This window comes from Pagrus major, chromosome 11, assembly GCF_040436345.1.
Source record: "Pagrus major chromosome 11, Pma_NU_1.0".
Taxonomy (NCBI): domain Eukaryota; kingdom Metazoa; phylum Chordata; class Actinopteri; order Spariformes; family Sparidae; genus Pagrus; species Pagrus major.
The window spans coordinates 9,214,371-9,286,459 of record NC_133225.1 but is presented as its reverse complement, the minus strand read 5'-3'; the positions used below and the strand labels follow the sequence as shown (position 1 = coordinate 9,286,459).

The window sequence follows — 72,089 nt, the reverse complement described above, 5'->3', positions numbered from 1 at the left end:
ACACACACACACACACACACACACACACACACACACACACACACTCACAAAGAAAATTGCCTAACATGTTGTGCAACCTGTAGTCAGACACCTTTACTTCCTTTTTGCCTGGAATGCGGGGCTGAGCATGAAAACAGCATGTGTTCATTCTTTATGCGTTTGAGAGAAAGAGATACTCATCCACTCATTCTCCGACCAGGAAGTAAAGCTGCCGTCATGTACTTTTCATTTATCAATGGTGTCATATTCATGGTCAAAATGAGGTCACCCTCCTTTGTCCCTGCTGGTTCAGTTGGCAACATGGCAGCAGCTGCAGGAATTGATTGAGTTATTTTGTTTCCCCACAGGCCTGAAGAGAGTTCAGCCCCGGACATGGACATGCTCATTTTGCCTCCTCCTGATCTGTATGCTGACTTTGGCATGGAGTAATTATCATAAAACAAGGTGAGGATGGATCACCTGGACTCTCTCTTCACTGTGGCAACATGATCATACTGACATGATGTTTCTCTGTTTGTAACAGGAGAACAAAAAGCAGCCGGGCAGAGGAAACAGGATTTGTCTGTGGTGTTTCTCACCTACAACTGTGACAGTAACTTCATCTTCTTGACTACGACCTTACTTACCTGGTGACTGCATTCATGGATCAGTTTGTTGAGAAAGGATTTCTGCAAACAGAACTCTTTGTGCGCTTTTTCTGAAGCACTTGGTGTGAAACCAGCGAGGGACAGTTTGCCTGCTGGCTCTGAGTGACTTTTGACCTGCTGATCCCAGGACAGGAATTACAAACTGTTGCAGACATATACAGGCTTTTCTGGAGCCTGCAGGCTCTTGTATGGGAAATTACATGCTTCATGTGCCTTTTAAAGTTCTGGAAAACACCAACAAGTTATCAGTGTCTGAGTATTTATCTCAGTCTACATACAGCAGTCTCAAGGTTTGGATGAAATTAGTGTCCTACACACTTGTTACCAGTTTACAGTGTTGGTAGCAAAAGAGTAAGTTAATAGGAGTAGTTGATAAAACTCACAAACCAACAAAGACTTTGTCGGTTATTAGATTTGGTCATCAGCAATAACTGAAAACGCACTACACAAAGAAGTGATCCATTCTCATTAATTTAATGTTCTGTCCTCTTCTACATGTGCATGTACAGAACTCAGTTTACTTTGTTTTCAAGACCACCTTCAGCATTTACCTAATATTGGTCGATTCTTTCCAAATGTTTGTATTACTGTGCCTTTTCTGTACATGAGCATCTTTTTTATACTTTTATTTACCCTCATTATTTTGTTAAAAGGACAGTTAACCCCAAAATCAAAAATAGACTACATATTTTTCCTCTTACTTGTAGTGCTGTTTATTCCTCTGGATTGTTTGTGGTGGAGTTTTGGAGATGTCTGCCTCATCTCGAACGTAACTGAACTAAATGGCGCTCAGCTTGTTGTGCTCAAAGCACCAAAAAAATAAGCACACTTGAAAAACTGTATTCTTTTCGTATCACTATGCAGAAGTAAGCATGCATCCACTTATGGACTAGAGGCGAGCTAACTAAGCTAACTAACATTACATGTCAGCCATGAGTGATGCTGTTTACATCCTGCGCTGTAACAAGCATGACATCCTCGTCCATGACTGGATGCATGCCTCCTTCTGCGCAGTGATACAGTTGGTGGATGTGGTTCGGTAGAAAGAAAATAGTTCTCACGTTAAGCTGCTCACAACAAGGTCTGTGGATTATCTTGAGTAACCAGGTCATGGTTCCTAGACAGAGACATTGCTGCAAAGTTTTCCAAATCAATTTTTTTTAAGTGCCATCTAGTTCCATTATATTAAAGATCTATAAGGCTGATCTCTCCTAAACTCTGAAACTCACAGACGGACACATCTAGACGGATAAATAGCACTACACATAAGAGGAAGAATATGTCTTCATGATGTTGGGGTGAACTGTCCCTTTAATTAACATTATATATTATATTATTTTACATTAGGATAGATTAGTTTTTAACATGTTAGGTTTATATAATAATTATCTTTAATGGCGTACCAATAAACAACTAAAGATTTGTGCTGGCACCAGTTGCTGTGTGTTGGGCGTAGTTACACCTTCTGGAGGGAGGCAGCATCCATTAACGTTATTTTCTTTCTCTCATCGTTATGGAGCGGATGTCTGGCTGGTGTCACTTTTATGTGCCGCCTTTCTTCTGAGGTTTCCCCTCGAGCTGATCAATAATAAGTATTACAGAAAGAGAAGTAGTGTGATGATCACCTGAGGTCATTTTCATGTAAAATATTGTTGTTGACATCTAAGGGTGCATTTTTGTCTGGAGAAAAAGAAAACAAATAATCCTCTGTGATGGGTGTGTGTTTGCATGTAAAATGTTCCAATTGACAAAGCCTTTAGGACAAAAATGTTTTCCTTTTATATGTTTGTTTATTGTTTTTCAATAAATACTCAATAAAGTGCAAATCATAACAGCAACATCATGCAGTGCATAACAAGAGAAATCCAAACCCCAATCAGACAGAGAGACAGGGAGGGACAGTTATAACACACCGTCACATTCACACACGCACGCAGAAACACACCCTTACACACATTCTTTCACAATTACAGGTGTGCGCACACACATATATCACACACACACACACACACACAACATACACTGGGGTATTTAAGGTTACACTGATCATAAGAACCCCACCACAGATACACAAAGAGCACAGCTTTGCTGTTGAAAATACTCACTTTGGTACAACACGGAAAGTCTGTATTTGATTAGGCCCTCTGGCATGTGATCCCAGCTCTGAACACAGATTACATGACTAACATGCCACTGGTGGTTGCATACAGTTGTAAAAGTACAGTACTACATCTGACAGTAAATTTTAATTATATCAGGAGCTTTGAAAGATGACCCATGACCTCTGCAAGACAGTGAACTACATTGATCAGGTTTATATTGTTGTCACGAGCAGCAGAATCAGGAAAAAATGCATAACGCCCAGAAATGATCCTGATGTGATCGAAGTAGCTCACTACACAGAAGACAAGTCATTTAAGACACAGCAACAGAGTGAAATATTGACCGAAAAACATAGATTAGTGTATACATGGCTGTGTGTGCAGTTGCATGTGTGTTGCAGCAGGGAGCAGAGTTTCTCCCTGACATCAGAGTGTATTCAGTGGTGTACAGTATGTGCAATCAGACAGGAAAGGCAACCCTACACAGGACATAAAAACAGAGTACATGTCATAAAGGGTTTCAGCAGAGTAACAAAGAATGTGGCTTTCACTGTTTGAACCGTCACAATGCTCTCATAAGGCAAAAATGACTGAACCCATTTCAAATGCAACTGTTACATCTGTGCAAACGAGAACTGCAGTCCACATCAAACGATTGTAGGTCCAACAAAGTGTTCAGTTTACAACACTGTAACTGGTTGAACAGTCGTAATCTAGACTGATGTGTGTGAACCTCCAACATGGCCAAACTCTCCCCTTTGTTTTGAATTGTTATCTCATCACTCTTATTTCTTGAAAAAATACTGATTACAGCTACACAGTATACAAAAAAAAAAAAGTGATTATTTTGGCAGATATTATAATTGTGAAATGATTCACGAGTAGTGGAAATGTTCATTTTTGCATACATTTCGTAGAGTCTGTACCAAACAAACATGTTTTCTTACATCTGGAGAACAACATTTGTAGGCTCGGACATCTCCGCAGCACTACGGTACTTCACTATAATCTTGTTTTGCTACACATTTCACCTTTATTAATAAACTACAGCTTACTGCTTGAAGACCAAAATGCGTTTTCGATAATATTTGGATTAATTGTGCAGCCCCAAAATTGATATTTTTAGATTTCATTAAATGTTTTAATAACAGTTTTATCACTAATCGCTTGCCTCAAGCCTGTAAAAATAACAATGATGCATAAACTGTAATAATAATGAGAGTATTAATTATAATAATATAAAATAAAATAATAATTTATTATATAAAATAATAATTATATTAAATATTGGCCATTTTGGGTTTACCTATCTGTGACACCAGTCTAAATATGTACTACTCCTCCAGTCACTATGTTTTACGGAGAAAAGAAAGGCAACCATTGAGTGCTCTCCATTAAAACCCTGCTTTAAAACCAAAAACAAACCCAGAGAGAGAAAGACAGATGGGAGGATTCATCTGAGCAGCAGCAGCAGCTTCCACTTTACATTCAGTCAGAAACGATTCAGACAAAATATTGTTTGTCAGCAGCGCTACACAACCCTGTTCCAGTATCATCTGACGAGACAACTTAGAACATTTATAAAAGTAACAACGCGTTCATCAAAACGTTGGACAAGAAACAACAGGTAAAGTGTTGTGAATGCACACACAGACTGTGATGCAATAAAACAGTAAATCTTCAGACAGTTTTAAAGTGCAGACTGAAGAGACAACGACAGTTACGCAAACAGACGAAACCAATGCAACACCGCGGCATTGTGTTTTAACATCGTCTCTCCCAATCTCACAAAGCACTGCAAAGATCCTCCCGTCAGAAAGAACATGACATGACGGTCATGAGACGCACTCTACCCATCTGATCTCCATTACACACACTGGCTCATGCACACACGCTCTCCATGAACACATGCACAGAATTACTGTGTCGCATTCTTTAAGGCAACTGGAGAAAGGTTTCTGCAGCTAATACTGTCCTGCAGCAGACACACACCGTCACACATCTTTCTCTTTACTTCTCTATTCCATTCACATACAGGATGGACGCGGGGCTAATACTGCTAATACGACGAGTAGCAATTTGATTTAATTCACCAAGTAATATTTTGCCGAAGATTGTCTTGATTTTTTGCTCTTTAATTAAGTGTAAATATTAAAACTGTTTATGGCTGGTCAAAGAAAATCTAATTCAAGATGTCACATTAGGGTCTAGGCACCTATTTCTGATGGGTTTTTTTGCAATTTTTTCCACATTTGAGAGCTTAAGGCAATGATAAAAAAAAAGAAAAATGAAAATAGTTAATCGTAGCCCACACTCTCCTCTACAAACAGCACTTTTTTTTTCACTGGCCTGCTTTCTTTTTTTAAATTAGATTCTGTGCATGCATGGCTGAGCAGCATATTAACAGTAACTCAACTAGAGTGTAAAGCAGTCTGTGCGAGTTGCATATTTTTGTAGTTACTGAATGCATAAAATGATGGCTGTGTGGGGGAGAAAATAGCAGAGATATGTTTGGTATATTTGAAATATGTCCATCGCTGTTAGGAAATGTGTGAAAACTCGTGTGAGACGGTGTGTATCTGTGCTTCAACACTATCCATGCAGAGTATAATCGTCTTACTATCCTGCTGTCTCTCTAGGCTCATTAATATTCTACACTCTATTCAAAATCAGGATAAAACTCTATGTCGATGCAGTGCTTAAATAAAATAGAACTACAGTGTCTAAAAAACAATCTCTCAAAAATAAATATGGATCTGATATCTAAATAATAATCATCTTTGTGGTGTATAAATCTGTTATTTGGTATACCTTTGTCAACCTTTTCAGCTACGTAATGTGATTGTAATATAAATATAATATACATGAATAACAAAAGCTTTTTCTTTACAAACCATATCATATAAAACCTGAAATCAAATTTTACATGTGTCGACGTTCCCTCAGACACAGATTTAACGTCAATCTAAACAACGAACACCTTAAAGAAACAAAATGGACCTCCGATCAGTGTCTGGGGAAAACTCAGCAGGATATCCCGCCAGTGCATGTTGTGGTGGGCGATGACATTTCAGCAGTTGATAATAGATTGAAGGTATTTGGGGGACGAGTGGTGGTGAACTTGACCTTTTCAGGCTTCCAGTAGTTCACAGATTCCAGTCCCGGGATCAGTTTTCACACGCTGAAGCCCTGATGTTTAAACTCCACGACTCTGACCCGAGGACTGTGTCAAAATAAGAAAAAAGAAGCTATTAATCTGCCTTTCTAAAAAAAAAAAGGCTTCCTCTCTATGTCTCCGTAATCTGAGGTGACAGGCATTGCTTTTCACATTTCCATTCACCCTTCCAGTGCAATACAACTGGAACGGAGCTAAATAAAGAGGAGACATAAAGAGGAAGTCACTCCGAATATCTTCGCTCCTCACAGCAGTTGGCTTAAAAACCCAGCTGACATTCAGGTGACAGCGAGGGTTGGGAGTCCTCAGCGAGCCAGTGTGGTGATCAGACTGGCACACATTTCAAAGAAGTCCATGGTGTGTGATCCCTGACGTGGGGTGAGCTGAGGGGAGCTACCAGACAGGGACCCCGGGAGAGAGGAGCTTAGCTGGGGCAGGTCGATAGCTGGGCTCGCCGAGTCGATGCTCAGTCTGGGTCTGTGGAGGCCGGCTGTGGAGCCCGACCTCTGAGGAGTGGACGAACCCGACTTAAAACCCATCGCATCGATGATGTCATCTGAGGGTCACATGGACAGAGGAAAGTAGTGTCAGCATTCAAAAGAGGGGTTGCTCATAAAATAAATGTTTTATGTAGTTAAACTTATTTACTTATTTAGGTGTGGGCACATTTCTTATAAAATAATAATAAATGCAAGTACTGAATTCAGTGTCAGGTCCAACAAATTATTGTTGTATTAATATACAGTAAATTCTTCTAAGGCCATTTTTAAACAACCAACAAATAAATAGTCGTGCTCCATCAGGAGTGAGCAATACAAAAATACTAAATAATCGAGTGCCTAGCTAGCTTTACTCTGACGTATCTGGTGTTTCCTGCATTTCCCTGGAACTTAAAGCAACTACAGGGGGTGAAGGGAATAAGACGCCATTGACAGGCTGCCAAACATTAAACTCCACCATTACCTTGAACAAAATTAACAACATTTCTCTGAGTTTGAAGATCTTTGGAAACATTTGGGAAATCAGTACACAACTCAACAAAATATATTAAAAAATCTAGCAGAAATGTTACATATCATTTCTTTAAGTCTGAAAAACAGAGAATGAAAAACAAGCAGAGTTAGAGAAAGGTAATGGTTGCCACATGCACTCCTATCACTGAGAATTGTATGACCTCAAATCTGTGTGGAATAGCCAAACAGTTATTGTGTATAGAAAAGCACAAGGTTATGTACTTGTGCATCTTGATAAACAAAAAATTTAAAAATGACAGTGAAAGAGATACAACTAAACATACATAAAAGAGCTTTGTAGCAGTCCAAATGTTTGAGACTAATTGCAGGGGATTCAGATCACCTGTGTGCAAGTGGGGAGACTGACTCCTGATTGAGGAGTGGAAGCAGCTTGGGGCATTTCCCTCCCCGCCAATCATGGTGTGATGACACCATTTTTTTAAGACTTAAGAGAGGTGGGAAATGGCACACCGGGGGCTCTCCCCCTCAGTCTGAATCTGTCCCTGACCCATTGAGAACCTCATTCCTCGTAGATTGCCAGCCAGAAACTCAGGCCCTATTGGGTTTTCTTGGCTGCCCACATCTTTCTAGGGAGGAAACTTTGTTTATTTGGGAACCCCTTAAAACCCAAGCCCCTATACACCTTCAGTTTACCATTTTATTTCCCTGGGGCTTGTAGGAGGCATTTGTTTGTTAGTTTATTGTCCAAGTATCAGACATTGGGCATTCCCCTAGTTTTACATGTTATTGTTTATATTTTTATGTAGGTTGGGCTGGCCTGTAAGCAATTTACAGCCAGTACCGCCACAGCTTCATGTGACCAATGAAAAAGGTTCCCAGGTGTTTCCTGCGGCGGCTGAAATGCAAGTCAATTTTTTTTTGCTAAAACAAGCATCAAAAGTGCACTCTGCCACCTGATCTGCATAAACACCACCTCAGCTGTTCCAACACCACCAACTCAGCGAAAGCACATTTCAAGGTGGAAAAACTGAATTGCAGAGTACTGGCACTGACCAGCTGGCAACTGCACTAAGGTCGAGCCATACACATTGTACAATTAAACAAAGCGGAAGATTATATGATTATTTTTTTTTGCAGTGGTTAATTATAGAGACGCATGTTCTGTAAACAGTTTTGTCTTTTACTAACCATCGATGCTCTTGAAGTCGAGCAGGTAGGATCTGCTGTCTACCTGGTACAGCTGCAGGCTCATCTTCACCAGGTTTCCTGTCACCGGGTTCTTCCTCCGCACTCGCAGATGGTATGGGTTCACCACCTACAACACAAGATAGCAGACAATATAGTTTGTATGTAGACCTATGTATGCACTGTATACTGTATATATGCATATGTGTCAGATATGTCCTATTACCTTCCAATCAAAGCTGAGTTGTCTCATAGCCCTGTACACTTCAGCCATGATATCATAAGGTCTGCTCTGACTCCTGATACCGAGGTGCCATTTGGCCTTCTTCACTGCCAGGGGTTTGGGCCGGGTGGTGTTGAGAGCATCAAGAGGACAACGAGACTTGGGGCTGTCAGCCAGGAGCGGAGGCATCCTCTCTGGGTGGGGTTTGACGCCGGGGGGCAACGGCATGCCTTCTTCTATGAAGGAGCCCTGGGGAGGACTGGAGGCCAAGTAGAACTCACTGGCCTGGGTCATGATGCGCCGGTTGTCTATTATAAGGTGGTAGGCTACTGCTAGCTGATCCTGCAAGGACAGAGGGAGGACGGAAAATCAGATCCTTGAAACAGATAGCAACTCTGATATTGGTGTATTGGCTATTACTGGTCGCCTGATGGAAAAATAGCCACAAAAGCAGAACAGCTTAGGATAGCACATTAATATTACAACAGTCTATAAACCCAGATAACAAAGAATTGTGAATGTGTCTTGTGTACCTGTGGATCCCCACTGTAAAGGCTGCTAACAACCTCGGACTCAGTGCATTCAAACTTCTCACACACTTCCCTGATGGCCTCCTCATCCAGGACTGTAGCGTCGTATGAGGGGTCCTCAGGGAACAGGTAGCCTGGCAGGTCCTGCTTAAACCACTCGTGTTCCCTGATATATGAGAGAACAATTATTTAAATCAGACTACTGCTAAGTTACAGTATTATTCTTCACCATAAAACCAAACCAAATGGTGTTTAAGTTGAGGATTTGTCTCAAAATGACATTTGTGTGTGACATTTAAACTTGCACGTAGTCAAACTGTTGTTAAATACAGGTGTCTGATTATGTAATAACACTTCAGATGGGGGACCTTAAAGGGCCAGCAATGAAACAAGATGGGACACACTGCTGTATGTTTGTTAACTTGAGGCGTGAGTAATGGAGCATTGAGCACAGTGAATAAAGGTGTACAGCATAGTACTGCGACTGAAGCCAATGCAACACTTCACAATGATTTCGACCTTAGCCAATACAAAAGAATAAAAAAAAAATGTCAAGACAGAAGATAAAGGAGGCCTCTGTAAGGGCCACTTGACATGACAGAACGGGGTCAGCACCTGATGTCTTTGATGGTGGCTCTCTTCAGAGGGTCCACCTGCAGCATGAGCATGAGCAGCGAGGCCACAGAGCGAGTCAGGTACTCGGGGATGTAGAAGACGCCCCCTCTGATCTTCTTAAACAGCGTGGGGACGTGCTCGTCATCAAAAGGCAGAGTGCCGCACAGCAGGGCGTACAGGATCACCCCACAGCTCCAGATGTCCACCTCTGGGCCTGCATAGAGCCTGACAGAGTGATGAGAAGCAGTGACACGTTACACAAAGATCCAGTCAACATTTGCACAGTATTCCCCTGATCTGTAGGTGACATAAAAACAGCAATGCACCACCAAAGACCAATAAGAAGACTTAAAGCTAGAACTCAAGGGTACACACTGTGCATTTCAGTGCCTGAATGTATCGTGTTTGGTTAAAAGAAAACTCCGCAGGGCACCTCTGAAGGTTGTGTTCTGTAAGGTGAATATTTTGCTCACACACCTTCCTGAGATAACCTCGGGAGCAGCGTAGTTGGGTGAGCCACAGCTTGTCCGCAGAAACTCCCCATCTGACATCATGTTTGACAGACCTGTTGGCCAAACACAAGACATATTAACACCCCAGTAAACTGAGACTAGTGAAAACCCTCTATAATCATTACTGCTACTGATCCTTAGATACACATGAGTTAAATTGAGCACGGCCCGGCACAGGGAGGGTGAAAGGTATACACTGCGGACACCGCTGATATCTTTATCCTCCTTTACCCTCCGCGACTCTAGCTCAGAACACAAAGCTCATCTAATTGGATGAGCCTTTCCCTGCTTGCTAGGGCCTCAGCCAAACGCTGAGCACCAGACGCTGTGTGATGTGCTGACCTTCTCTTTATCTTTTATCCCTGTTCCCTTAACACTCCCTCTTGCCGCTCACCAGCGTCTGTTACTCTTAGCCAAAACACTTCTCATGCTGGGCACCCATGTCGCACCCCAATGATTCCTTGCCTATCAGATGACACCAGGGCCTCAAGGCTTCCTGCCAGACATGATATGAGACCTGGCCGTTGCTATGGGACCTCTCTCCACCCCACACGCCCTGCTGAACACAAGGGCCTTGGTGTGTTTTTGAAAATATTTCTCTCTTTCATGGACGTATTACATCAGGCACAGTCTCTTAAACACTATCAGCTAGAACAAATATGCCACAGCAGATAAGAAACTGCTGTGTTCAGTGTGAAATTAATTCTTAAATTAATAATGAGGTTAACAGGTGCATGATGGTGATTTCACACTTTTCTACAAGTGTATAATTAGGTGAATAATTATGCTTTGTCCTACAACTGCATACCAAACTCTCCAATTAGTTAGTAATTCAACTAAGCTCTGCCATAAACTCTGCTTCTTTGTCTTTCTGGTGATTACATTCAGTTATGTTCTGTTACACTTTCTGTTAACAATTCTTCTGCCAAGCCAGAGACTCCTCCGTCTATCCATCTAAATGTATCTCTGTCCTTTGGGGATCCTACCGAAGTCAGCTATCTTGGCGTTCTTGCTAGCATCCAGCAGGACATTCTCAGGCTTGAGGTCTCTGTGGACCACCATGTGCCTGTGGCAGTAGTCTACAGCTGAGATGATCTGCTGGAAAAGACGGCGAGCTTCTGTGTCCTCCACCTGAAAGACATAATATAAATGGACATGATTGGACTGTGGCTGTGCTGATCAAAGGGTGTGTGACTGTGTGAATGTGAGACAGAGTGTTACAAGCTCAGAAACAGGCCTATGATGCATGTGTATAAAGAGGGTCTTGTTTAAAACAAATTCATCATCATTATTCAGGGTTGGTCACAAGGTTGCTATGGCTCAGGGCCCAGATAAAGTTACTTTCTATTCAAAATACAGACAGTCTCCAGAAGAGGTTGTCTCCACATGTCTTGAATGTGTGTGGGTGTTTGGAACAACATGCTTCAATCAAAGCTTTCAATCTCAAAAACTAAAAGCGAACATTTCAAAGTGAGTCAAGCAGATGTCAAAATTATCATTGACAGCTCTCAGAGCGGTGGAACAGTGATGGTGTGTGGGAACACTGTCATCAAATATATTTTCATGACTCATAAACTACAAATGATATCTCCTGGAAGCTTGCAACAGAAGTTGAAACAGGAAAAAGTAAATATTTTGATGCAAAATGCATGTATATGGTGGGGATAGTTGCAGTTTAAACAATGTGCATGAAGACAATATTTTGATGTGTTACTCAGGAGTGTAAGAATAAATTCAGAAAGTTCAGAAAGAAAAAAAATGTGCTCATACTACTCATCTTCAAAAAGTCATTCTAAAGTAACCTATGAAACATACAAAAAGTAACATCATGTAGCAGAATGTTTATGACTCCTTAAATCAAGAAAACACACCATAGCCTTTGCCATTGTTGGCCATTGTTGTGGTGCCTCGGTCGCCACAACAATGGCCAAGTACAGGCCAGTTCACCAAGACATACACCATTCCTGTTTGTCCAATTTGAGCTGTGGTAACTACAGAAGCAGTAGTTTCTGATGAAGCAGTGACCACTGGAACCGAGTCGATAAAGACTCAAATCAAATTAATTAATTTGATTGATTAATTAGTCAATTAATAAATGAAATGTCTCACCCGTCCATGTTTGCAGATGTAGTCAAACAGCTCACCTCCAGACACGTACTCCATGACCATGAAGAAATCTGTTGGTGTGCTTATCACCTGGTACCTACAACACAAACATTCATTTGTAGTGACATGAACTTTCAGTACAAGAATTAACATTTCAGCCTCTTTTACATCATATCCATAATTCAAATATAACAATAATATAACTACATCTCTAAATCTAACTTATTTACATGCACCATATAAATACACAGAAAGATGAGGCTAAGCTGTGATGTATGGCTACTGCTGAGTATAGGCATTATTTTCATAAAGGTCAGGTATATTAAAATGTAGGCCCAATCTCATGAATGGTTGCACCCGGGAGCTTCTACACTTCATCACAATCTACTTCGCTCCTGTCGAGCCGGGGGTAGCACAACAAGGCCGGCACCGTGGGAGAAATAAACACAAACCAAATCACAATTTCTTACTTTTTCTGTTCTGCAAACACACACACATAGATTCTAGGAAATATAAACATTCAAAGTGCTTGAGGGATATTTTAAGGCATTTGTTCTAATTTATTTTATTTTGTGCTGGTTTTACAAACAGGGCCAATATATCACATAGAGTCTGCTTTGAGCCCGGTGCCTGAAGCTGCCTGTGTGTTTGTGCCTGTCTTTGTGAATGTATGTCTCTGCGAGAGTGTATTACACAGCGCTACAGCTCACAACCCGAGAGCTCACATAACTGCCATAGCTTATAGTGTGACAGTGGACTAACCCTAACCCTGGCCTAAAAATAACACAGATTGTTGAGAGACAGAGAGAGAGACATGGACTGACAAGGAGAAAGAGGCCAGGGAGAAAGAAGGAAAGAGAAAGGAGGGACACAAGGTCAAAGAAATAACCCAAGAAGAGCCAAGACACCTGGATGAGGACAAGGATTTAGTCATGTACAGCAACTTCTATCATCTTAACTGGAGATTTGAACCAACCAGAACAGATTTCTTCATCTAGTCTCAACCCTGTGTGTGTGTGTGTGTGTGTGTGTGTGTGTGTCTGTTGCTGTGTTTGTGTGTTCTGCCTCCTGGGAGCCATGTGGGCATGCTCAGTACAGCCCGGCTGTAGTAAACAAACAGTAACAAACAACACAGAGGCAACACAACAGCCACTCATTTAAAAGGAGCTCAGTTATCTCCCGTTTAAAGTCGACAGATGGACGTGTCGTCTTTCTCCACTCACAGCTTGATGATGTGTGGGTGTCTGAACAGTTTGAGATTCTGGATCTCGCGTTTGATCTTCCCGACGACATCGAGGCTGCGGATCTTCTGCCTGTTTAGGATCTTTACAGCCACTTTATGGCCTGTTAACTGATGCTCGCCAACTGAAAAGAAAAGAAGACAGATATGAAGCAGATACAGCACACAGATAGAAAAACAACATAGGGGGGTCACACACAAACAGTTAGGCACAAGATATACGGATGTCAGAAGGGAGGTAGAGAGGGGCACTAATGGGCTGAGATTTGATTTGGATATCTGTTACATGAAAGGCTTCAACATAACAGTATTTTTATTTGTTTTGGCCTGTTTGCTAGCATATTTGCTCAGGGTGCCTGAGGCAAGCGGTTATCATAGCTCCCAACCCCTTTCCAAAGCTTGGCTACAAACATGAGTTATAAAGCTCTATCAAAGGGAGGATGAAATGCTCCAACTCCCACCTAGAGAGTATCCAACACAATGAGCCATCATTATTACAACAAAACAAATAACAAAACAAAAAATCTATGCACACTTTAAGGATTTAGACTGAATTACTGCATGGATTCCTCTGCATGCAACGATGGAAAAAACTGATTTCCCCTCATACATAATTTAAGCAGGCTAAAACATAAAAGGCTAGCCATGACTTCAGTGGCTAAGCTAACACCAAGGACTTTGCTAACACATCCCTGATCTACGCACACAAGAAACAAGCGGTGATGAGGGCGTCGGGTTAAAAGCTCACAAGGTCACGCAGAGTGCCCGAAAAACTAGCTAAGAAAAACTGAAATAACATCCTCTGAACGGGCCTCTTCTTCAGCAAAAACTTTTCGCCAGTGAGCTGTTTTTTTTTTCCAGACTTATATACACTTAACGAGGCTGCCACTAGCCGTTAATAAGATAACGTCTCGGACTAGCTACACCGATTATAAACACTGGTCCGTGAACGTCACACGGCGGGTTTCGGTCAAGCTCAGACGTCCTTTACCGCAAAGAAACCTACCGCAGCATAAACTCCTTATTGTTTTTGTTTTTTTAATAACAATGTGAGTATGACTGTGCGTCTTTCTCGTAGCTGTCGTCCGCCGGGTAATTTACACCTGCCATAGCTGATAACAGTGAGCTACAAACGGGGGGTGGGGGGAGAGAAAGAATTTGACTTTGACGCGAGAAGCGGATTCTCGAAACGCCGCTACGCCTCGACTCTCCTCCGCCGCGGCCGTTACACCGCCCGGCTACGCTAACTGCGCACTGACCCGCCGGCAAGTTTTTGACGCTGTCACGGAAGACTACTTCGCATTACTCCCGACTGAAAAGGCGCACCAAAAAAAAATGTACACGGTAAACTCACGGTGCGACACAAAAAAAGCGTGACTTAACTCTTCACTTTCCCGAAGGTTCCCACTCCGAGCGTGTCGCCGAGGATGTAATGGCCGATCTTTACCCTGCCTTCGTGTTTCTGTTGTTGCCGCTCTGCCATCTTCTCCCGTTACCGACCGGCTCTGGGGCTGCTCGGCTCGGTGCGGTGGGTGTGCTGCCTGCCTTGCCTGCCTGCCTGCCTGCCTGTGGGGCGCACGGAGGGGCGGGGCACTCCTCTCACCGCGGGGAAAGCGAAGACCCACCGACGACTCAGCCCGTTGAGCGAGTACCGTGGCAGGGGGGGGGGCGTAAAAAGGCTTCACCGGAGGCCAGATATCTGTCGTAAAGCGCTGGCTAGCCTGTGTGGCATTACCGGGAGCTCATTATCCCTCAAAGAGACACACAGACTCTGCCATCTAAAAATGTTCATAGTCCCACCGGACCTGGTGTTGTGTCGAGATTTGCACCCCGGCTATTATCTTAGCAGGGTAAACATATGGCTGAGGCTGTGTGTGACAGTGGTACATTATAAAACAGCTGATGTTTAAAGGTGCACTATGTTGTTTTTGGGGGAAGAAATATTAATCAGAAAGGAAACATCTTCATTGATTTTCATGTTTTAATTCACTGGAAAAACAAACTGCCCTCAAACACAACACAATTTCCTGCTGTTTTACTTTTACCTTTCTAAAAAGTCACCTTTCTAGCTTTAAATACTGTTCTGGTTACCTCATATTTAAGTTATGGACATATATTTATCAAATAAATATTTCTGAGTCTGTATTATCACCTTATTTATCTTGTAAACACTACCTTTTCCGAGTTTGAGTTTCTCTCCAGAAACTACATAGTGCACCTTTAAACTGGGCCAAAAACAATGTAGCCTGCCTTTTGTAGTGTATATGCCTATAATACATGATTAAAAAAATAATATGAATGAGATAATGCCTGCCATGGTACGAGCAACACATTACGAGCATTTTTGGGGGGGTTTTAAATAATGTAAATAAAATGCAGTGGTGAAAGAAGTAACCCATTCAAATCGTTCACTTAAAGTAAAGGTTATACCACATTGTACAAATACTCTTGCAAGTTTTCATTAAAATCTTGAAAGTATCAGTAACCAAAATAAACTTAAGGTACCAAAGGTAAAAACACTTATTATGCAGAGTACCCAATTTCAGGATTGTATAAAAGCCTATTACTGGATTATAATTATCATTTTAATGTTACAGCTGGTAAATGTCGAGCTAATTTAAATGACTATATAGGCCTGGGCCTGGGTAGGTAAACATATAATGATATATCATAAAATGATTTGATATAGCCTATCTTTGTATTAATAATCTAAATCTGCAAAGTAACTAGAAACTAAATTTATCAAATAAATGTTGTGCAATAGCAATTACAATTTTTGCCTCCAAAAAGTAGTGAGAGTATAAAGTAGCAGCATAAAATGAAGTCCAAGTGCCTTCAGTACTGTCTTTGTTTTAGTTTTGCAAAGCACAGAACAGTGACTGTGTTCCCTACATCTTTACGTGTGATCAAGCTGGTCTGTCAGGTCAGTCATACTTTCATATGCTCACAGCTCATATTGTTTCCTTTTTCCTTTCTTTTATTTAAAAGCGTCATGTTGTTGATAATCTTCCATTAACTTTCTGGAACACAATAGGCTGGTAAAAAAAACAATTGAAAGGTCGGAAAAGTGAATTTAATGGATGGGAGAATGACTTGAGTTGCTCACATTTAACCACTAGGTGACAGTGTAAGTTTAATTTACCACTGCTCAGTATGACTCCTGGAGCTGCTCTGCTCCTGAGAGCACTCACTGAAATTGGAAAGCATTTGTGGAGCTGGCGAATGAACAACTTCTTATCAAAGTTAGAAAAAAGCATATTTCTTACACTGCCATTTGATACACTGTTCTCAGATAGTGTATTATTGGTTTCACTGACAGGAGCAGTGAATTGCACTGGTGGTTTTGTTTGTGTGAAATGCAACATTTAGATTAAATAGATAATAAGAATGGGTGTACGTTCACACATAAAAATGATTAATAACAATGAATTATAAACTTTTACGTATTCTTTATATGGGCACTTGGCCACTATATAAATATATATAAAGGGTCACTGGCAAAATACACTGAATATTTTCAGCTTGTTGGGATGTAAAAACAAATTAAATATTTCTTTAGCTACTTTTTTGCCATCAGATTCTAGCATAAGTCTTTCAACATGAACTGATGACACGTAGTACATGTCTTTAGAAGACAAAGGAAATCAATACATAAGTTATAATACATAAGATAATGGTTGGTAAATGAAATTATATTTTGCAAGACATATTTGGTTATCAATTTTATTTATTTATTTGTTTGTTTGTTTATTTATTTATTTATTTATTTATTTATTTATTTATTTATTTATTCATAAGCAATGATTAAATACGGAAGCCTATGAATTATTGACTAAAGATTAATGGAGAGGGGGTGGGATTAGATGAATTCATACTTCTTCCCACTCCTTTTTCGAACATGTCATTAGAATTGCCTGTTTTCATATGCACTACTCATTTGTTTGTTTGTTTGTTTATGGACTCTAAAAACAAATCAATAAATAAAAATGTACATGTTCGAAATAAAGATTTCAATCAATCAATAAATCAAAACATACTGGAAAATAAGAACGAATAGCTTTAATTATTCTCAGGACGAAAAGAGCAAACACCCTCATACCCAGTAACGTATCGTCTCTGAAACGCTCCGGGCATCTGTCGCTCTGGTGCGCCTGTCGTACCGCGCGTAACCGCCGGGGGCGCTGCGTCCCCGCGCTGCACTCTGCCCCCTCCTGGTCTCCAGTCTGAGAAAGTTTTCCATGCAGGGATGAGGTGATTACCCACCGCTAGCAGAGGGAAGAGGGCTGAGCTGGGGGAACTCGAAGAGAGCAGGGGGAGGAGGAGAAGAAGAAGGATTGATATAACAAGCGGCTGTCGATGCGCAGCGCAATTCTCACTCTCTCCAAGTGTTTGAACCACGAGCGATAACGGGGAGCGGGCTTTCCATTCATTTCGAGCGCAGCCAACTTTTTTCTTTCTTGAGTCCGTGGCGCGGGTCCGCTCACCAGATAACACTCTTTATGTTTTTAAACTTTTGTAACTTTTTTTTGTTACATCAGCTCATCTGAAACTTTAACGAGACCTCCGAGTTGGGAAGTTTCTTTCCCCGTTTAAGTGCATGACATTTCTTTGAAGGACTTGAGAGCCTGACAGAGTTTCTTCACCTAACGCGTGGTGTGGGATTTTTGAGCTGAAACGGGGAGTTCTCAAATGCAAAAGTACATGTATGAGAAAGCAATGGCCCAAGAGACAAGGAACGGAGGAACCTCTACGTTAAACAACAACAATGGTGTTGACAACAGCAAGAAGAAGCTGCTAATAGCGCTCGACATCTTCTGTCTTCTACTTGGTAAGTTTATGAATAAGTTTATTCACTGTATCGTTTGAGTTGTTTACTTTTTTTAAAGCTCACATCAGCTGATTTGAACTACACTGTAAGCAGAAACAATAAATAGATTAAACAGGACCCGCGCTTTCTAACGATTGGCAATAAAAGCCTTATCGTTTTAAAAGTATTGCCTGTTATCTGTGACCACAAGACAACTTAATCTGCAACATCCCCTTATCATCCAGCTCCAACACACCACCCCATGCCGGGGAGGCGCGGACCTAAACACTGACCGCACAACAACTGCTCAGTCTGTCACACTAATAGAAAAATACACTTTTTTAATAGAGGGCAGCACAGACATGACGTGTGTTATTCATAAATACATAATCAATGCAAGAGAAGTTTGGACTTGATATTTTGCTGATTGACTGACATGCTGACACATCATATATTGATCATATCAAAGTCCACAGGACTCTATCAGTAGATGCCCCTGCCTACATGCCTGAGGCATAAATGTTTTGAAGTGTTGTGACCTGCCCTTTAAATAGCCCGGGAGTCCCCTCCTGTGCCCTCATAACCTTGTTCATCTGACCCTAAACCTCCAGAGGTGCCATTCCAGCTAGAGCTGTCCATACGCAGAGATGCAAGTGAAAATCGAAGTGTAATTAAGGTGTCCATTCATAGCTGATGAAACTGTCACCGGAGCACAGACGTCTGCTCCAACAGGCTTGTTTGTGCTGTCCAGTTTGTGTGTTAGTAACTTGTTATTCCGCCAGCGTCCCATCCAGATTCAGAGTGCACTGTCAATGTGTGTGTGTGTGTGTGTTAATGCTTTGAGAGCTGGTTTGTTTTTGGCTGTTGTCACTGTAGCCCGGTCCTTTTCAAGCTCCAGCGGCCCCCCTTTCTCTTCCCTCTGTTTTCAGTCCCCCAGTCTCTCCTTTCTCTCTTTTGGAAAAGGATTATGGGAGTTGCGCTTTAACTTCTACACATTCTCTCCCAGAACCCTGCAAATCCCTGGCCAGCTGCCCCTGATCACTCCACTTCAAATTACTCTCCCTCTCTCTCTCTGGCTTTCTCTCGAGCCCTCTCTCTCCTTCTCTGTCCAGGGGACTGCGTGGAATAATTGCTTAAGCATGTGTTGTGGCAGGGGAATGCCTCTCCGATCGAAACGGAGAGAGGTGGAGAGGCGGGACGCGTGGCTGACCGGGCTTTAGAGGAGCAGGTGGGAGCCACAGCGGCGGCTTCATATGGGGAAACTGAAGCATCAACAGTAGTAACAAAATAGGCCACACTGCCACACAGGAACAGGACTTTTTATGACCCAGGATGTTACAAATGGTGCAGATTAACTCCACTGTGTAGTAGAAGCAGATCTGCCTGACAGGCGCAAAGTTTTCCAGTGGGCTTTATATTGGTTCTGCTTATTAAAGAACCTCAGACAGAGATATGCTGTTTCATCTGCACCCTTATAAATGTAGATGAGCTTTGAGCGCATGTGGAGTGAATTTCCTGCGTAAACCAACTTCCTTTGCTGGTTAAGCCTATACAGTCTTTGCCATGTTAGGGAAACACACACACACACACACACACACACACACACACGCATGCATGTAAAGACACACACAAACTCAAAAGGGCACAACGATTCTCCTTTGTCATGCTAAACACAATCTGGCTGCTCATTGATGATTGGTTGGCCCACTTTGGTGGTTCGGGGAGGGGGGTTACACATTGGGGGTGGTGGGATAGGGGGGTTAAAAGAGAGAAGCAGAAGAAAGGCCAGGAGAAAGGGGGGGTTATCAGGGGCTCCTGAATGAGGAACAAGGAATGTGGGTGTGTGGAGGGCTCAGAGTAATCTTGAATGGGCTCTGTGTGCGTATCAGATAAAGGTAGTGTACACTACACAGCTTGTTAATGCATAAAAATCTCATTACCTTTAATTAGTTTCTATCTGCCAGCTGGTGCCACACACACGCACAGTCTGTACAGTGACACCTTTCTGTATATTGTCAGTCTGCCCTCAGGCACGGCTAATTGTTCTGTTTGCATAAAGGACATCTGAGGCCATCTCTCGTCACACACACCAGCACATGTGTACAAGCTAAAGAAAGGGGTTCCCCCTTATGTCGCCTCTGCTAATCAAGGCTAATGATGCATAAACACAGCATGACCAGAATGCTAATGAAAAAATGTATATATATACACACACACACACACACTCAACTCCTGAGTTACAGCATTCGATTTTGGCAGCTGAGCTCAAGAATCATCTGCTGATTTTGCTTTGGCTCGGGTTCCACTCTCGCTGAGCAGCAGAGTTGATTTAGCGACTCCATAAGGAGCACACACACAAACACCGTACACTCGCTATAAATACGCCAACCGCACCACAGGCTGCAGAATTTCATTCTTCTCGTTTTCTCAATCCCCTCATGAGCGTGGCTGTCTACTTATCATCCACGTCAAAGTGGATGTTTATTGTGAAATCACTTTGTCACCCACTTTAGCTTTCAGGAAACCATACGTCTAAAAGTAGCCTCACCTAAACCCAGATTAGGTTTTACACAATGCAAGGGGGATTATGCATTGTGTTTGTTTGCTGGGGCGCATTCACTAGTGTGTGTCTGGGTTTGGAAGCCGTTCAGAGTCAGAGCTGCAGGGGCTGTTTTGCAGAATATAAACATGGGTTGTCCAGGGCTGTCTCCGCTGACGTCTCCTGTCGGTTGATTTTAAAGCACAGCAACATCTGTCTGGATGTTGCTATAGTGACGACAGCTCATATAAGATTGCTTCTTATCTCAAAAAGCGATCTAAATGAACTGAAAGCCCTTTTTCCATCAGCATCTCAGATGATACAGTCAGGTGTTTGGTGACGTGACTGCTCCACGAGCAACAGACGTTATTAGCAGGGGAGAGGAGCGTAACCTTTTGGCCCGAGGGAATCAGCTTCATAACCAGCCCTGGAGCATTAACCCTATATGGCCGTACCCGACTCCTGCCTCCCCATTAGCCACTATAGCATTACAGCAGTCAGTCACACAGCCCCTCATTAAAGCTGGAGAGGTTTAACCTCTACCTCTCCAGGCCTCAGCCACTTCAATCCTGAGCCGCTCTACAAATATTTTCCAGAATTTCTCAAATTCTTCATCTGGCTGCAGCGCAGTGGCCAAAAACTCTTGATGTGACATCTGGTGCAATTTCAGGAGTGAGTGAACCAGGGGGCATGGTGTGTGTGTGTGTGTGTGTGTGTGTGTGTGTGTGGTGTGTGTGTGTGTGTGTGTGTGTGTGTGTGTGTGTGTGTGTGCGCAAAGTGGTGCTCAGGAAAGGGTGGGAAACGGAAAGGTAGTGTCGGTCGGAGGTGGGTGTGGTTGTGAAATGAAATCCTGTCCATTTTTTTTGCCCCACAGCCCATTTCCATCCTCTCCCCCCTTCCTTCCCTCTCTGCTCCCTCTCCACTCGAGCTTGTCTCCGCTCTCCTTAACCGAAGAGGAATGGCATGCATTAGTAGTGAAATAGTCAAACACAACACGATCTGGTTCATTTTGTATGTGTGTGGTAGACAGATAAACAGAAAAGTCATTTTTGGCCAAGTGTCTAATAGTAAACTGTAATCAAACTGGCAGTGTGTGTGTGTGTGGGGGGGCTCACACACACCCAAACACAGGCTCCAGTCCAAAGCTGCTGACCTTAATCTAAGGGCAAATATTCTGCACGAGCCTGTGTGTTCAGAGCAGGAGCTGACTGAGAACTACTACTTGGCTAGATACAGCAAGGGGGGAATCGCCCCGTCGTGTGCCCCCGTGTTCAAAAAAGTGCCTTCATGGATGCCGCTATGGTAGATAAAACATGATACATGCCCTCTGTGGTGCTCTTTCAGTGCCCTTTTACGCGCTGCTACCACATCACATACAGCTGGTGCCCTTTTTATCTTAATTCACCCCCTTAGAGTCCACCGCTGCTTCCAATCACTAATCAATGAATCGACTACTTGTAGCAGCGATAATGCCAATGTGCTCATTTCTCCATGAAGTCTGCCATGTCAAGCATCACTAATGCGGGTGTTCAGTCGATAAAATCCATCACTCTCTACTAGTAGCCGAGTTATTTGTCCCTAGCTCCCAGAAGGACCATGTGTATCTATTGATGAGAAGTATCGTAGTTGTTTGCATTTTCTATGCGTTGGAGTCCCGATGTTGATGCTCCTTGTCAGTCTTTTCTTCTGTTTGTCAGGATGGGGTCAGAGGTCAGGTAGAAAATAGACTCATATAGGACAAGTGCCTGCAGTGCTCTCTGTATGACATTTCCTGCTCTCACATACAGCCCAGGGCGTCGTGCAGACATTCAATGGACACGCACACAGGGATATGTAACATCAGTCCCTAGATTCAGCTCTGACAATAGTCGGATATGGTATTTACAATGTGATTACATCACTGTATGCATGCCTGTGTGTTCTGTAGGGGGGCTTTATGGGGTGGCCTGTGGTGGGTTGGGTTGGGTTGTGCGTTGTGGCTGCAGGACGAGGCGAGGTCAGGGCCCTGTAGAAGGTGAGGAATGTCCTCTGGCAGGTGACCATCATTGTATGACATAATAAGATAAAGATCAGCCACAGTGGTGGCCACGGGGCTACTAGTCCTAACAAGAATGTGTGTAATTTCAAATGCGTAGACATATATTTCTGTATGTCGTGATGGAGGCTGGTGGTGGCATTGTGGTCAGACTGTAACATTTTAAGCCCGTCACTGTGACATGTGGCTGGTTTCTGCTGGTGCAGGAGTTAAAACACAAACCCCCGGGGTGTGTGTCTGCGCAGGGCTGCGATTAGAGGTGTGTGGGTGTGAGCGTGTGCGTGTGTGTCCCGTGGGGTTTATGAGGGAGAAAGAAGGCGCCCAGAGCTGTCATTAGATGGACTGTATGGCCTGAAGGGAGAAGTATGTGTATGCATATGTCTGCGACGTGTGTGTGGGTAGCATGTGTAAGGCATCTGTGGCTCCACTTGTGTGTATGTGTGTTTGTGTGTCCCATGTGGCTCTCGAGGGCAAGCCGAAGGCATCGGGCTGACTGATGTGACTGTGTCTCTTTACGCTGGTTTACAAACCAGACACATTCATCTCTTTTAACTCGTTTGCCAGTGCCTCCTCCGTCCTTGCAAACAATTCAATTGCACAATAAAAGACTAAACTTTGACGGTGAACAACAGCTTGTAGTTTACTCTTCGACAACAATAGTGTAGTAAAGCTTCTCTCTCTGCTGCTTCTCTCTTCACTCTCTTATCTATAATTACACCCTCAAACTGCTTATTTAGATAAATCAGGATTACTGGGCTGGACCCGACCATAAACTTTTGTTAGGAGTCAGTCTTAGTGTGTTTACGCTTGTGTTTGAGTTCTCAACGGGTTATAAAGCTGAATATTATGTATAATCCAGTTTGAGGGCAATGAGCTAATTCATAAACCCCTAATTGTCCATTACATGCATGAAGAAAAGAACTACCCAGAGGTTTTCACACTTTCTAGGATCATAGAATGATTATTAACATGAAATACACAGCTTCAGACACCAACAATGCTCCTAGCACTTGGGTGTAAATGAGAGCAGTTGATCTTGTACATCAGTGCTTCATCATAGCCAGTGGGCTGCGAGCAGGAGGCCTCATTACGTCTCTCTGTAACACCACACTGTCCTCGCCTGGGCCTCCTCCCTGCTGTTACACAGGCCCCTCTGTCTGTCACTTTCCCTTACTACATTGCCCACTACAATCCTCTGTATTTGTGTGTGTGTGCATCCAGAGATGGGGGGTTGGGGGTCAGGGAGATTTCACTGTTTCACTGAGAACAATACCCCTTTTGATGCATCTCAGCACTCTTTGTTTCGTTAACGAGGACCCAGCCGGCTAGTGGCAGACAGAAGGAGGATGAAATGGAGGGAGGGAACGAGTGAATGAGGTAGAGATGAGAGAGTGAGAGAGCCTCCTCTCCTCCACTTTGAGCTCTCAAGGCCACTTGATTATCTGTCAGTGGTTTACGGCTGTTGCTGCTCCTCCTAGCAGCAGTGTTGACTGGATCGTGGGCCGTAGTGCTTATCTGCTCGGCTGTGGCCAGCGCTGTTGCAGTAATCAGCTCAGCATCTTTATTGGCGCTGGCCTTATCTGTGCTACAGCCACTGAGCCCTATCCTGTTTACATACAGTGAAGAGGATCGCTGGGATACTACAGAACAACATGTAGACCACTCACACTGTGGCTGCAATTTAATTGTCTTCAGGTCCACGATGTGTGCAGAGGTGAGGAGGATATTGAAGGAGCAGCTGAGGGGAAGAGTAGAAAGGCAGGCATCGGGTTTCAAAGAGTCCACGGCCCTCTTCTCCTCAGCCAGGCTTTTGTCCCAGGGGGTAATAATGCCATTATGGAAACAACAGAGAAACGCCCAGCCAGCCAGCCAGCCACCAAACCAACCAGCCTAGTAGCCTGATCTGGCCCCTGGGCACTGCTCAGGTTTCCCCTCATTGGAGCAGCTGTGCGTTCGTTCTCCTCTTTCACCTGACAGTGTGGCCAACACATTATAAATGTCCCTCCAGCCTTCTCGACTTGCTAATGTGGACCAAAGTTGATTTCCTACCAAACAGTGTTGAGTCCAACATCTCCTCAAATGTGCCTACAAGCCAACAGCAACACAGGGGCAGAAGCAGCAGCAGCAGCATCATTCAGAGGCTGCCCTCGCAGGTGCCTGCTGGTAAAAGTCCCCTAGAGAGTGTCCCGACAGATGCCTGCGTGTAAAAGGCATTTATTCCTGTGAATAAAATCTCTCTGAGTAAGCACATGCTTCAGCCAGCGGCCCCCCGGTCGCTGCAGCATTCACACAGAGGGGGAAAAAGGGACAGGGATTCACTCTGCACACCACTCTGCTGACCTCAGCCACTCCTGTGTGTGTATGTGTGTGTGTCTGCGATTGTGTATTTGTGTGAGACACATCAGCAGCTTGTGGAAACAAAGAGCTGACATCTAGGGCCAAACATCTGTATCAGTGTACATGTGTGCATGTGCATGGACGTATGTTTCCTAAACAGTGATTATGCGTGTGGATAAAAAAGCCTGGGTGGTTTTTACGCCGCCGAGTTTGTTTGTTTGGATTGCGGGAGCATTTTTTAAAGGCCTTTGTGGTCGACAACTTAAAAAAATGTTTGAGAAAAGCTTTGCTGAAGTTACCAGTGGAACCACAGTAATCCACTGCAACACCCACATAGTCACACACACACACACACAGGCACACACTCTCACAGATGTCCTGGGCAGTGTTTCAGTGACCCTGCTCTTGTATGCTACAGTATAATCCCAGATTTAAGTCACATCCCTGACCTTTGACCCTTGGCCCTGTAGCTACTTCCAGGGTCTGTCATGAACCTCGGCTAACCTCTGCACTCTGTTGCCAGATATCTGGAACGCCACACATACTCGTGCTCATGGCTTTAGCGACCTAAAGATAAAGTTAAATGTGTGGGCTCGCAGCACTGTGAAGTGTGGGCTGTGCGACAAATTTCAGAACATCCGAGGCATCTGTTTGTATTTTGAAACCCCCCCCAAAGGTCATAGCAGTGTTTAGTTGAAGGCTGATGAGTGTGTGGCCTCTCTAAATGTTGAGATGTATATTAAGACTGAGGCAGAGGAGGAAATTCTAAGCTATTTTAGAAGAGTTACTGTTGATATAATTCATTAAGATATAGCTGATGAAAATGAACAAACGACCTTCACAAATGATTGTAACCACGCTGTTGCCACTGAGCCAGCTTCCTGCTCACCTGCTTCTTCGCTCTTGGCCGAACAATGTCCGCTAACAAGTCAACCTGGCCCTGAGCCACTCATTCTCTATGATCCATGGAGATTGCAAACACACACACACAGACACACACTGTGGATGCACTCTTGTTGCTGGAAGAGGCATTTATCCAAATTATCGGACTAAAGGGCTTAACTGATGCAAAAAATTGAACAAAGACACGCAAGCTGCCTCTCTCTACAAAGACACAGAGTCACACACATATCAAGTAACCACAGGATACTATCTATACATATTTCTATTATATATTTAGTAATGTAGACCATGTCAGAGTGTTCAGTAACAACACAGGTTATGTTGCAGCTTGAGCTGATAGAAGTGTGTCAAAAGTTTCCTCCAGAGACTGGGACTGGCCTGAAATTGACAAGTGAAGGTAATGGATCTGAAGCTAGGTTTCTCTGTCATAACACTACACACACACACACACGCAGACACGCACACACTGACACAGATACACAGATCAGATTGTTTCAACTGTTCCTTGAGATCGATTGTTATGGAAAAGGTTTAAAAGACAAGTATCCATTTTTTCTTTCCATAAAATGTCAGAAAATGGTTTTAAATATCCCCTTCACAATTTTCCAGAGTTCAAGATGGAACAAATTCTTTGTTTTATCCAACTAACAGTCCAAAACCCAAAGATATTGAGCATAAAACTGAGGAAAAAAGTTTCACATCTGAACATCTGGAAACAGATGATAAGATGATTCCTTTATCAAAGAAGTTTATGATATATTCTGTTGATCGGCTACTCTGTTAAATCACCACTCAAGTTCGTTTTTTTTTTTTCGTTTCTTTTTTATTCAAAGGTGCAGTATGTAAGAATGTGCAGCACAATACATAGTCGTCATAACGTCAAACTACTATTTCTTCAACTGTTTTCAACTAAACGTCTTACATATTGCACCTTTAACAACAGAAGCCAAGGTTTCTAAATGTTACATGTTTTCTAAATACAATCAGCTGGACAAGAACTTTATCTAAATACTTAAAAGTTGGTAAAAATTGAACTTGAATCAGGAACTATGTTATCAAAGAATAAATAAAAATGAACATGATCCAACCAGATATTCTGTGCTGGTTTAAAGCACGCTACAGATACATAAACTTAATTAAAAATAAAAGTTTCTGGAGGAACTGCAAAGCATTGAGGTTTGACTCCACAGCAGCTTTCTGATTTGTTGCAGAGCTGTGAGAAAAATCATAGAAGAAGAGAAAACAAAGTGTGATTGATTGACTGGCCGGTCTATGGAGTCAATCCCCCCTCAGCCTCTCTAACCTTCCTCTGAATTCTTGGACCCGCTCCTTCTCAGGACGGGTCACATGGTGTGTTTGAGAGACAGGAGGAGGAAATCCTCCATTAGAGCAGACCACAATACCTCTTCCTTTTCCCCGCTCCGCCTCCCATTCACCTCTCTGACACTCCAGCTCACTCACTATAATCACGATATCATTCTTAATTCTGCTCCCGAAAGCCATGAAAGCCCATTAAAATGTCAATAGAGACGCAGAGGGGTGAGAGAGAGAGTCATGAGAGCGGGAGAAGGGAAAGCTTGCCACTATAGTCTGAGCAGACACGCAGGTGTTGCTCTACAGGGAAATTAGTGCCATGCCAGGGGGAATTAACCTTTTGAGCGACGCAGAGCTTGAGCTGCCTTAAGAATAGTTATTGTGTCCTGTTCTGGTCGGTACAGTCAGTCTTAACATGAGGGAAAATAATAGAAGCTCACTGATCCTGAACCTGTAGCAGAGAGGAGATTAGGACTTTATATTAATCAGCGCTGTTGAAATACATAAAAATTCAAATCCAGCTATTTCTAGTTCTAGAAAGATGGTAAAATAAGCATTTCTTTAAACTTGACAGAAATGTGAAATCCAGACTTAGTCGTGTTAGTACTGCTAATCTAAGCGCTAACTCGCTATACCAAATTTAACCCCAAAGCCAATCAAACGGGCTCCGGCTGGATAATCTCTCTTTCACGCAAACAAATGCTCGCATGCACACACACATGCGCAGCAGGCTACATATACAAACCTAACCGACAAGCATATGCACACAAACCATATATAAACACATACTAGCATACCTTTGTGCCATGATTTCTGGCTCGCAGTGGAGCGTGAGCATGTGAGTGGATTTATGGAAAGAAAATAAGTACAGCATATGCACTTAAACACACACACACACACACATACACCAAGGCCATGACCTCTGCATATAAACACTGATTCAACCAGCCAATGAAATACCTCTCTCTCTCACTCTCTATCTGACCTGCGTAAGTAGTCTTTAGTGGCCTGCAGTGGTTCTCCTCGTAGACCGAAGGAGAGAAATGCATGACAGGATCTGATAAGACAAATAGAACTGTTCCCCAAACTCGCCAAACCACCCACTTAGGACGTGTGTTTTTTTTTCTCCTGCTGCATTCTCTGCAACTCCATTGAGGGTTTTTTTAGGCCCCAATTATTCTCAGGCGCCTGTTTGTGGCATTGAAAAGCAGCTCATAAGGAGAATGCACGCAACCTCTCCCGCAAAGACAAAAACACAAAAATAAAGGCTGAGATAAAATGCAAAATGGTGCATTTAGTGGGATTGTTCACAAGTGGTACAGGTGCTTTCCCCTTCTAGCACTGAGGCATCCCTGAATGTTACTGACCTCATGACAGAGCTTGTAAAATAGTTGTTTTTTAATTCACTCATGCACCACAGGCCTTTGCCAACAGCCCAGCCCACCTCTTTCTTTTCTGTTTTTATCTCTCCCTCCTCTGACACTCCCCCGTCCCTCTCCTCCTCTCTCCGGGTCAGCGGCCTCTGTGAAGGTCGCCCACTCTTTATCCCATCGCCATTAAAGAGGTCATATTTCTTCGTGCCGCTGTTTGCAGATGGGGCTCAGATGGGCTGCGGGGTTAGTGTTTTAACTTCATGGACTTTCTGTGGTATGAGGAGAATGCCCACATGCCAGGCTGTTTTCAGGGGGACAGGCAACACAAAACAGCTTGGCATCTCAAGGCTGGGAAGCGTGTTGACAGAGAGGCTTTCATTAATTCTCGATAGATAGTGTTGATGTGCTCGATTGCTCACTCTCGCTTTCCTTTTTCTGCCTCTCTCAGGAGACGGTCAACTTTCCCATGCTGGTCTCCGATCCCAGTTTAGCCTTTAAGTACCAGTTTGCATGTGTGTGTTTGTCCGTGTGTGTGTGTGCGTGTTTCCCATGTCTGTTAAGCTCATGACCTCCTCTCCTTTCACTTCTCCTCATTAGCATTTGAATCCCCCCTCCACAAGTGGGTCAGAGTGGAGGGACGGAGAAAGAGAGGGAAGGAGAAGTAGGAGAAAACAGAGGAGAGATTGGTGTGAAAGAAAGCATGATCTGCTTTCTGAAAAGTGTTTACCCAACAGAACTTATTTTGTTCAGCGTATGAGGGTATTAAAGGTTACTGGGGCGCTAAGCTAAAAGACTCACATGCGCAGAAATCCGCACCAGAATGTACTTGTTGCGTTGACTGTCCTGCCCTGCCTTGCCCCCGTAGTTCTGTGTGAACCGGCTCACCCGAAGCTCACCCTGCCTGTTGTGTGGATAGCGTGGTTCTCAGACACCACCAAAGTCTGGCCCAGCCCTGTGTGGGCCCACCAGCAGCCTGTCGAGCCCTGGCGCTGCACCCTGTTTGTGCAGGTGTCTGCCTCAGTGACCATCCCATCTGCTGCCCTCTACCTACCACCGGAGAGAGAGAAAGTCAGCTTTGACTCTCTTTACGCCATTTAAGTGGCTTTCAGCTGTTTCTGAAGTATTGTTTTGTTGCATTCAAACGAGACGAAGAGTTTGTTTTACTAAGTTCACTCTCGAACTTGAAATCGGCAGATGACAAAACACTCTCACCTCAAGGTTTATATCGCAGCCGTTCTTGAGCTTTGGATGATATCACATCATCTTCATCAGCAGTTGGAGCACGGTTGTCATGGAAATGTAGATGTTCACATCTCATTTTCTCCTGAGCACTTCATTTTAAGGACTTCTTGTTCAGTTTGGGCTGAAGGTTGAGTTTTAAATTCATTCTGACCTCAAAGTTTCCAAAAATGTTCCTTAAAAAGCTTCATTTATTGCAGTCAGCTTTCAAAATCATCATTTTCTGTGGCCAAAAGCCACCAGCGCCTCATATATTAATGCAAACAGAAGTACAAAATGAAGAAACATAACATTTCCTCTCATTTAGCCATATTAAAATGGACATGGGCTCATTTACACCTGAGACAACACTTTCCTCTTTCAAGTGGGAGCAGATGTCACAGTGTGGATGTTAAGGAGCCTGTGAGAGCCTTGACTGTCCACAAGAATGCATGAGAGTGTGTGTTCATTCAAGTGGTTACTGGTGAGTGCTGTGTTTTTCACGACAGACCAGTAACACGATCTCCCTCTCCCATCACTGGTGAGACAACGGTCGCGGTTTTCTGAGAATTCCTGAGTAGATTTCTGACCCAAATGTCAAAAATCCCTGTGATGTGAGTTAACCACATGAACCGCATGCAGGAATAGTTTCTGTGCAGTCTGATGCTGAATGTATATGTCGGATTGTCTGTGTGTGGGTCTTCAGGACGCCTTCTTGTCTTGCACTCCCTCTATTTATGAGCTACTACGGTCATACGTACACACGCCAAACATTCTCTCATGCGAAAAATGTTTCCAGAGTTGGGTGGGCTTCGTTTTGTTTTTCTTGGTATTCACACATTTTAAAATCCCCAAAGGAAAATTTTCAAAGCCCCTGCTGGAGTTTACACGCCTGTATTTGTAGTCTTTTGATTTGGAGATATGTATTTATTTTCCTTTCATCAGGAGGGAGTGCGGGTGTGCACGAGCGCGTGCATGTGTATGCTGTTGAAGACGTCAGCAACAGAATTAATTTGACCAGCTGAACTTCTGGCACTCTTTTAGCTGTTTGTCCATTTGTTGTTGAGGTAGTTGGATAAAGATCCTCTAGAGCCTCATGAATGCTGTTATCAAAGTTTCACATGTTAGGGAATAGTGTAATGTGCTTTCCTGCCTAGATTTAGATGAGAAGACTGATATCCTCTCATGTTTTGTGAAGTGAATATGTAGTAAAAAGGCTTAAATAAAGGTCTGAATATGTGGTGACTGTCCCCAGCTGGTTAGCTTAGCATAAAGACTGAGAACAAGGGAAAACAGCTGGCCTTGCTGTGTCCAAAGGTAACAAAATCTGCCTACAAACAACCCAAAAGCTCAGTAATTAATTTAATTTTGTTGCGAGGCTACCTGATTTTCAACGAGAGAGTATGTCCCAAAATGGCAAACTATTCCTTTAACAAAAGTTTTCTGAAAAAAATGACAAGACATTTCAACACTCTACCTGGAATGGCACTCTCTTCCCCTTCAGTCCACAACACTTAAGTTCTCACAATGTATTGACATTGTCCCCGTGTTGGTGGGTTTCTTTTGTCTCCAATAATGGATCCCTAGTGCCAAATATTTGCTCTGTCAGGAGGGGGGATCTCCTAATGCTGAAGAATAAATCTCAGCTCTCAATAGCCTGGTGTCACACTGTCAACAGGAGCAGCTTGACAGGGGAGGGTTTGCTGGGTCAACAGCCTGATCAGTGATGATGCTAATGTGCAAATATGTGTTTTAACGTGACATTTTCTCCTCAGCTTCAAGGTAAGTAGCTTTACGATGCAATGTGATTCCCTGTATTAGGCGTGACTGTGGATCAGCCTTATGTATGTGTGAGTGTGTGGGTTCATACATCCATTCATGTGTGTGTAGCAATGCTGCCCAGCCTGGTTCTGCACCGAACCTCTGTTCGTCCGTACCAGAGGGGTCTCTACTGCAGTGACTCCAGCCTGAGATACCCCTACAAGAGAAGCACCGTCCCCTCCTCAGTGCTCACTTCTGTTGGGTTGACACTGCCCGCGGTGTCCGTAAGTCGCTCCCCCACCACAAAGAGCACTTGATGTTGGGGAAAGGCAGAAACAGGGAGGGCTGGTGGTTCATGATGGTCTCTGTGAAGGAGTGACAGTGTTAAATGGGTCCAGAAAAGCTGATGTAACTCTTAAAAGGTGCAATATGTAAGATCTGGGCACCTGTTGAATGCAATTTCACCTTCGAGTGAATCATAGTTTAATTTACGGGGTTAGTTGCATTTGATTTTGTAAATCCATCACTCCTTTGCTCTCAGCTGACCTTTCATGACATCCTTAAGCCCCATCCCATTTCTGCCATATCCCATGATCCCCTGGGTCCAGCGTGCTCCTTGTGCTCCCCCCCCGTTCTCCTCTGTTTATGTCCGTGTCACTGACCTGGTGCTTTTATGCTTTCTTTCTTCTCTCCCTCTTCCTGTCCTCCTCTCTCTTTGCTCCCCTCTTGTGTCTCTTGTAGCTAGCCTGCCTTTCCTGATCATTGAGACTAGCACCATAAAGCCGTACCAGCGCGGGTTTTACTGTTCGGACGAGTCCATCCGCTACCCCCAAAAAGAGGGAGACACCATTAGCGATGCCGTGCTTTGTGGTGTTGGCATTCTTATTGCCATCTTCTCTGTAAGTCGACCTTCAAACCTCCCTTTGTTTTCTGCTTTTACTCCAATTTAAACTCTTAGTCGGATAGATCAGTCTCACTAACATAGCCCCTTCATCAAAACGTTTGAGTGATTACCTATCATGCAGTATTTTCTAAAATACTCCAGTCTTCTGCTGTAAATGTGCTCTATATGTCCTGCCCTTTTCATTCTACAATGTTTTCTTCGTCATACTTTCTTCCGCATCAGCTCTGACTCATCCAAGCCATTTGTAACGGCCTGTTTTTATTACTTCGCTAAGCCAGTCGGTGGTAGCGAGAGAGGCCCCCCAAGCGACATTAGGAAGTGTGTGTTTATGTGTGTGTTCTGACGCATGCATGCCAAAGACCAAAGAGATTTTACAAGTGCTTGGTCCATTCTCATACCTCCCACTCGTATCCCTGCATCCTGACTCCGTGCCCTCTCTGCCCCGCACATTACTCCGGGTGAACGTGTCAGTTCTCTCTCCCATGCCCGCAGTGCCTCACTGATAGCCTCGAGCATGAAGTCTTCATTCCCATGACTTGAGTGGCTGCACTGTAGTGCCAACAGATTAGAGGGGGGGTCGGGGGTTAGTGGAAACATGTTATAATGATATGCGGTGGGGTATGCGTATGTCAATTAGTGCCACGTGGTCAGGCTAGATGGTCTTTAAAGCCCCCAGACTCTTTGTGGCGCAGCCCCCTCGTAAGTTCCCAGACTGAGACGTCGCTTCGCCCCCGTCTCCTCGCCATTAGCTTGGTGGGCACGCACACAAACACACACACGCTGTACCAGCTCAGCTCTTCTACTTATTGGAACCAGGAGACTGTACTTGTATTTAGTTAGTTCCCCTCACATGTTCACGTGTGGGCAAAGCTGGCGTGTCTCACACAGCTGTGTTCCATTAACGGCGTCTACTGCCATGCCGACACCATTCCTCGAACGTGCACACGCTCGCTCGTGCAGGCGCACACACACATATTATATGTGCACGCATGTACGTGCATTTAGTGGCAGAGTCCAGTTGGGCCTCTTGTTTATCTTCGCTGCGAGGGAAATCCCAACAGTCCTGCTCGTCAGGCCTGTCTGTGTCTGACACTGTGAGAAAAAGGATTAGCAATAGTGAGATAGTGTTCTGTAAACACACATACTGATGATCCAAATAAACCAATCAGGCACCTGTTGAGCCCTCTGTTCTGATGAGAAAGGCCCTGACTGCACATAGACAAGCAGAAAAATGGTAATAAACCAAAACCGGGAGATAGACAAGAGGAGGAGAGGTTTGAATGCAAATGCTGACAAGCCAAATAAACTTCTCTGGCCTGTATTGGCCTCCTGCGGTTCTAATCTTAAGCTCAGATCAGAAGAATTCATTAACAATAGCAAACACATACACAAACCAATGCACCGGCATGTTTGTTTCTTCTGGCTGTGAGCCTGCCAGCTGATCACCCAACAGGCAGGATATGTGTGTTTATCAAGCCTGACAATACAAACACATGCAAATACACAAACGTTATGTATCTGCATTATCTTGAGAGGATGTCTGTGAAACACTGCACACATGTTAAGTCCTAATGGTATTCACATTCACAGTACCCTCTGCTGGCTCACAGATAGGCAGGTAAATATTTTCCTGAGAGATTGGGTGAGGAGGTTGGCCAAAGAGTGAAGCCTTGTATGGAAAGAGGAAGGAAAGGGAGATGTGGTTAGTGGTGGAGAGCAGCCGGTCTGTCAGTCAGATACCCCAGGTGGTTTAGATATGATTGACATGTCCGTGCCTCGAGGGTTGGCTTGGCCATAAGCCCCCTCAGTGTAGATGAGGTCTTTCCATGGGCCCCAACACGACTTAAAAGCGTCTGGCTGGAATGAAAGGGGTTCAGGGGTAGCCCTCTCGACTTAAGCCTTATAGCAGACCACTCTAATAATATAAACCCTTCTCAGTCAGGTCAGTCTGACTGACACATTGACCCCGTCTGGATCACTTGTTTAAGTTTTCATGTTTTCCTTTCCCCTTGCCATCACTGTGTCATTATCCTCCATATCTCACACAAAAAGGCGCCATCATATCACTGAGCAGTGTCACCACTCATTAATAATCTCACACCACATTCAGACTGCCTGAGGGAAAGGCAGGCCATGCTCACCCTTTGTGTTTGTCTGTGTGTGAATGTCACTCATCCTGTCTGCCCTTTACTCATCCTTCCTTATCAATCTGTGACTTCAGTCTGGAATGAAATTAGATATCCTGCATGATACACACTCAAACGTTAGCATATTTACTGTAAGGTTATCTGTGAGACTGTAGGACTCAGCAGCACACAGCTAGAATCTGTCTTGTATTTGTGCTCAGTGTTGTCTGTTTATCTCAAAAAACAATCCTCTCTTTTAGATTGTGATTGGAGAATGCTTCAGGATTCACCAACTACACGAGGGAACCAAGTCATTTGTCGGGAATCCTTATGTCGCAGCTCTCTACAAACAGGTCAGCTCCACAGAAGCACGTTTTTATATGTGATCAGATTGTTGCATAAATAATTGACCATTTGCTAAACCCTTCCCCTGAACAGTTATTGCTCAATCTGAGCTTTGAAACCGTGATTACCACCACCAGCACATCACACCCACTGTGTAGTACTTTCCTCACTGCGTGGATGCTAAATGCTATCAGAATTTAGGCTGACGTCAGCAACTTTTTCCTGCTCTATTGGATTTGGTAGACATGCATTACATTTGCAAAACACACTGGTTTGTCCTCATCCGACCAATTTTGGTTATGTTAGTATGACATAGCAGTCTATCTTACAGTTTTTCATATCATTAATGTAGCCATCAAGTGCATTTTTAAGACCCTTTTACTCTTGGCTCTTGGTTTAAAATGAGCCGTAGACAGTGTTTTCAACCAATTTATGAAGCTAACGTTCGCTTAATTAGCTAGCTTGTCATAGCTGAAAAATCAGTTTGCGACAGTCGTCCATTCAGCCACAAAAACGGTGGCATCTAAGGCAAGATTTGAAGAAATGAATGACTCAGAAATGTCTCATTTTGTGAGTTAAATCTACCCTCACCATTGTAATATGTGATGTGTCAGGACGTGAAGGTGTTTAAACAGTAAACAGTAAGTAAGAGGGACAGGGTTTAGCTAACGGCCAATTATTGACAGCCACATAAACAGCCATTATGTCTAATCATGAATATGTGTGGTCTTGCAGATGGGTGTGTTTCTCTTTGGATGTGCCGTCAGCCAGTCATTCACAGACATTGCCAAGGTGTCGGTGGGTCGTATGAGACCCCACTTCTTAGACGTGTGTAAACCAGATTTCTCCACCATCGACTGTTCACATGGATACATCACCAACTATACCTGCACTGGCGATGAAAGTGATGTACAGGAGGCCAGGTTTGTGTAAACACCAGTACATACACAAACTACAGTAAACTGTACTAATGTTATTATGACAATGCTCTAATGACTGACTGAAGATAATCTTTCCCTCCGCAGGAAATCCTTCTTCTCAGGACACGCCTCTTTTTCAATGTTTACCATGCTCTACCTGGCTGTAAGTAACTATTAAACTCTTATACTCACATCACAGCACACTCACAATCATGCAAGCACACACATGCTTAGAGTCACACAAACAATGGTTTTCAGAGAAAGAAGGTTGGACCGTGATTTTGGGATTCTGGAGAAAAAGCAAAACATTGTTCTCATCCACTTCTCCTCCCCCTGCTCTTCACTCAGTTTATGAAGAGTTTCATTCTTCTTCTTTACTCCTCCGAGACGTGAATGGATGCACTCCACCTGTTTTCTTCAGAGCAGCTGTGCGTGCACTTCCTGTCCTCTCCCATTTCCCTCAATTGCTCCCTCTCACTCCACCTGTTGTGGGTGTCGGGTGAGGCTTAGCACCCTAGAGGCATTTCATGCTTCAAACGGTCTAATTGCACACACTCACACACACATACGCACATTTGCCAGCTCACAGCTCCCCAATCATCTCCTCCCCTTGTGTCTCTGAAGAGGAGAGTCAGAGTCGGTGTTTTGGGTCTGTCTGGCCTGAGCTTGGTTATGAGATGGTCTCGGTTCTCACGGTGTTCTGACAGTACATAAATTCTGTTGTTTCGTAATGCATTTTCGTGCAGTGAGAGATGATGGGTATTTCCCAGCCTCTGGGTGAACCTACAACTGCACTCTGGTCAGACCGAGGAACAGCGATGAGAGTGAATAAAAAGCAGGGGGAAAAGCAAGAGAGGGAATGTAGATGCATCCAGACCGCAGAGTGACACACTAGTCCGAGACCAGTGTTCCAGCTGCGGTGAGCTCAGGACCATCGCCAGAGGAGGCTGGTGCAAACAGTGAAACAGAGGAGGAACAGTTTGTAGTCGAATGTTTTGGAACACAAAACCAGCCTGAAACAAATCCCACAGTGGACGCATTCCTGGTGGGATAAGGAATATGCAGCGTTTATTTGTTTTTGCCAGCTGAAAGCCAGTCATGTGACATCATGTTTTCACACACAGAACCTCCCACTCTACTGACGTCAGAGCAGATATTATTAACAGCAACAACCCAAATCTAGAAACGAATCAATAGAACATGAGGACAGATAATTACCCTGCAAGTGTAACTGCATAGCCAATAAAAATCTAAGCCTTCAGATAATCAATATTTCTATTAGGAATTAAAAGAGGAGTGGTTATGACTCTCTCACAGGACTCTCATCAGGCTGGCAAATACTGCACGTGTGTTTCCCAAAATATCAAACTGTTCTTTGGAATAAATGGAATAATCAGTGAACTTCTGCACTGGATGCATTACATCTGAACATCCACTCTCTGTGGTGCAGTTCTGGTTAAACAAAAAAAGGTTCTCAAGAGGATTGTTTTTGTCCTCAAGAAACCCTTTTTCCACAAACACAGACAAATATAGATCTTCTTCTTTGTCTTTGCTCTTTTGTTGCTCGCCAGGGTGAAAGTGTCACTTCCACAGTGTGGCTGTCACCTCGCTCTCCCTCCCACAGCCCTCAGTCGTCTGCTAATTGACACTCTGTGATTTTGAAGCACTTTGTTCCTGCCAGTGTGCCTGAGCGTTGCGCCTGTGACCGATGTGGTTTGAGCTGAGACTCTGAGATGGCACAGACCGCATGGCATGCTGTCTGCAGCGACACCGCAGCCACAGAAGAACAAGCGTGTGTTTTGCATTCGTGCGTTCTACTTTTGTTTAGTCTCACACGCACACGTCTCTCTGCACATACAAACCAGTAGCAGAGGCCTGCATCATTTCTGTGGGTTATTTGTTCCAACTGAACCTACTATAACTTCGACAAATTGCTTGTCGTTGGATAAATAGAAACTAATATGTTTGTTTGTGATGAAAGTGGCACTAACCACAGATATTCTTTTGTTTCAAAGCATGGTGTTAACCAAAAGGAGGAGGGGAAGGAGGCTGGTGAGAAAAAATGTGCCCTTTTTCTCATTCTTTCTCACTTTGTTGTGTTTTCTTTTATGGAAAACTGACTCGTGAGTCAGATCAAGAAAGAGAGAGGAAGAAGATCTTACTGGAATGAGCTGGATTCCTTTGGAAACCACCAGACTTCGTGTCGCTCTTGTCTCCCTCTCTCATGGGAATCTGCTGGGAATCCTTTTGTTGTTGCGTTTTATTGTTGTTTTCCTTCAATCTGAATATTTAAGACATAGCAAATTGCTGCGAGGACATCCAGGGTCAGAGAGGCGGTCTATTTAAGTCTGAGTTAGATCTAAAAGGGAGACGATGCATTTTTAAGATTTTAGAAGGTCAATGAGCCTCTCAGTTGCTTATCGTGACTTTGTGTGTGCATGCTCCAGCTGAACCAGGACTGGACGGGTTATTTGGGTTAACTCGCTGCCCTTGAGTGAGATAGGGCCAAGCACAGGTCACTGTAACCCTTTTTTTGGGTGCTCATTCTTTCTCCAAGCACGCTTAAAATCGAGTGGTTAAGGAAGTTGTGCCAAGAGTTTTTTTTCTGATGTTGCGTTCAACGTCAGACGGAAGTACTTATCAGTTGCCCACTACCTGAGAACCACTGCAGAGGAAACCTGAAGTCTAAACATCCCTGCCAGGGAGGAGAGAACAAAATTGTAAGGGATGGGAGGGAACACTTCCTCTGCTTCCTTGAGGAGAAGAACAATGATAGAGTGTCATAGAGGAAGTGCGAAGGAGCTTTACGTCCACACCTACAGGGGCTCGTAGTGGACGGGGGTTGCTGTCTGTGGTTATTGTTAGCTTAGCTGATTATAAGACACAAGTCTGGAGGTTTTGGGCTGGGTAGACCTTGGCTGAGGCCGGCCCTCCCAGGCCCTTCGTCTCTGGGTGTGAGAGACAGGAAGTGAAGGGTATGAGTGGTGCGGAAACACAGGATGTTTGAGGAACCTGGGCTGATCTCACCACTGGGCATGTAGGTGGATAAAAGAAGAGAGACTGCATGTATTTGCACGTGTACGAGTCACTGAAAGCGGCCTTGGACTTCCTGTTTTGGCTCTTCTCAGTCTTTATCATGACCCAGAAAACTGTTTTTTTTTTCGGTTGCAGACGGAGCACGGGGTGCATCCGCTTTGTCTCGTATTTACTCTAATAGAGGGAAGAGAGTTCATCCCAACAAGTGCTGCAACGTTCATGGCAGAGTATGTATATCTGCGTGTGTGTGTATTCCCGTGGATCTCTGTGGTCGTGCTGTTTTTACAGCTGGGATGTTGAACCACGAATCAGTAATGTACGGGTCTCAGGCAGTCGAGCATGTGTGTTGCGGAAGACGGTATGTGTTTCTCTGCGGCTCTGGCCAGCCTGCCCACTTTGATTCAGTCTAGACCTCTCAGACAGGAATAATACAGACGCACACACGCTGCACGTGAAGGTTTAAAAAGTCAACGCAACATGTTTTTAAATGACTTTGATGAAAATGTGTGTTTCATTACGCCCTCAGTAACATGATGTACTTTACATGCTTTACATCATAAACACAGACAACTCTTTGTTAAAGTGTATGTATATCAGAGCATTTACATGATAGTATGCATGTAAAGGTGCACTCTGTTGTTTTGGGGAAGAAATTTTATTCAGAAGAGAAAGATCTTCGTTGACTGATGTCTAAACAAACTAAATAAACAAACTCTCTTCGTTTTCATGACTGACTAAACAAACTGACCTTTGAGGACAACACAATTTCATACTGTTTTACTTTGTTTATATTTGGCGGACCCTGCCACCTTTCTAGCTTCAAACAGAGTTCTGGGGATCTTAGTTTCCTCCGAGAACAGCTTGTTTATTCAGCTATGGAAAAGATAAATATTTCGGAGTTTGTATTATTACCTCATTCATATTGTAAATATTAAAATTCTGGGTTTGAATTTCCGTTGTATGAAGAAAGTAAATAACATTACCTCTTTGTTCTCCTCTCCTTCCTGCTTTCTCTCTCTCTTCCCAGTTCTATCTCCAGTCCAGGTTTACATGGCGCGGTGCTCGTCTCCTCCGCCCGCTGCTCCAGTTCACCCTGTTGATGATGGCCTTTTACACCGGCCTATCACGTGTCTCCGACCACAAGCACCACCCGACTGATGTCCTGGCAGGCTTTGTGCAGGGAGCCCTGGTGGCCTACTGCATAGTGAGTGCACACAAATCTATACATCTTTATGCAACTTAATACTTTTCTATAATTGACCATCGGGGATCCTGCAGACGGTCCAACCTTCAAATAAAGTTTGCCTCCTCACAGCTCCCTCTTTACTCTTTTTCTCCTCTCTGCTTTTTTTTTTTGAAAAAGAGAAACAGAGCCGGCAGCAAAGTGAGGAGAATCTGATTCCCTTTAATGAATAACACATTGCCTGGAGCCAGGGCCTACTTGAAGAGTGTGTGTGTTTTTGTGCGTGTCCGCGCATTAGTGTGAATCCATACGCTGCAACCTTCTTCACTACTTTTGTGACATATCGTCGCAGCAGTTGCCAGAGGATTTTCGTAACCCTCATCATTACACTAAGCTAGATGGAGCCAAGGAAAATTGAATTCGGGGTCAGGGGGGGAAAATGGAAGGAGTGTAAAAAGAGAGCGAGCGAGAGAAAGAGAGAGAGAGAGGATTAGCCTTTGAAACAGGAATGGGGCTGTTAATTATTTTGGGTTTTTTATTTGGCGGCTCTGGTTCTATCAGCACAGCAGGCCGCCGCTAAACTCTGCTGCCTCTGGGAAAAGTATGGAAAGACACACTTATACACACACGCACACACATACTGCAGGCAGCCCTTACCTTTCTACATGATCCAAATCATGAACGTGGAGAGGTTTAGATTCATAAAATTCAGCTAGACCTTAGTAGTGGCGCCTAGGCCAGACCTTGGCACAGCTAGAAAATTCACATGCACACTCACACAATCACATACAAGCACAACAGGGTCCTCGAATGCCAAGATTACTGAAGGACCCATGAGCAGAAATCAGCGAGTAACAACAGACTGGAACGCTCTGGCACAATCAGCGCTTCTCCAGCTGGGTGTAGTTCCTGGACGACATCAGCTCTGACAAGGAAGCAAAAAAAAAGAGAGGATGTTTTCAGAAGTATTCTCAATTTATGAGCTTGACCTCTGAATGGGCAGGTCTGGCAGGAGGAATGAAGGGAGGGAGGTGACAGGAGAGAGGAGCCTTGTCTGCGTCTTGGCTCGGGATGAGCGTAGGTTTAATCCAACTCGGCTATTCCACAACCCTCGAAGAGACAGATTAACACACACACGGACACCCTGTTCACATCCATATGCATACACAACATGCACACACACTTATAGTGAAACCCCTGCCGATCAAGGCGCTGAGGTTACTTTTACAATCTGATTTGCCCAGCCTTGGTAGAAACACACATCTGTGAATACTTTAGCTCGGCTGGTTCAGCCTCTCAATGAGCAGCGGAGCAGAAAGGACCTGACAGGAGATGAGTGGAGGGCAGGACGGAGGAGGTATGAAGCCTGTGTGCCTCATAAAGGTTCAATCATAATTTTTTCAGATGTTAAGTTTGAAACATAAGAATAAAAGCACAAGTTCACACTTGTCAAATCATGTCAAAGTGAATACTTCAAACAGAGCTACTACATGTCCTTTTGATGTTCAATGATTGCTGTTTATATATCTGACTTCCATTTGGCTTTGAGGTCACTGAGAACATGCACAGTAACAACATAACAAAGGTTTTGAGGTTGGCCCATAAGCCCATCTTTCTCATAAGATGTTTCCATGAAGCAGAAAAGGTTGATATTTATGAGCCCCACAGCAGCCTGGGTAATGTGGTCCATTAATCCACCCTGAGCTTGTGCACATGCATGAAAAGAATGCCCTCCAAACACCGACAGTGCACTCGGCTGATTCGAAGAACAAAAGCACACATTGGATGAGTTAGTTGATTTGCACGTCAGTCTCAAGTGTGCCATTGCGAACAATTGCTCTGATGAGTTATATGGCCTTGTGGAAAAGCGTCTTCCTCTCCAAATACATTTCAGTAATTGTCTGTCGAGAAGTGTGTTGTTCCATGACTTTATTGTCAGTGCTATTCCAGGTTTCCCTAGGCTACAGTTACCTCTTTAATCCCAGTGCTCCCCCATTGAGTGCCAGTAAAGGAACAATGCAAAACCCCGGGCAAGAATGAACACATTCATAAGTCGTGACGTGTTAGACTGCAGCTTTGTTGGAAGTTAACTGCTGCTTAAAACCTCATTGTCTGTCCTCACATTTGAAGATGGATGAGTCTGAGTCAGATACATGAAGTTTATTGAAGAAAAAAACACTCTGTGATCCAGAGAATGGAGGAACCACAACAGGAAGTGGCTCGTCTGTCCTACCTGGCACTTCCTATCAGACGCGCTGACCTACTTTTCAACATGTGTTGTAATAAAGGTCAAGTGGAGCGACTCCAGCAGGAAGCAGCTGTCAGAGAGAAAGCCGGGGCAGCGGCCATTTGTTTATCGAGGTTCATTGTCACAGTGGAGAGGAGTCGGGTCAGGCGTTGAAGGAGGAGGGGGCAGGAGGATGCTATCCCTGCACAAGGGCATGCAGCAAATACACAAACACTGAAGCAGTGTCTGTGTGGTCAGTGAACTTGTGTGAAGCAGGAAGTCAACTTTAATCAGTTAACACACAAGTCAAGTATCTAATTCAGGGGTCTATGCACAAGTTATTTTTTTAAACTTGTGCACACATACAGTTAGACATTTGTTTGCACGTGGTTAGTTAGTGTTGAAAGGCCCACTGTTTTCTCAGCAGTACAATCATTATACGTTGGTGTAAATGCATTTGCAGATGTGTTGTGTGGCTGCACGTCTATTTATAATTGGTTTCATGTGCGTGCAAAGAAATTAACCATTCCTATATTCAAAGGGGGTCTAGTGAGTAATGTGCGTTTTTTTTTTAAGAGACATTCACAGTTCCTGCAAGTCGGTGCGCTCACTTCCTGTGTGACTAAGCTTCTGCGTCAGGCTTAATAGTGGTTAACACAGCAGGTGGGAAATTGCTGCTAACATATGAAAGTAGCTGGTATATACAGTGATGGAATGTAACTGAATACATTTACTCAAGTACAGTTTTGATGTACTTGTTCTTTGCTTGAGTATTTTTTACTTCCACTTCACTGCAGTTTGGTCCACTGTTTTTATTTGATCGCTTTAGTTACTTTGAGGAAGTGTTGGTTTTTACACTGCCAGCACACAAGCTTCTGCGCGGGCTAGCTGGTTAGCATGCTAAACATGCTTTGCAACACAATTCATTGACATCATATTGTCAAAACTGTTTTTCCTTCACATTCTGTTGATCATTTTTAGTTTAGTTTTTAATGTTTTTGATCAAAATTCTTACATGTTGCACCTTTAATTTACTTCTGCAATCGGATAATTAATAAAAATCACTAAAAACTGATCCAGTAATCAGCCAAGCAGATTTACTTTTACTTGTACTTTTGATACTTAAGTACATTTAATATCAGATACTTTAAGGCTTTTACTCAAGTACTATTCATATGGGTGACTTTCACTGTTCAAAGTAATATTAAACTTTTACTCAAGTATGATTTAGGAGACAAACTGCTGAGTCTGCATCAGTCAACACAAAAGGCCTGCAGGCTTTGTGTGTGTGTGTGTGTGTGTGTGTTTTTCTATATCACACACAGGAAGCGGTGCAGTCGCGATAAGCCTTCTGTCACGGCAGGTTTAGGGGCGATATGTCAGAGGTTGGGTGACGCAGCAACAAGGCTTTGCTGTAATTGGACACAATGCATCCTGATGGGAAACGAGGCTGGGATGTTTCCCATGGCGGCGCGGGTGATTCCCAGAGATATGGCTCCACACACACTCCCCTAATTATATATCAAATGTAATATACCATACAGAGGCTCTGCTCAAACTGCTGGCCGTAGGGACAAAGAGGTCTTTTAAAAACTATGAGAGCAGCTGTGTGTAGGTATCTATCTGCGTGTGATGTCATCCATCAGTCAAAGGTCAGCAGTGAAGGTCGTTTTATGGTCTGTAAATGTCAAGCTGTAATGTAATTAGAAGAGGAAGAGGAAGTGCTGAACCCACCACTCAGAATGGGACAGTCCTTGTTATATAAATAGATCAGCGACTGTATGTTGACCGTTTCTTCCTGGAAAAACAACGAAAGATGATCACTTAAGTGGCCAGTAGTATGTTTTTCCCCCGAGCATGAGAGCACGATGTATTTTCCCAGTGTATTTTCTATCCATATTGTCTCCCCGCCCCCCGAGGAGCTGCAGCACAGTGGGCTCTCTTTCTCAGAGTTTAGTGTTGAATGGCAGCTTCTCCCCCCAGCCCTCCCTCCTCCTCTCCCTGGCACAGGCCCTCCGCTCGCCCTCGACTGGCAGCATGGAAGGAAAAGCTGCTGCGCCTGCCAGTTATGTGTGTGTGTGTATGTGTTGTTTGTATGTTTAAGTCTGACGCTGTAGCCACTGTTGCTCATGATGACCCCAGACCCCTGTAAGCGGAGCTGGTAATCCACGGTTACACGGTGGACAGTAGTTTCCATGGTCCCCACTTCCTGTCCACCCATGCCCATTTTCCTGTTTGACATATGATGTCATCACAATCTTAGGGAGATATTTTTTTTCGCTCTCGCTCTTCCTTTGTTTGCCAGGCTGACCTCACAGTTGATGTAAAATGGGAATCCACCCCTGGCAGCATTACATAGATGATTAGCCAGGGTTCACTAAATTAGTCAGTTTAGGGCGAGCTATACTGAGATCCCTCTCTTTAGCCAGATGACTCAGTGGTGCAAGTGTGGGACTGAGGTGATAGGGAGTTTCTCATCATGACATTATAAAGTAACACAGTATTTAATTACACTTCAGTCCTGCTCACAGCTCCTCTACAGACACATTAACATTTTGGTGCATATTTACACACTCACACACCTACCATGTTTTATCCAGAGTGTTTCCAAATCCAGCTAGAGGTGCACCTGCTATTAAAGATTCCTCACTCAAATCAAAGGTTTAAGGACAGAGGGCCGCATGTTTGAGCCCAGAAAGCAATTTTGCTTTGCCGACAGACTTTGAAACTCTGGTGAAAGTTGTCTGGAGATAGACAAATCAACTGAGATCAATTTTACATGCTCTATGCAAAATACAAGGTTCCCTCCACTGTGGGGCATTTGCATTTCAACCGAATGACGAAACTGGACACACGAATGTCCAATTAGTCATCTCGAAATTTGGTTCGAGCAATCAGATTAGGGCTGCAACAAGCAACATAGTGATGGCTTTAATTTTTTTTGTCCCACCAATACCTAGAGTCTTTATTTACCATCATAATTGACAAAGAAATTGACCTTTGCAGCTTTAAATCTTTATTTGGATCACTTTGCCCTCCTCTATTTTCGTTGATGTCCTCATGTTTCCTCACCTTGCTCTCCCTCTCTGCGTCCACCAGGTGTTCTACGTGTCAGACCTGTTCAAGCCCAGGGTGAAGCCAGCCACGCCCCCGCCCTCGCCCATCAAGAAGGAGCTGCTCCCTTCCTCCGACATCATCGAGAGGAACAACCACCACAACATGGTGTGAGAGAGGCCGCGACGTCTTCCTGCGACCGAGGAGCCAATCACAGCGCTGCTCACCTCCCATCGGACAGTAGAATGTAGCGACGAGAGACTGTAGCTGCTTCTCAAATGGCATCCTCCTCCCTTTTGCCCAGCGAGGCACTTTGTGGACTAGGGTGTCAGATTTGAGATTTGCACAGCAGAGTCCACTCTCACTATCCAGACTTACTATATACTATTTTGTTAACTACTAATCAACATTTGAGCCCATCATTTTGAGCACAAACAGGAAAAGAATTGGAAGCTAAAAGACAAAACGAATTCAGAAATTGATGACCTGACAGGCAGAGCTGAGGGTGTGGAGGTTTGATGGAAGTGTAACCACATAAAGGGAAAACCCTTGTGAAGAAAAACAAATGAAGAAAAGAGACATAAAAAGACAAACCCCCTGCCTTGGCAGAGAGGGATGTCCAGCGATGCTTCCTCTCTGAACTCTCTGTGGCCTTGGAACGCCGTTGGACAACAACTTCCTTAGCTACAGGAAGGATATTACTGCAATAACTAGCAGCATAGAAATATTAACAGTATAGAACATTATAACTTATAGCACTGTTTTTTTTTTTAAGTTCATTGTCCATTATCACCACTCGCTGCCTGAGACGTCTAACTGAAAGAAAACTTGATGATGCTGACACCCACGAGACAGAAATGTGACCCTCTAGAAGCCGACTGAGCCTGGTGTGGTGGTCGCACAAGACTCCATACTCAGGCAGGATAAAGTTAGCATAGCATGGCATTCATTACAGTAAACCTGCACCGGTAGGCCACTGACCTTCTTAGGCCTTTATAACATGTGTCAGAGCAGTCCTTTGGCTGTCTCTCAAACCTTTTTGACTGATAGTTGAGACATCAGTATCCAAATAAACTGTGTCTGCCTTCCGACCTCATACACCTCTGTCTCCAAATCAGCACGTCAAGCTTTTTGTCTTGGACTCTCAGAGTGGCCCAAACCCGGGATGTTGCATTTCTTGAGGGTTAGATGTAGAAAAAGGGGGGATATTTTCTGTGGAAGGAGGGAGGCAGATCTCCCAGCCTCCCAGCACCTGTGCAAGAGGCGTGGCTGTGCCATGCCACTTCCTGGTGTTGGGGCCATCCGCTTGGCTTCCTGAACTGGAAGGGGATGGGTAGGCAGAGTGAAGGGGTGCAGTCTGTCACCGTGGAAAGAGGGTGATGATATACAGCTAAGCTGGCACATTATTTTGGGATGATTTGGGCTCTTTCCGCTGGCAGGGAGGGGCTCTCACCCACCCAATCACTCATTGGCAATGGATGTTTGTCTCTCAGTGTGTGTGTGTATGTTTGTGTATGTGCTTGTGTGGGTACGCTCGTGCTTGTACATGTACATCTTGTGTGTGTTTGAATGTGTGTGTACATATGTATGAGCGCTGTGCCCTGTGAAAAGGAACCCCTCTTGATAAACTATGTGTGTGTCATAAAACACACACACCGTCAGCTGTGCCAAGTGTGAATGTGTGTGTGTGTGTGTGTGTGTGTGTGTGTGTGTGTGTGTGTGTGTGTGTGTGTGTGTGTGCGCCACTGTGTGTCAGAGAGCGAGAGAGCAGGTGAACGTTATAAAAACTGTGGATCTTTTATTTTTATTCTCTGCTAAGAAGCATCTTTAACCTTGTATGTTTATAGCCGGTCCTGTATAATCACTAACAGTTGTACAGACACAGAAGCCCTTTTTATTTACAGCCTACTCAGATATCCTCCTCCAACAACACACTCCGCCATGTTGCACATCTTTCTCATCGTATAGTCCGTCCTATCATTTCACAAAGCCGTTTTCACACTCTTTTTATAAATATATAAATAATGTATAGATCACTAAAATTAACTCTGTAAGATATTGTTTCTTAACATGTTTAGATATATCCACTATGATTACAGACCTGTGTTCTTTACAAAATGCTGCTTAAAAAGCATCGATTGACAGATTTTTGTATCTAGATAACTAAACTATTGTAGATTGTTATAGTTACGTTTGTAATATGCATTCAAATACAAATACACCCACAATTGTATTAAAATTCATTATTAGTATTTTTGTATTGTCTCGTTTTTTTGTACAAACGACATAGTTGCAATGCTGTTTTTTCTGCTAAATGTACTTAGCTCTAATACATGTGCTTTTAAATAAAAAGCTCATTATGAACACAACTGTGGTTTGTCTGGACTCTTAATCCTAAACTTTGACTGCAACTTTTTGAAGATGGCTTTGATGGTCTTTGTTGAAATTGTATGCTCCTGGAAATGATGCCTATGTTTTCCATAAGAAAAGATTTTTAAAAAACTGCACACAATGAAAACAATCAGTGGTGGAATACTACTACTTTTATTATTAGTATTAGTAGTAGTATTTAGAATTGTATTGTATTTATACCTCTACTCCACTACATATCAAAGGGACCAGCCACAACAACTGATGAATGATAATGGTAATATATGATATTGATGTATAATAAGTATATTTACTGAAAGCTAGGGTTGGTAAGTTATTTTAGAAGCATCTCTTGTTACAGTTGTGGAAAATCTCGTAAAGCAACATTATGTAGACACTGACATTTTGTGTGCTCTGGCGCCCCCACAGTTACTGAGTGGAACACCACTGTGCTAAATACAGCGGCAGGCTTATAGCCATGTTTGTTGTGTGCGCTGCGCTCCCAGCACACAGCCACTCAGCCTGTCGTTCACGTTAACACAAAGCACACACCTAAGTTACGACAAGGGAGTAACCTTTTTGGGACTGATGTATGCCCATGTTTGCTTATGTTTATATGAATGTGACATTTAACATGTAACAGAATTGTATTACTATTTATTGGACTGAAAAAGCTCGGTGGAACATAACGAATTAGCCGCGAGCACATCCCCAGCTGGCCCTCTGCAGACATTTAGTTTGCTGTTGCTGGTTTCTACAGTTGTACCAACCCTGCAGCTTTAAGTAAGTGTCATTTGTATCTCAATTGAGATTGTTCTGCAGGAAATAACCTATTGTGATTTTGTTACTTCCAGGTGCTGCAGGTAGGCGATCTGAGTAACTTCTCCCATCTCTGTCTAATATCGTGCTAATCGATAAGGCTGCAGAGGAAACGGACTATTGTACTTGACTTTCTTTGCATTTTGCAGCGGCCTCACTGCGGCCCCAGCTCCTTCTGTCAAAAATCCCCCATGAAATACGTGTGTAATGACACACGATCTGCCGAGAATGGCTCAGAAGTGTGTGTGTGATTTCACACTCTGACAGACACCAAACTAGAGGAGCTGGCGTCATCGCGTGTGTGCATGTGTGTGTTTCAAAGCGACAGTTTGTGATTATTCTGACCTAAACGAGACGTGTCATTTTCTCCACCACAGTATGTTTCAGCTGAGGAGAGAAAAGCCTGAATGACACTTTCTGTCATCTCAAGTGTTTATGGACCTCTTTGCAAAAACATAGTGTTAAATCCAAGAGCTACACTGTAATCATGCACAGCACACCATGTCCACATATTCAGTGTTTAACACACATATATTTAAAACTTGTGTACTTAAGAATCTACAATCCTAAGCAGATGTGTGACACGACCAACAAGAAACAGATGTCTTTGTAGAGCAGATTTAATGCGAGCTTGATATGAAGATGAAGAAAAGACAAAGAGTAACTCTAACAAGAGCCTCCTGCAGCGAACGCCTGGCACTTGCTACGCTTAAAGAGGCAATCACTCAGGGCAATCATTTGACTGATGTTATCATTATAGTGGCATGCATGTTTCCCCTCAGTGTCCTGTAAAGTGCCATCTTTTATTGTCAGTGACAGTACAGCTGGTCTGAGGTCAGTTGTAAAAAAAAAACAGCACCAAAGTGAGATTTACGGTGTCTGTGAACAGCTGGTAGGCCTGGGGTCAGCCATGCGTGGCTGTAATAGTAGAGGGCCTGCTGCTGAGGCAGAGAGAGGCCCATGTTGTGGTCTTGTTTGGCAGCAGCGGAGCAGAGCAGAGCTGGCACGGGGCCGTCACAGGGAGGCCAAGGCATTACATAGTGCTGCTGTACCTCTCTCAGAGTGCTGGGTGTGTGTCCTTCATCATCGCACACTGTGCAGAACATCCACTCGGTCTGTTTACTCTCATTTATTACTTTACACGAAGCTGATGTTTCCCTTCGCCTTAGTATCCGAGCTCGTGTAAAAAAAATCAGACGTTAGTTCCTGTTGGCATGCGAAAAAACCTTGTTGGTGATGTTGACATTTTAACACAAGTTGGATGGATTACGTCCTCCTCTGAGGGCTGAGAAAATTCCTCCACCCATGGTCTTATAAAAGCCTTTCAAAACCCCTTTGGATAAACTCTGAAATGATCGGTGGTCACGTTAAAATCGAGGCTGAGATACGCAGTTTTCTCCACACACACCATGACACAAAGAATTACGCTACAATACGATACATAATAAATGAGTAATACAGCTATTTATACTAAGTTTTGATGCACTCGAATGTGGAAAATAAAGCACCATTTGACAGCTGGTAAGTGTCAGCTGCAAGTTAACCCTGTTCTGCTCAACTGGACTTTGTTAGAGATTCCAGCATAATTGCTGTGGAAAACCTTTCCTTTCTGAGAAGAACCCCAACAGATTGATAACATATGTATCCACATGCCATATACAGAACGACTGCACAAGGACATGGGTGAGTATCGCTCTGTAAACAGTAGGTCTGCAGAATGCAAGAATGCAAGAATGCAGCAGAACTGGCAAGTGTGAAAGAGCAATTTCAGTTTATATTTAACTCAGAATCGGTATGTGTAAAAGTGGTCAGAGTGGCTCTCAGCTGGCGATCCCAAACAAGGCTGACGAACAGACCTCTTTTCTTGCCATGCAGTGGTTGTAGTCAAAAAGCCCTGAGTGAAATGGCCCACTGGCACACATGATATAAAAAGCATCGCGGCATAACAAGAGTGCTACTGTAGGTGGTTCTGGTTTGGCTTGAATGTTGCGAGCGAGTGTGTGTGTGTGAGAGAGAGAGAGGGATGGAGGTTGGTTGTGGCGAGGGTGGCACCTCCAGGGGAGCCGTCAGGAGGCCTGGAGCTCTGAAGGGCCTTTTCTCTGCAGCTCAGTCCAGGGAGGAGAGAGGCAGCTGGGCCCGAGGAAGCACGCAGGCTGGCCAGAGGAGAGTCAGAGGAGAGCACTCTGGGCAGGGCTCGGCACTTCCTTAAGGGAAATAGGAGGAATAACTCCCAGCAGGCAACTGTTTACAGTATGTTAGTCTGTTTGCATGTTTTAACACACATGACTTGTGTAGACAAAATATGACCCGCCCACAGGACAATGGGAGGACAAGAAAGGTGGGTTATTATGGATTTCTGTTGCCGGTTTTAGTGCCCCACATATGGATCCTGAAACTGCCAAGATCAAAAATAAAATAAACATTAAATTAAATTAAAAATAAATGTAGTCAGCTAATAAGACTGCTACTAAATGTCAAAAGTTAGCAGCAGTAAGCCTAAGACAAGTACAGCTATTTGTCCATCAGGGAACTCCGTACATCACTCAGAGTTTATTTTTATTTATTTATATTTTCCATAAACTATGATCAAAATCACGATCCTGGTCGTAGCCACTGTACGCAAACCTTGGTGAGCCCAAGACTGTTTGACCAGGTCTGCTGTGATTTGCATTTGCAATATGAAGCAGAAATGCACACAGAATAAATAAGTTTGTGGAAATCAATAGAAGGAATATGGAACATAATACAGAAATAAATAAGTAATGCGTTTTTAAATGAGTAAATTAATAAATAAAATGGATTATCACATTTGGAACATGAATAAATAATTCAATTATTACTAACTAAATAAATACAGAGTCAAATTAAAGTGGAAATATCAGTTTATGTCAGATTTTGTATATAAATGATTAGTGCATTTAATGGAATATTAATTTATTTACTGAGCCATTCATTTATTTGTCTATTTTTGATTTTGGCAGTTTCAGGCCTCCATACCCCACATACCAAATACTGATCGAAATGTTTTCTTTTCTGACAAAGGTGGCAGATATATAGAGAAAGATCGTCTACCACTGCTGTGTCTGACAGAGCCTCACAGGAGTAATCACGCTGTAACTCAACAAAAACAGATACACTGGGAAAATGGAGCAGCCTTTAAAAGAATGAAAAGGAGATTTTGTCACATATTAACCCAGTTTTTGGTAAATCCACTGTATTATACGTGTATCAGTGATTAAAATAAGGACACGGTGGGGTGTGGGATGCCACTATCGGTCAATAGGCCCATGTGTCGGCAGCAGAAGGATTAATATTTTGGATTATTGCCGTGCTTTTATGATGATGATCCTGCATGAGAACACTACGTCTTTGTCTCAGCCGGGGGAGATATTTTTGAGCTTTCTGATATGAATGAAAGCTCAATCCAGTGAGCGTAAAATGGAGTTCGACATCAATCTCATGTTAATTGTGACAGACAGGAAGACTGGATTAACCTATTTCTTGTGTTCTGATTTGAAGTGTCCAGATTTTTTTTGGACGATACAGCAGAATCAACTGCAACAAGAAATATTAAATATAAGTGTTATATGTCAATGTTTCAAGTATTTTGCAGGACTTCACCCATGGTTCTATGGATGTCTGTCGGGTCCACGACTTTGGTCCAGATCCAATCATTTTTGTTGGTGACCACCTGACTTTTCATGTGGCACTACGAGCAGGACGACCCAAACACAATGACCAATGTTTGGTTGTTTCTTCAAAGTTGAGTCTGATTCAACTTTCTCGCTGCAGGCGGCTGAGTTTCTTTCAGCACCCTCTGCAGCCTGCACCGACACAGCCTAAACACACCCCCGTCGTTCAAATTAAAAGGACTGGGATTTTTGCCACGATGCCTGATGTTGTGCGAATACGGCCTTACAGATCTGCCAGCGTGGCTGAAACTGACTTAAATGTAGACGCCAAAATTCACCAAGATGCTATTTAATTGGTGGTCTTAAGGATGAATAACTCAAAGGCTGTCCCTGCTTTGTACTTACAATTTGAAATGTTGATGCTAAATAACAACCGTTTCAAAGTGACCGCTGTCTACGGATGAAATACGCTGACTTGCATTCATAGTTCGCCAATTATTCAGTTGAGAGATCTTAAACAGACCTCTGTGATTTGCAGTTTGAGAGTCTTGTTTCTGAAATGTAACGACTTCATGTATATAAAAACTAATTGGCCACTTCACACATAACAACATTATCCGTGTGTGACATAGTGTCTGTGCATGGGTGGTGAGCTGGATGGAAAAAGAGGGAGACGGGAGCGAAGGATAGAAAGTTAATAAATTTCACAGATGTTGGCTGTACGTGGGGGCAACAGGTGATTATGTCATCTTCACATAAATGGCGTTGGTGTCCGCCTACTCTGTTTCTCGCACATCCCTAGTTTTCTCAAACCAAAGCAACTTCTCTCGAAGTTTGTGCTTCTTGGCTTTATTCTCTAACCTAAATCTTCTTCTTTTCAGTTTGAACAACATAAAATCTTCCAACATTGCTTTCCACCTCCTTCTGTGACTGCATGGAAAAGACATCTCCCCCCCTCCCGTCAGTCATGGCCCATATGGAGGAGTGGACGGGTCAGAAAAGGAGCACAGGGATTCGGTTTCTCTGAAGTTTTTACTAGACATGATTTTTACAGACGCAAAAAAAGTTTTATTGGTGGTTATTTCCATTTTTTGTACTGAGACAGAGATCATCGTATCACACGTCATGACTAATGCAGAAACGTCAAGGGGGAAAAAAATCGAATGACATCTCGCCATTTTCAAATGCAGACATGCACACGGCCACCGTCACCGCTGATGCATTCAGACAGGTTAAGTGAATGCAGAGTGAAGATTTCTCAGCTTTCACCTGTCCGGTTCCTTTAGAGCAGACGGTGGTTGAGAGACATGGAGAAGAAAGCAGACAGAGGATGAAAAGAGAGCAGTGAGAGGTGAGGAGGAAACGGGGTTAGACGACTGCGACACCGGCCCCTGTGATCCTTTAGATGGACAGAATGGAGTTAGACATCCTTCTTCTTTCCCCTGCCTTCTTCCCTCTTCAAGGTTGCAGTCGGAAATTCTGTCACACAGGCAAAGTTGCTTTAACCCTCACGGTTCACCTGCTCACACAACACTCAAACACACATTTCTCCAGCAGCGCCGAGCCACTGAGACATTATTAGGAGTCGGAATTCAGCTCTGTTCGGCTGACTGCGATCCAGAGGCTGCTGCCTGATTTACAGGTCATCCATGCGAGTGTGTGTCTGCAGAGCGTATCTGTTGTTGTGTCATCCTGCAGCGAGCCAACTGTGAGCTCAGCACTCGGGGACCATGCATCTGCCTCTCGCTGACAACCAGCTGAATACCTGCTCCAGACATTTGGCCCATCCATCGCGCTCGTAAAAGCTGTGATGTTCACCCGGAGGAATTTACTGGAATATACGCGTATTCAGGTCAAAAGTTGTAACTTGACCATACACAGTAAAGCAGGACTTTTTGATTGTGAAGCGCATGGTTCAGTTCTGCTATCGGTTTGTCTTTTCTCTGTGGGAGACAGAGGGCGATCGAGGAGAGTTCAGCTTCCTGCAAGGTTTCATGTGTTCAGACTTAGGACTGGATCAGGACGAGTTAGGTAATGTGATTTAAAACTCCCAAAGCTCATCCATCATCGGCTTAAATCTGGTCCAGATTTATGTATATGGATCTACACAATATGTGCCTGCGTGACTGTGAACGTGTGTCTCCATTCATGCCTAAATAAACACTTATCCTCAAATCTCTGTGGAGAAAATGGAAATATTATTTAGAAATCAGCCCTTTCTGCAACACATTGCTCTCAAAGTGGTTTTACTGTATGTATATACACATGACACCTCAGAGTTAGGATAGATAACTAGATAGAGAAATGCTAAATGACAATGCTAACATGTTGATGTTGAGGTGTAATGTCACTAGTTTAGCTTGGAAACATGCTAACCTTTGCTAATTAACCACAAAGTACAGCCTAGGCTGATGAGAATGCTGTTGGTTGGATTCATCTTCTGTCTGTAAAAAATCTTGTGCCAATCCATCCAATAGTTGTCAACCACTAGACGGTAAATACCTGGAGCCATGATAGCAGGCTAGCCAAAAGCCAGCAAGTGTACGGGCCATAGACTGTATGAAACATGGACCCAGTCTCTGTGACGTGACCCAAAGCTTTCTGAAGAGCTGTTGTGAAGCTCAGCGGGTGGCTCCTGCTGTCGCCATCAGCAGAGAAGTGGAGCAAGATATGAGCCGAGGCGAACCATAAGAAGGAGCCTGGCTGCTGACAGCTAGGATCATTTTTTTTATCCTGTTTGAATTGTACAATGAATTACACATATTATGTATCAATTTTGCAAGACAAGACAGTCGCAATTACTTGGAGAGGGTTTGTAAAGCAAATATACGAGACGAGCTCCACAACATTTTGGTTATTGGTTCTGTGTTGTATGAGATGATGTCACTCACTTTGGGTGTGTTTTCTTTCTAATTACATATTTTTACAGTCTTATACTACATATGTTTTATGACAAAGAAAGTTGTCTCACCATTAACTACAGTATATATTATTCTGAAATACGGTCCCATGGTGGTCCACCAGAAGGGAAGGGACCTCGCCTCTCTATAGAGACCAATTTGTTTTCTGTACCAGACTGTAAACACGTTTATTTCTGCTGTAAGATTTGGCATTTTAATATGTGGCCTTCTGGGGATTGGCTTGCTTTTGGAGCCAGCCTGAAGTGGCCTTACGAGGGAACTGCAGCTTTTGGCACTTTTGCGTTGGCTTCGTTTTCCAGCCCTCAGATGTTGCTGCTTGTTGCAGACTTGAGCAAAGAAAATTAAAAGAAAGGAGACAGACAGAGAGACAGACAGAGGAGTGTGAGACAGAAGCAGATGAGGGGGATGGGGTGACGTGGCTGGAGCAAAGGCCTCCGCGGAAGATTTCACACTTATCTCTGCTCGACCCACGGTTAACACCATGTTCTGCCTGTTGGTTCCCCCCAAGATGGCCTGTCCATTCCCACACACTCATTGTGTATGCGCTGTTGTCCAATTTATGACCAGTTACAAAACTATCCAACCACAAGTCACACTTACTTACAGGAATTGACTCCTGTGTCGAGTCTGACCACAAACCTTTCATCTGCTCACGGGACACTTTCGTTTCCCTCCCTGATGAGAGCAGATGAGCAGAAATGAGTCACACACTAGGAGATTAGACAGACACCACTTTCACCACAGAAGACTTTCGCCGAGCACAGCTAAAGAGATGCAGAGGTGTGGCACAGTGCTGTAAACTGTCCTAAGCCAGATGCTTGTTTGTTGTCTTTCTGAGGCCTGGAGAGCAACAAGATAATGCCTCCTTTGAGGGCCTAAACAATAACTGTCATCAAGTGTTTTACGGCTTCTCTGAGAGACAATGTCAGTGATGTCTTTATTACCTTCACATGATGAGGAGCCTCATTCCTAAATCAGAGAGAAAGTCCGCTCTGACAACATAACTGCCGACACGCTGACATTTTGAGAAAACAAGTATGCTATTAGCTATTTGTGGAGACGTGCTTCAGAGATGCAACATGTATTTTCAATCATCAATGTCAAATTGATTGACACAATTATGGTAATGAGTGCAAACAAATAAGACCACACTGCAATAATGACACTATTATTAGTTCAAGTGGGTTTTCAAAAAACTGCGAACAGCATTTTTTCTCTCTGACCCAAACAGGATGTTGCTAATTGCTTTGTTTGTGTTGGAACAATAGCTGGTCTCCATCTCCATCTCTCCCTCTCTCTCTCTTGCATTCTTCAGCCTCACACTGCATAGAGGGCAGGTTTAAAGCCTCCATTTTATTTTAAATGTTGCGTATTAATATCTACCAGAATGTGGCCTGTTGTTGACTGTTGGATGTATTTTTGGAAACTTTATTTTCACTCACATAACTGAGCAAACAACGTCCTGCTGTGATTCACAACAGGACGTTGTTTGCTCAGTTATGTGCGTAAAAGTGATCAATGAAAATCAACATGATTTAAAGACTGGCAGATGCTGCTAATGAGCCTTTTTTTGTCTGAGCGGCACCACAGTTGTTAGTCTGGCAGTGTGGTATTGCAGTGAACACGGTGAAAACAAGCTGGAATAATAACTTAAAGTTTAACAACGGGAACAAGGTTTGTCGTTCTACAATACAATTTAAACTTTCTATTTCCTTCATGCTGCACGGACATAAAACATACCGTTATTTACATAAACACTTGCATACGCAATTTTTAAATTCAGTCTAGTAGAATGTAAACATTGGCAACAAGATGGTGATGCAACGTCCCATTAAAAGTTTGAATTTTGACTGCGATTGAGCACTGAGCATCAATGATGTAAACACAGAGTCCACCTCTCTTGTCCTCGGTCGGCTTGGAACAAGGTGTTTCTTTTGAGTGCAACAGCTTGATCCTGGATGTTGAGGTGTAGACAGGTCTGTAAAGATGTAGGGACTGATAACTGTTTTTCCTAACTCTCTTGTTTTTATCCAACTTGCTGAGTTTTGATGTCGTCAGATACCGACGGAATAAGACTTTATCCTGAGCCATAAGGTTACTAGTGTTCGGTCGAAACACCAACCCAAAGCATCAGTACCTGACGACCTGGGAACGAGCCTCAACAATCGACTGGCTTTCTCCAAAATGTCCTACTGCACCGTTACAGTCTGATTGCCTGTTGCTAGTTACAGGACTGTTGCATCAAGAGCTCATGTTGGTGTTTTGTGCCTTAAACAATGTCTCTTTGTCTTTAAAGAAAAACAAATCAGACTGTCCACACATTACATATCCAATACCAGAAAATTAAATGCGGTTTGGAGAGGTAGATGGTGTTACTAATAACATTAACAACGCTTCTTTTCCAGTAAGACAGTGTGACAATGAGCCAGCAGGCACAATACCAGGACCCCTTAGCCTTCATCAGTTATATTATATACACCTGTGCTGTTTCTACATGTCAACATGTGTTCCATGGAAAGCCAGAATGTTTTCCATTACTTGTACAAAAATGCACAAGAAAAAACAAAAAACAGAATAAATGTGGCAATAATTTCTCGATTGCTCACATGCTACGTAAGCCAAAAATTCCCAGTATTTGCACATTCTTGACTGGAATATAATCACTCACACTTTTATCAATCTGATCAACCGTCAAAAAAGAGGCATGTTGTTTCTCAGTGGACTTGTTCTGAACCCGTGTCTTGAAGATGCTTTTATTTGTGAGAGGCAGACAGACAGTATGAACCGTTTTCCTGTGTTATTACTGGGAAAGTTTTAATTTATTTATGGACGTAAGATAAAGTTTAGGGAGTGCATCGATAAGTCATTTGTCTGAAAGCTTTGGCAAAACAACTTTTCCTTCAGATGTTTCTCTTTCACTGGAAGGCCAACAACAACTATTCTGCATCACATCCTCACTGGAAGGCCTACTCATCGATTGTTTTGTTCCATGGAAAAGCCACTTCGGACCAGTCGTCAGAGCTGCAGTATGTCTGCTCTATCAGACTGAGCTGTAAGATGCACACTTGAATGGACATCAGTGCCTTTATATGCCGGCTGTCTTCTGTAAAGGTGTAGCACGGGACTCATAAGGAAAGAAAGGTACGGTCAGAAAAGGAAAGAGAAACGGTCTGAAGGAAAGGAAAGGAGGAAAAGAAGAGGTAAACTATCTGGAGGTGTGGCATCACCTCTTCAAAGGATCTAAAGTTTCATGTTATGGAACTTCAGCATTATTAAGGCAGGAAAACGTGCAGATTTACGAGGTGTGGCATGAACCCTCTCCTTCAATCTCCCTCTCTTTCTTCAGGAAAAGATGTGGATATCTGAAGACTTACAGCAGGGCACTCAGGGGTTACACATTGTTATTTCCTCCCCTTCATCTACCTTCAGCACCGCTCCTTCAACTCCTCTCCCTCCTGCTTCTCGCTTCTCGTCATCCCAACATCTGGTTTCAATCTCAGCTGAGATTACAGACGTAAGCACAGCATCAACAACAATCCCCTCTCTCAACCCCCTGTCTTCTCGTTACTTTGTGTTGCTCATTTCCAGGCAATCCTGAATGACTGATCTGGTTTAGGAAGAAGGGGGACAAGGAATTAGTTTTGGTTTTTTTTTTCAGATGCATGAAGCAAAATTAGAGAAATAGAGCAAAGACACCGGGTGATAGACAGCAGGACACTGACCATGACCACCAGAGGTGAAAGGTCAGAGGTCAGGATGCAGGAGCTCATGTGTCGGAGGTTAGGGGTTAACAGGTAGCACAGAGAGCTGAGGGATGAAAGGTAAAAGGTTGTTTATGGCTGGAAGAGGAGGAGGAGGACACAGAAAGGGCAGTCCTTCTATCTGGCAGGGGTGATCTGTCTGTCTTGGCTTCCTGCTGTGACCCAGCTCCTCCTCTCTGGGCTCTGTCTAATATCTGCTGCCTGCCAGTTTGTTTGTCTGCACATGTCTTTGTTTGTGTCCTCAAGATCCATGAACAGATATTATTTGAGTTTGGTGTCTGGGTGTGGGTTTAATGACTTGCAACTTTGCAAAAACACCAACTCAGTGCTGGCAAATCAAAAACAAGAGGGTAATGTGTTACAGCTTCAATAGCCAAGCCACAGATATTGGCAGAGCGTTTCTGCAAACCACTGATACATTCACATACAAGGCTACGTCAGTTCACATTGCATGTTCATGACCTGACTTTCACGTCTGGACGTGTAGAGGATGATGGTGAAGTTACAGACAAGAAGGCTGGTAAGCCTGAGGCCACAGTTTGAGACTGTGTTTCCACATTTGTAAGTAGGAAATCACTGGACATTTTGTCGAGGATCCGCGGCAACTCAACATTTGTAAGCGAGATACCACTGAATATTTTTAATGAGATCTCAGGAGAATTTCGATCTTTGTTCGTGGCGTATTTTTTTTGCCAAAACATGATCTTTTCCTAACCCTAACCAAGGTTTTGTGCCCTAACCAAACCAGATCATACGCACAGAGATGTCACATGATGAAACTGAAAATTGAACAGTAACAACATAAAAAAATGTATATTTTACATTCATTTTGACGTTGGGTTGGCTTTTAAAGATGGGATATGGATTTAAATTGCTTGCCATCAGGGGGGTAATAATTTTGATGTTGGCACCAGTCCTCTTATCACTGTGACAACTTACTGAGGAACTACAGCAAAATTAAACTTCTACGACAAGAGAGAGCGGCAGCAGAGGCCAAGATATCTTATCTTTTAGCCCCTGGAATTTGTCAAAAACACTTAAACCTTCTATTCCCATAATGCAACTCAACAGACAATTGCTTCTTAAACGCCCACTGAACTGAACCTAACATGTAAGATCAGTCACGTGCACCATTAAAGGTGTGTACAGACTAAACGTATACATTTTCAACTTGCCGTATTTGCGCAAGTTTGACTATAGGACCACATTTACAGCTCATTACAGTGACTGTACTGATATTAGCTAATTATATATCCGCGGAACATTTTTAAACCTTTTTTTTTATTTTCACCTCCTGCAATATCCGCTCATATTACGGTTAGAAAAAGATCCTGACAGGAACCAAACTCACCACACCTTCCTGTACTGGCACTGAATATGGCACTAGACTTGAATCCTGAGGCGCAGTCCAATATAAAGAGATACTAATTCATGTCTTTTCAATAAATTTATTTGTGGAGGCTCTTCTACCAGAGCAAAAAAAAAGTGAATCAATCAAAATGTGGTTGCAGATGAATAGTGCATAAACTGGTGTGGACCCTGAAGTCATAGGAGTAGGCTGTACGGGGGCAGCATGTATCCACTCCCAGGAGTCCCGGGGTTTATGCTGACGCTGACAGGGGAAAGGTTCAGAGTGTGTGTCCAGGTTAGGGCTCAGGTCCAGCTGGGTAACGTCCTGTTTCTCTCCCCGCTGGCCGCAGCTGTGTTCACAAGCCCACAATCCTTCATTCACACACAAAAAGGCAGTTTCTACATGCAGAAGTCAGCCAGAGCTCCCATGTCTTTTACCTAAAGGGTGAGAGACAGATGGAGGGACAGAGAGAGGGGCCTTGGAAATGCACCACTGACTCCGAGAGGCCCAAAACTCAGGTGGAACGTAGGCCAGCTTCCCAGGAGAGTGTGTGTGTTTGAATATCTTTATATTTAACACTCACAGAAGCACCATTTATGCAGCAGGAGCGGGGATGTGAAATATGAATGTGATCTGCAGTAAGCCTGTTGAGTCTCATGGCTCCAAGTGATTTACACACATCTCAGTGTCACTGCCTTTTTGTTACAGCTGCCATAAAACAAGACAGCAACAGGCTGTCTGTGCAGAATGCCTCTCCAGACAGTTGCACTGAGCTTATGTAAATGCTTAAATTGCAGTGTAAATCTGTCTTGTGTGCGCAAAATAGTTTGAAAAGTTCATGAAAGACCAAGATTTTCTCCTGTTGTTACGTCCCGCCGGCTCACAGCGTGTTACAAATAATTAATGAAGGAAGCTGCTGCCCACATCTATAGTTCAGGAGAGCTGTGATTATTTTCCAAATACAGACACCTGAAGGCTTTTCTTCGATGTCTTATTGATTATATTTCTTCTTTTTCCAGCACATATTTCCCCAGATTTCTAAATAACATACCAAGGTTTTGTTGGAACTTTAGAGGTTTAAAAATTAGCTCTGTAAACCACCACATTTAAAGGCCTCTAACACACGTTTTCTTCATAAGCTTCCTACTTATACCTAAATGACATTTTGATTATTTCACATAGAATATTCCTGTTTTTGTTTTGTTTGTGCTTTTCTCACTGGTTTGTAGTGGGCAGGGCTCAGTTGGAAAAAACTGATGATGAGTCTCGAGGTTCGCAGTGCAGGCTGGCAGGCCGTTGTCACACATCACAGCAGTATGGCAGCGCACCTAGAAAAACACCTGTTACCATTTTAACTTTGTAGTTGTCATTTTCACTTTCATTCAGTTGATCTGTGCTCAGTAGAAGTCTCTGACAGTATGTGTTAGGAGCCGACTCCTCCTGTCTTTTTTCAAGTGACGTCAACTGTTAAATCAGCTGCTGTAGTTCCTGTCCATGTTTTCCGGAGCAAATGCACTGGGGTGCTTTTAGATTGGGAGTCGGGAATACCGAATCGGGAAATTCCGACTTGCAACAGAACGCACCACAAGTGCCGCTCAACTTGCAGTATGTCACCCATCAGCAAGAGTGTTTGTTGGTCCGGTGCACTGCAGTGCATTCTGGTTGTTTGAGGTTTTCTACCTTTTGAGCAAATTGGAATACCACAGCCCGTTGTTCTCTGATCATGCAGCACCAATTTCAAAAATATTTGTGTCTTTCTACCACATGGACACCCCAGTTTATGCAAGGATGACCTTTCCATCAGTGAAGTACTTCTTTAAGGTGAGACAAGTACATGAATGTAATTGTACATGAATACAGAAATACATTTAATTTTGGTAATGTTAGTGTATATCGGTGGCAGCAAAAGCCAAATGTGAATGACTAATAAGAGTTGAATGTTCACAGCAAGTGTTTACATGTCTGTTTTCCACAGATCAGGACAGGACATTTTGCACATGACACATACTTCTACTCCATTGGCCATGATCAGCCAGATGTGCTGTAATGTTTTGCGTTGTTTTCAAGTTAATGACAATGCAGAAGCTTTATTTGACAAAGATGCTTGACCCAAATGCAGGAGAAGGGAGGCAGGACTATCAGTGGATGACGTTTCATTCAAGATCACAGGCAGGAACAGGCAACCACAAAAGATGACTCACCAAAGACTGGGCCTAAATACAAGCTAAACTGACGAGCAGATGAGGTGCAGGTGGAGTGAGGCAGAGAAACACAGGTGAGTGGAATGAGTAAGGGATATAAGAGAGCAGGGAAGGAGCTGATAGGCAGGGGAGAACACAGAGAACTGCATTAGTCCCACTTTCTGTGCACAACCCGACTCATCTGTCCATATCTGCTGAACACGAGCACACATACGGCGCTGATCTGTCAAAAATGACCCACAAATGATCAATAATCGAACCTCAACCTGACAGAATAGTCCGATCCTGTGTATTTCCATGCCGTGATAAACATGTTTCTCACACGTGCAGATAGTGTTTTGGAAATGCACTCCTCATTTGTGTGCCCATCATTGACTGACACATGAAACCGCTCTGCTGTTAAGTATTCGTACACTAAGTGTTTCCTGTCTGAATCGCGGGTTGCCACAGAGCAGCTGGAGAATGTGCGGACAGAGACTGAGGTTTACTCTTAATTGGGGTCTGGTAATCCTTCTGTTTATTGCCTTATTATAGCAGGAGGGGCTGTCAGCGCACATTCCTCTAAACTGTGCGAGCCTGTTGTTGTGTAAGTGCGCTTCACTGAGAGTTAAAGTCTCTTAATGCAGCATCGGTGCATTCTCGTCATTAATCCATTAAGAGGTTATTTGATGGTTCCTGCTGATGTACAGTCAAGAAAACACACACAAGCATTTCTCATCCATCACTCAGTGGGACACCAGATCAGTCAGGCTGTAAAGAAAAACGGGTCTCCATGAGTTCACCACCCCGGCGACCAAAGCTGCTCCATATAAGGATGCATTTGCTCTCTGATCCTCTGCAGAACATAATGCACATAAATTGATATTTCAGAGTCAGTTCCTTTTTGTGCTGTCAGTGTGTGTTTCCGTGCATGCAGAGTGAGGAGTGTGTGCATGATAGAGAGCAGAAGGTTTGTTTCTTCTGGGGCTCGGAGCCTGGGAAAACCATGTTCGTGTTCACCCCTCTTTGTGTCTCTGGCTTCACTTACTGCACGTCTCTCTGCATTATGTGAAGTTTTCGCTGTACTTTTCACACACTCAACTCTCTCTGCGAGCATGCTACGCCCGCTCGGTGCTAAATCAGAGCTGGCACAAACATGCTTTCACAACACCGGAGCTCAACTCAGGCGCCCTCTCGCACAGTTAACGCGAGGTAGAGGCAGAATGGATGAGATGGTAGAGGGAGCTTGGAAGAGAGAAATGCGGTTCTCTGGTTTCGGGGAAGTGCCTGTTGTTATTAATGATGAAGAGAAGATGGGCTCCTCTGAGAGCTGATGGAGGTCGGGGGGCAGAGGGGGGAATTCTGGTCGCCGTCCAACATACACACAGTCGTAGAGATGTCAGCTATTCCCAATTTACTTAAAGCCACTCCAGATTTGTCCAGAACGCAACATTATAATGAAAAGTTCAGGGCAAAGCGAGTGCATCCTAATGAAGAGCAGACAGGCGAGTGAATACCCTGAGTTGAACTTGGAACTGCAACAACAGCAGCACTGTCCCGGTCATCCTGTGATCACGAGGCTTACATCAGGAGGTAAAGATCTATGAGGTCTATGAGCCAAGGTTATGACTATAAACGTCTAACACAGTGAACACGTAAAAGCATTAATCAGTTTTAGTTGCTGTCTGGCCTGAGAATTTTTCCAGTCTGACGAAGGTCATTCAAAACAGCGTAACTACTGTAACTGCCAAGCATTCAAACCCGCTAGTCGTACTCACTCAGTGTTTTGTTTTCCAGCAAGCGTCATCCTGCGGACATATCTGCCCCTCTGGTGTGTAAGAGAGGTTCATCATGACGCTGAGAAACGAAGCAGATACCAGGGGGAGTGCAGCAGCTGGGGGACTTCTTTTGCAAGAACAGAATTCCTTCTGTATGATGCTTTTCCTTCTTTATTTCGTCTGAAACTCAAAGAATAAACTGTCAACACACTCACCAAACCGCTCTCCTTCTCCGTTTCACACAAACACACACTCATCCTGGAATTGCATTGGCATCGTGCGCTTGTTCACACAACAGAAACCTATCATTTAAATGACAGCAAACCTCTAAGTGGGCTGACGATTCACACATCAACATCCTGTCGTCTTCATCCAGGGGAACGCACAATACCAGTAGAAGAAAGAAACTAAGTACATTTTGCAAAATACTAATAAAGTATTGTACTTCGCACACTTCCACTCTACTATATTTCAGACTTCACTTTATTTAACTGCAGCAACACTTGCTAGTTATTTTGCAGATTTCTCATTCAAACACATAAATAGGTTATAAAAAGTGAAAAACATCTGTTTGGCCCGGCTGCCTAATGGTAAGAGTGCATCCCACAAAACTGCAATGTTCACAGTTCCTGTGTTGATTTCCACAGCAAAATCGGCCACATGTCAGCCAAGAGCAAACCGAATTGACCAGGACTGGCCCGAATCTGGGCCACAGTTCAATCTGTTCTGGTGGTCTGGATCTGGACCAGACTGGGGCTAGTTCTGGTTTATTCGGTGGCCATGGTACGGACTGCTTGTGGCTCAGATCTGGCAAACAGGAGCGGACAGCCCAAGTGCCATCATCAGTGAGGGCTAGATCTGGGCCGCAACAATTTCACTATCTGGGATATGTCATCTGACACTCATTTTAAGATCATGATAAACATGTTGATTTAAATTAAAACCATTTGGAATATTCTTACTGCTGTCACACTGAGAGCAAAGAAGGTGGACCCAAATGCAGGTGGGCAGATCAATGGAGGGACGTTTAGTCAAAATAAACCACGGGAACAGGTTAACCAAACAGCGGGAACAGGCAAACGCAACGGACGGCTCGACAAACACTGAACCAATGACTGAACTTTTTTTGCACACTAAACTAACAAGGGGATGCGGTGCAGGTGGAGAGGCTGAGACACACAGGTGAGGGGAAACAAGAGCGCAGGGAAGAAACTGATGAGCTGGGAAAAGAACGAGGAACAGGGCGGGGCTAATGAGGCTGATGCAGGACAGGTGTGGAGGGAAAATCAGGCTGGAACACAGGTGAGCTGGAAGAAGGGCGGGAAAACAAACAAAGACAGGAAGTGGGATGTAAAACATGATACATGAGGATTAATCTACAAAATAAAACAGGAAAGACTCAACTATTGACAGAAATGTCTGTATCAGATTTGTTTTTTGCAGATTTAACAGCCCAAAACATGTTAATATTGATACTGTGATGCTTTTATATGCCACTAATGCTGTACTCCACTATCCCCACATGCACCTACGCACACACCTCCACAACATCTAACTACAACAATGTCCTCAATGGTAATAAGCCCTATAATTCAACTTTTTAATTGAGTAAATACACTAAAACTATAACTACAACAGAATACAGCTCATATATGATCGCATCAGTGCCAGTAATCCAACATATACTGTACATAACACTATGCAAGGGGCTGTTCTTCATGTTGAGTGCTTTTACTATATTTACCTGCTGTTTTGAATGCAGTACTTGTGTTTTTTCCATTGTAATATCACTACTTTTACTTACATAAATGATCGGAGTACTTATCCAGTCTCCATACAATCATCGCCTCAACCCAAATCTTTCATCAATGCAGAAACAGAACAAACACAGAGGCCCGCATCACCCTACAGCTACTGTAACACTACATCCAATAAGCCTCCTGTGTATTTCATGTCTAAAGGACTGTGGTGAAAGAGCTGTGCCTCTCTCCTGACCTTGTCATTGGTGAACAGTATCACACTACCAGGAAAACTCTGTGGAATCACTCAGACCAGTTTTACTAACGCTGCTATACCATGGTGTGCTATAGTCATCTGGGTTGTCCGAGACTATCATTTTATGGCTACCTTTTTAAGAAGCAGACCGTTTCACCATCTGCTAAGTTCATTTAAGCTCCCTCCGTCTTCCACCTGCGTGTTTGAAGCATTTACTGAGTCAGGAGAGATGGTGGTTGAGGTTTTGGAAGCATCTCTCGTGCTCTTATGAGCCAAACGTCCTGTTAACAGCCTCGGTGTTGTGGTTGGCTGTTTTCTGGATCGGTGGAGATGGCGACATATCTGACATCTGCACTCTCTAAGTCTGGTTTATGTGATTCAGTCTGGGAGTAAACCTCAGGAACATGATTCATGTGCATGAGTTATCACGTCTAAATCATTTCTGTGGTTTATGGTCGGAGATAAGCGAGAGGGGAGGTGGGGTTCTCTGGGATAAGATAACTGTTTGGGATGAGCTGTGGTCAGCTCACTGTAAAGGCTTGTTTTGTTTGCTCGGCCAATCGTTACAGAAAGTTACCCTGCTTTCCGTTCGACCCTTTATCTGTGTGACCTTTCACCTCATTTGGGTGAAAGGTACCAGTTAAAGGGTTAAAGGGGTTACATAAGCATCTTCTGGCCTCCTTTAACCTGTGTAAGTGGAGGGGCCTCTCCAGAATTGGTTCTGGAAATAAATCTACATGTGATTTTGCACTTTACAAGATAATGTAATTGTTTTAATTGCATCTAAATATTCCATCTTATTCTATTGTATAAGTTTAATGCAAGTTTTTGCATCATTTTGAGTCAATGTGTACATTAAATAACTAGATGTTTGATTTATAACAGGACACAGAATAACCCATTTGAAATGCATTACTTTTATGTGTAATACAGACACACAAATCTGTTTTTTGATATATTTACATTCAACATGATAGGAAACACTTAAAGGAGACCTGTTGTGCTTTTTTTTCTTTCCTTCAGTGTGTTATGAAAGCTCTTTTGCATGTAAAAGATCTTGAAAGTTAAAAAGGTCGAAGTCCGCTCCAACAGAAGCTCCTCTCTCCCACAGAAAACACTGCTCCTGTAAACGCCTCGTCAGTAGTCCCACCTGTAATTCTGTGACTTTGTGACATCACACTACATCACAGAGTCACACATTTGCATAATTAATGCCTAGCGACTAGTTTGGCAGGTAAGAATTGATTTAGCAGAGATGCTCTGTTGTTATCGGTGCTGGCTCAGGCGTGTGTGAGCTGACCAATCAGAGCAGACTGGGTATTCGGGGGGAGGGGGGGGCTTAAAGAGACAGGAGCTAAAACAGAGCATTTCAGACAGAGAGGGGATACAGAGCTGCAGCACTGGACAGTATAAGTAAAGAAGTTACTGGTGCTTTTTATTTACAGTGTATACACCTATTTTTTTCACATACTTGTGTAATTAACAGTCCTCTTTGCTCTTACCAATATTTGTTTAGCATTGTTTTCCCTTATCTTAGCTGTAAAATCAATTCCTGTGGAAATACATTGCGGGCGATGAAACAACCAGAGTCCGGTTCCTTGTATTTGTGTATATACTGGCCAATAAAGTTGATTCTGATTCCGGATACCTGAATTGAAAAAAATGAAGTGGGGAGAGTGCACCTCTCAAAACAAACTTAGTCTCCATCTCACAAAAGAAGAAAATCTAAAACCGGTCTGTAACTCCTGCTGGGACTTCATGTGCACAAACACACATATCCAACACCGCGTCTCACTCGCTCCATGTACGGGTAAAATATGTGAGGTGTGTTTTAGAGGTGAGTGATAATTTATCAAAAACACATGCTGTGTTATTCAGCTGCACACTGAGCTCCGCAGTTATTCCTCTGTGCCTCTTTGCCCTCTCACTTCTTTATCTGCAGCGCTGCCAGACTCTGCAGTTATTTCTCTTTCTCTTCCCCTGTCATCCCCCTCCTTTACTTTTTCTCTCTCTCAGTCTGGGACTGCAGGGTCTGCATGGTAAGTCCACTTGCTGCACAGAGCCGCTCTCCCCCTGCTTTTGGTCCATGTGTTCGGATCCTACAAGGCTCAGCAATTCAGTTTCTGTTGTGTTCTTGCCATCAACGACCCAGAAGATAGGGCATTATGCAATACTCGCACGGACCTCCTTAGCATTCTCCTCCTCCCTATCTCACTCTAAATCCCTCTTTTCCTCCATCCCTGTCTTTAGTTATCTTTCTGTAAATCAAAAACACACAATTTCTCAATTCTAAATTGATTTCAGGGATGAAATACACGCAGAAAGTCAACATTCCCTGAAGCTAACATCGCCTCTGGAAGAGGTTATTTATCATTTAAACGAACCAGATGCAACAAGTATCGGTGTGATCCTTGATCCTGCCAGATAAACCGTAAGCGTGCATGAGAATTTGTTGGCATGGAGGTGAAAGGTCATAAAAGTAGGTTAGGTGTGTGATGGGTCGGGGAGAGAGAGGTGATGGAGGATGCGTGAGTGGAGGTGGCAGCGGGGTTGTTTTTCACCACCTCTTCCTCGTCCGGCCTTCTCTCCAGAGCTCAGCAGGAATATCACACACCCTGTCTGCTGATCCACATATCACACATTCCTGTGTGAATAAAGAGAGGGGGGAGATGGAAATGGGAAGCAAAGACAAGGAGAAGGAGAGGGAGATTTGATACAGACCAGCGGGCATCAGCGGTGGAGAAAGAATGAGGCTGGCATGCCGTGCACAGGAACACATAATTCAACCAAAAGAACTACAAATCAAGCTCAAAACTGACACGCACACACTGATAAACAAGTGAAATGATAAATCAGTCTTATTCTGTACAGTATGTGCTCATGCTTACACATCAGGAGATGATACTTAAAGCTGTATGAGTAATACAGCTGTGTGTCTGTGCACTTCGTTGTAAGCTCAGAGTCATCCATAACTCTCCGTAAATGATTAGTCACATTAGATGTTTTGGAGAAATAGCTGCCTTGCGTAGAGATAGATGAGAACATTGGCATCACTGTCATGTCTGGACTGAAAATATGAAGCTAACGCCAGTATCTGGTTAGCTCAGCTTAGCATAAAGACTCAAAGCTGGCAGAGATAGCTAGACTGGGTCCGTCTAAAGGCTTTTTAGCTTTTAATTAAACAAGATAAAACATGTTTTTATTACTTGGACAGAGCCATGATAGCGGTGTCCCCATTTCCCATTCCAGTTAGTTTAGCTGAGAACTAGGGGGAAACAGCTAGTCCCTTCTTAAGCAACAATGTGTCGTTTTCAACAACAACAAAGATATAATGTATTAATTACCAAGCTTTTAATTGTCACCTTTACAGCCCAGCTAGCTGTTTCTCCCCTGTTTCCAGTCTATGTGCTAAGCTAAGCTATCCAGATGCTGGCGGTAGCTATTTACCGTACATACATAAGAATGGTATCAATTTTCTAAGCTGTTAGCTTGAATAAGCACATAGACTGGAAACAGCTAGCCTAGCTGGGTCTGAAAATAACTTATCCAAACACCCCAATGTGTCATTTTCTGTACAAAGTAAAAAAAAAAAGTGTTACAACCTATTTTAGCAAGCTTTAGAGGTGTCCGTACCCTAAATGTCCAATCATTCCTTGCTGAATCTGCTGCACAGATATGGAAAATAGGAGATGTCCCATCAGCTGACAATAAAGAGCAGGAATACTCATATTGGTTTGAGGCCATCGACCTCTCGAAATCTCATGAATTTATGAATTCTTATCATATCATTAGCACTCTCCCTTCTTATCTCCTTAAATTAGCTGGCAAAGGTTCAGTGTGCAAGATGTCAAAGTTCAACCTTCTCCTCCTCCTCGCTGTTTCACGCCCATGACCACTGAGCGAGAACGAAGATTCCTCTTCACTTATCATTATTTATGAAGAAATTAATCTTCTGCCGGAGTGGAAAATTGCCTCAGGCGGTTCATTATCACTTACTGGAAATTACAGAAGATGATGCGTAGCGGTTAGGCAAGAGAGGTGAGATGAGTGATGAAGACAGGATACGGATGAGGGAGAGTTCAGAGATCAAGGAGGGCAGATAAAGAAAGGTGTTGAGGTAATATCATGAACAGGAGATCAAAAGGGCATCAGTGGGAGTGATAGTGAGAGATCATTGAGAACTTTCATTAGAGTTATCGACGTTATCAGAGTCAGAGAGAAAGCCAACACAGACGGACGGGAGGATAAATGGAAAGAATAGCTCAGTCTGACCTGTGCCCTTGCCTCTCTGTGAGCGCAGGGGCGCTGTCAGGAAGGGATCTCTCTGTGCGTCAGACCTGACAAAAAAAAAGCCGTCACTCACCTCGTCCACTCAGCTTATCTCCCGTCATGCTAAATGATCCCATTTCCACAGGAAAGGAGGGAGACGGGGAGAAAGAGCGACATGGATGTGGGGTGTGGCGACCCTCCCTGAACTAACAGGACTTCAAACTTGTTAGTTTTGGGGAGAGTTGGTTCATTTCACACTGGATGAGCGATCATAGAAGAGTGGATGAAATATAGTGGGAGAGAAGAGGAGGTTTTCAATTTAGCTAAATGAGAAAATGAGTGGGATCAAAGCAGATTATGAGAGTTTCTCTGCAGTACAGGGGTGGGTAGATGCCAGTATTAACGCACTCTGGATCATAAGGGTGTGTGGGTGGGGGTGGAAAAATTAATTTGTACATAACGAGTGCATGCCGAGGGGGTTGGGATACACATTTCCTGTTTACTTGGTTAATATGAAATGAAATCCTGGTAAAGGACATTGGATGGATATGAAAGAAATGGATTAAACGTGGAACAGATAAGGTTTTTCCCCTCTCAGACCTAGATTTTATTTTTGGGATGTGGAATTTGAAGTCACAGCAATCCTTCAGATAGATTCAAATGTGGAAAAGAAAATGAGAAACACTCTTTTTTTTTTGATCTGCTCACAACATGAAAACACTTTTAGCTTTTGGATCAGGGACCTGAAATGGAATGAAGGCCATTACACTCTGTTCCTGTCCCCTAACTTCCTGTTTCCTGTGTTCTAGGAAATGAAATGCACATGTTTGTATTTATCCATCAGAGAATGTTTAATATGGTTATGAATGAAATATGAAGAGTAACCTTGATCGTCCCTTCAGGCTAATAGCTGGACAGGCTTCAGCATTCATCCGTGTGCTGGCATCAGACAGGATATGAATCCACCACTGACTCAGCAAAAGTCTCTGTATTTTCTGGAGTGACTCTTCCAGACTGAATGTACATTTTCTTTTTTAAGACTGCTTTCAATTTGACACTTCACACCTACACAGCATAATTGGCAACCCACAACCTGACACATGCTGTACACCTTCATGCTTCCCCTTTCGCTCGACATGCAGGAGCAGGCTATTAATACTTGGCTGTTGAACACTCTCACACATTTTCTCCACCTAGCCTTGTCTTTGATCAGATGATTTCACAAGCACACATAAATATACTTTGCCGGTATTGCCCCATGTTGCCAAACAGACATGGAATTTCCACTGGCAGGTGTGTGTGTTGACGTTTTGGAGAAAATTACATTAACTCTTAAAGCGTCTCTCTCTCGTTTAAAAATGTATGTTAGAATTCTGCATTTAAATTAAAAACAACTATTCCTCTTCTAATAGATTTTGTTGAGTTGTGTGCTACTGTCTCTTTTTTTTTCTCCTTGCTGTTAAGTTCATGAAGTAAAGTACATTTCCTCTCCAGCTCCGGTCAGAAGTCGACATTACAGAACATAAACGCCCGACAATGGCGGTCACCTCTGTGGATCGCTGTCAACGGGAGTGAAGATAAATCCACTTTTTAATCCCAAAAGTTCAAAAGCAACCTCTGAG

The 72,089-nt window shown here is 43.4% G+C and overlaps 2 protein-coding genes across 3 annotated transcripts; one reads left to right on the top strand and one right to left on the bottom strand.

The window, feature by feature from the left end:
- Nucleotides 1-5,875: 5,875 nt before the first annotated feature.
- prkaa2 (protein kinase, AMP-activated, alpha 2 catalytic subunit) lies at nucleotides 5,876-14,879 on the bottom strand. Its single transcript, XM_073477312.1, has 10 exons — nucleotides 14,693-14,879; nucleotides 13,293-13,434; nucleotides 12,073-12,166; nucleotides 10,950-11,094; nucleotides 9,929-10,016; nucleotides 9,452-9,676; nucleotides 8,840-9,002; nucleotides 8,310-8,648; nucleotides 8,087-8,213; nucleotides 5,876-6,480 (listed from the first exon to the last, which is right to left on the bottom strand). The coding sequence occupies exons 1-10, from the start codon at nucleotides 14,790-14,792 to the stop codon at nucleotides 6,230-6,232; spliced, it is 1,674 nt and encodes a 557-aa protein (XP_073333413.1). The 5' UTR covers nucleotides 14,793-14,879; the 3' UTR covers nucleotides 5,876-6,229.
- Nucleotides 14,880-17,497: 2,618 nt separating this feature from the next.
- On the top strand, nucleotides 17,498-47,760 carry plpp3 (phospholipid phosphatase 3). Of its 2 annotated transcripts, none has more exons than XM_073476693.1 (7): nucleotides 17,498-18,137; nucleotides 32,338-32,495; nucleotides 34,887-34,979; nucleotides 35,707-35,894; nucleotides 35,997-36,054; nucleotides 39,955-40,131; nucleotides 45,437-47,760. In XM_073476693.1, exons 1-7 carry the CDS (start codon nucleotides 17,999-18,001, stop codon nucleotides 45,563-45,565), a joined length of 942 nt encoding a protein of 313 aa, XP_073332794.1. In that variant the 5' UTR covers nucleotides 17,498-17,998; the 3' UTR covers nucleotides 45,566-47,760. The 2 variants fall into 2 exon arrangements, with proteins under 2 accessions (XP_073332794.1, XP_073332795.1); XM_073476694.1 differs by lacking the exon at nucleotides 32,338-32,495 and adding an exon at nucleotides 31,726-31,880 and having other exon boundaries at nucleotides 17,524-18,137.
- The last annotated feature ends 24,329 nt before the right edge of the window (nucleotides 47,761-72,089 follow it).

Bases quoted from the DNA above. Each gene is read 5' to 3' on its own strand.
- prkaa2 (XM_073477312.1), bottom strand. From the start codon at position 14,792: ATGGCAGAGCGGCAACAACAGAAACACGAAGGCAGGGTAAAGATCGGC. The intron at 12,167-13,292 runs GTGAGTGGAGAA...TTTGTGTTGTAG, and splicing joins CACCCACACATCATCAAGCT to GTACCAGGTGATAAGCACAC. The intron at 8,214-8,309 runs GTAATAGGACAT...CTTGTGTTGTAG, and splicing joins AACTCAGCTTTGATTGGAAG to GTGGTGAACCCATACCATCT.
- plpp3 (XM_073476693.1), top strand. From the start codon at position 17,999: ATGCAAAAGTACATGTATGAGAAAGCAATGGCCCAAGAGACAAGGAAC. The intron at 36,055-39,954 runs GTAAGTAACTAT...CTCTCTTCCCAG, and splicing joins TTACCATGCTCTACCTGGCT to TTCTATCTCCAGTCCAGGTT. The intron at 40,132-45,436 runs GTGAGTGCACAC...TGCGTCCACCAG, and splicing joins CCCTGGTGGCCTACTGCATA to GTGTTCTACGTGTCAGACCT.